The 71,412-nt window shown below is 35.3% G+C and overlaps 6 protein-coding genes across 6 annotated transcripts; 2 read left to right on the top strand and 4 right to left on the bottom strand.

The window, feature by feature from the left end:
* Nucleotides 1–4,630: 4,630 nt before the first annotated feature.
* LOC133854258 (abscisic acid 8'-hydroxylase CYP707A2-like) lies at nt 4,631–7,820 on the top strand. The gene is made up of 7 exons (XM_062290359.1): nt 4,631–4,960; nt 5,448–5,766; nt 5,907–6,293; nt 6,412–6,589; nt 6,704–6,810; nt 6,926–7,044; nt 7,212–7,820. Exons 1-7 carry the CDS (start codon nt 4,758–4,760, stop codon nt 7,345–7,347), a joined length of 1,449 nt encoding a protein of 482 aa, XP_062146343.1. The 5' UTR covers nt 4,631–4,757; the 3' UTR covers nt 7,348–7,820.
* Nucleotides 7,821–12,603: 4,783 nt separating this feature from the next.
* On the bottom strand, nt 12,604–21,938 carry LOC133854019 (uncharacterized). The gene is made up of 8 exons (XM_062290040.1): nt 21,551–21,938; nt 21,383–21,451; nt 21,253–21,282; nt 18,962–18,994; nt 16,044–16,114; nt 14,406–14,487; nt 13,075–13,167; nt 12,604–12,926 (listed from the first exon to the last, which is right to left on the bottom strand). The coding sequence occupies exons 1-8, from the start codon at nt 21,668–21,670 to the stop codon at nt 12,867–12,869; spliced, it is 558 nt and encodes a 185-aa protein (XP_062146024.1). The 5' UTR covers nt 21,671–21,938; the 3' UTR covers nt 12,604–12,866.
* A 747-nt stretch (nt 21,939–22,685) lies between these two features.
* On the bottom strand, nt 22,686–38,132 carry LOC133854103 (AP-4 complex subunit epsilon). The gene is made up of 11 exons (XM_062290137.1): nt 37,214–38,132; nt 36,486–36,671; nt 35,352–35,567; nt 35,126–35,236; nt 34,550–34,747; nt 34,340–34,471; nt 34,057–34,113; nt 33,834–33,950; nt 33,380–33,457; nt 30,998–31,141; nt 22,686–24,239 (listed from the first exon to the last, which is right to left on the bottom strand). Exons 1-11 carry the CDS (start codon nt 37,814–37,816, stop codon nt 23,172–23,174), a joined length of 2,910 nt encoding a protein of 969 aa, XP_062146121.1. The 5' UTR covers nt 37,817–38,132; the 3' UTR covers nt 22,686–23,171.
* A 5,748-nt stretch (nt 38,133–43,880) lies between these two features.
* Nucleotides 43,881–49,922, top strand: LOC133854856 (decapping 5-like protein). Its single transcript, XM_062291126.1, has 7 exons — nt 43,881–44,247; nt 45,379–45,479; nt 45,854–45,922; nt 46,019–46,885; nt 48,888–49,073; nt 49,220–49,330; nt 49,456–49,922. The coding sequence occupies exons 1-7, from the start codon at nt 44,082–44,084 to the stop codon at nt 49,594–49,596; spliced, it is 1,641 nt and encodes a 546-aa protein (XP_062147110.1). The 5' UTR covers nt 43,881–44,081; the 3' UTR covers nt 49,597–49,922.
* A 1,467-nt stretch (nt 49,923–51,389) lies between these two features.
* On the bottom strand, nt 51,390–53,847 carry LOC133854794 (protein MODIFYING WALL LIGNIN-2-like). Its single transcript, XM_062291067.1, has 3 exons — nt 53,393–53,847; nt 53,062–53,267; nt 51,390–51,885 (listed from the first exon to the last, which is right to left on the bottom strand). Exons 1-3 carry the CDS (start codon nt 53,495–53,497, stop codon nt 51,651–51,653), a joined length of 546 nt encoding a protein of 181 aa, XP_062147051.1. The 5' UTR covers nt 53,498–53,847; the 3' UTR covers nt 51,390–51,650.
* A 948-nt stretch (nt 53,848–54,795) lies between these two features.
* LOC133854713 (long-chain-alcohol oxidase FAO4A) lies at nt 54,796–61,836 on the bottom strand. Its single transcript, XM_062290968.1, has 4 exons — nt 61,525–61,836; nt 61,063–61,332; nt 55,983–56,837; nt 54,796–55,842 (listed from the first exon to the last, which is right to left on the bottom strand). The coding sequence occupies exons 1-4, from the start codon at nt 61,819–61,821 to the stop codon at nt 54,841–54,843; spliced, it is 2,424 nt and encodes an 807-aa protein (XP_062146952.1). The 5' UTR covers nt 61,822–61,836; the 3' UTR covers nt 54,796–54,840.
* Nucleotides 61,837–71,412: the final 9,576 nt, after the last annotated feature.

Below are 71,412 nucleotides of genomic sequence, written 5' to 3'. Positions count from 1 at the left end.
ATGAAAAATGTGTTGGATGAATCATGCATATATGCTCTACTATTAATTAGAAAATATAATGTTTACAATATTAATTTTCTTTCTTTCTTTCTAGAGGAAGATTAGGTGAAGGTTAAGGATGTCATATATACATTGCTTTGTTTTCTAATACGTTTATCACCAATGTTGTCAAGACATGCGTCTGCTAAATTTGCATGCTGTCACTACAAAAAAAAAAAGCATTTATGGACGGTTTTTTTCTAGACGGTTTTTAAAACCGTCTAGAAAAAAAAATTTGCAAACGATTTTTTTGAAACCGTCTGTAAAAAATTGAACGGTTTGATTAAACCGTCCATAAAATTTCAGACGGTTTGAACTAAACCGTCTGGAAATTTTCATTTCCAGACGGTTTTGGATGAAACTGTCTAGAAATTTCTAGACGGTTTCATCCAAACCATCTATAAATATTATTCTTAGAGAATTTTATGGACAATTTGTTAAAAACCATCCATAACATTTCATTTCCAGACGGTTTTGGATGAAACCGTCGAGAAATTTATAGACGGTTTCATCCAAACCGTCTATAAATATTATTCTTAGAGAATTTTATGGACGGTTTGTTAAAAACCGTCCATAACATTTCAATTCCAGACGGTTTCAAACAAAATCGTCTGGAAATTTTTTTCCCCACGCCATGTCATCAATCCGCGTGATGCCCCCAAATTTCACCACATCCATTTGATTTTTTTACCAGCCAAAGTCACAACCGTCCATTTCATTTGACAAAAAAAAAAAAAAAAAATTGTATATAAAAATTATAAACCCAGCTGGCCTGAAACATCACAACCGGCCATCATCGATGCTCACGGATCTGCAGTCACATTTCAGGGTGAGAGTGGTGACGGCATCGCAAATCAGGAGAAGAGGGAAGGAATCATAGGGAGGAGATCGATCTGATTGGGCGTTGAGGGAGAGATTGACGGTGACGGCTCTGTCCCTCGATCCGGATCCACCGGCTACCCGCCCCGCGGTCCACGCCTCAGTTCCCTAGCCCACTCTTCCCAGCCTTCCGCCACATCTCCACCCTCCTCAACTTCGACACCCCTCCAAGGTTGTTCGACCTCTGCGTCTTCGTCATTGACGGCGACGGCCCCTCTGGCCCTACCCCAACAACGCCAACAACTGGATCTACCCTCCCTTCCTCGGCGCGTATCCCGCTCAAACCCAAGCAAGCCCGAGGCGTCGGATTCGAACCGCTGTGGCCGTTCAATCGACGTGAAATTGCCGGATAAAACACGCCGTATTACATCTCCTGCTGATCCGTTGTTGACGCCCTGTTTACTTTTTCATTACATAATTAATTAATTAATTATATTAATATAAAGAAAAAGGGAACTGAAAGCAGGAAAAAAAAAAAAAAAAAAGAGAGTAAATCTGGACGTTTTGTCCCAAACCATCCATAATTAGTTATGGACGGTTTGGACAAAACCGTCTGGAATTTCGGACGGTTTTGTCCAAACCGTCCAGAAATTAATTTAGCAACACCATATTCTAAACAATTTTAAACCGTCCACAAAAAACCGTCTGGAATTGATTCCAGACGGTTTTTTTGCATTTCTGGACGGTTTAAAACCGCCCAAAATTTGCTTTTTTTTTTTTTTTTTGTAGTGTGTATACATGTATTGTTCGAGGGATATTCATAAGATTCTTTAAGGAGTATTTGAGGTGTTCACTATTCAAGGCATTTATGATTGTCCGGATCTTCATGAGCCCTTGACGAAATGTAACTCCTTGCTAGGCTTGATGGACCGACCGGACACACTGGCCCATTCGTGGGTTTGTATGAGCTTTAGGAATGATAATTTCCCCAACATACTATACTAACAATCATATTTACAATCTTCCTTAATTAAACCACGCTCGCAAACAATGCTATTTTAACTACTGATCATTCGTGTCACTTTATTTTAAATAGGGATAGAATTTGTGTTTGCATGCGGGGTTTGGGTTGTACCGAGACATGAGTATAAGATTACATAGGTCAGGCCCCACAACCCTAACCCTTCTAATTTCGTGTTAGCTAGGTTCATGTCGAGTTTGCAAGTTGTATAAAAAATTAACAGTCCTAATTATGATATGAAACTCTATCACTCAACCAACCACGACATTCACAAATGAATATTTTATAATGAACGTAAGTATCTAACACCGAACTACCCGTAATTCTTTCGTCTCAATCTTCTTTTTGTTTCGCTAATCAAAATCCCAAAACGAGATTTAGGTGCATGGAATGGATGATCTTGAGCCAAAAAAAGAAAGAAAAAAAAAAAGTAGTATTATTTCGATCATGATGAGCACTTTGAGAAAGACATAAAATAAAATAAAAAATAAATAAAAAGGCCTCTCTCTTTCTTGACCGTGACCTTAATTGCATCCATTGATACTGAAAGTAGACTTTCCACAATTAGATCGACTTTATATAATTAAGATGTACAGATAAGATAAGGGTGTCTCAAAACGACGTTGCATATCAATTAATTAATACACGATACAAACGTGTCCTGGAAAATAGAAAAAGGAAAAAGAATACAAAAAAGAAAATGCATTTATCAATTATCGCTCACCAAATATAATTGATATTTATAATTATTATTGCATGCATACGTCATACAAAATTACAAATATACACGCGTCCTCCTGTCAGGTACGGAGGCCACTTGATCAACTATTTGCTTCTATGATTGGAATTCTCCTTTGTTTTTGTACCTACGCTTTTTACCCCGCTCCAATTTCCAAATTCCAGCGCGTGATGTGCACGGTGCACCCTCTTTTGCTATCTCGTGAGGACTATTTTAAAATATTTATTTTTTATGGGTTTAAATTTTTAAACTAAGTGATAATTATTTAAATTGATATTAAAACAAAAATTTTGATTGAATTAAAACCTTATTTCGATTATTATTTACCTTTCATTTCAAATTAATTCTTCAAAGACATAATGGGAATTGTCCAAAATTCAAAGTTATTTGTGAATGAATAAAACTCAATAACAGCCTACATTATTGATCGATAACAATTTGAATGAGCTGACCAAGATTTTTAGAGCCGCAACATTGAGCCAACATATACAAAATATCTTTGGCAATAAATATCACAAAAAGTATATAAAAAAAAAATCAGACAATAATTAATGCTGGAGGGAATGCTAGCTCTGACACGTGTCTAGAGGTAGTTTGAAGCTTGAACATTAATTAGTCATGCATGCCACGTAACCATCCAAGTAACTGCGCGCCCATAGAATTCCCAATACCTCAGGTATGTTTGGTAAGGGAAATTTTTATTTGAACAATAATAAAAAATTATTGTTGTGATATAAATTAAATATAAAATTATTTTATAGAAAAGTGAAAAAAGAATTATTTTATAATTAATTTTTTTTATTTAAATAGTAATAAAAATTATTGATATGATATAAAAAGTAAAAAAAGAAAAAAAAGAAGTTAATTAAAATGTTTGGAATTTGATTGTTTTGAAAGATGTGAACAAAAAAAAAGAAGAAGAAAGTTAGGCTTGAGTTGAGAGTGTTGCCAAATACCTCTTCTCCGCGCGCGGTCTCCCCAAATCATACTTCAAAATAAAATTAAAAAAAAAAAGGTGAGTGGTAGACCCCTAAAGTAATAGGGAAGGGTATGAGAGCATAAACAATAAACTCACGGGAATAATTCATGTATTACTAGTGCATAATAAGTATACAATTTCAAAACATATTGGAGCAAGATCTAAATTTAAATTTAGATCTCACTCCAATGTATTTTGGAACTGTATCCTTGTTATCCACTAAAAATATTTTTAACATTTCCTTAAACTCACGGTCAAGATGAACAAAAGGAACATTGCACTCCAATATATATATATATATATGGGATAAATATATTTTAACCCCTCAAACTACCAATGCTTAGATTATGGTCTCCAAAACTACCACTTTCTGATTTTTTGGCCCCATCCGTCTATTTATACAGTCAATTCTAACAGAAATTGACTAAAAACTCGAAAATACCCCTCCTTTAACAGTGGGAATTTCAAAGTGTATGAGGGATATTTTCGGATTTCTGTTTAGAACTGACGGCATAAATGAACGGATGAGGCCAAAAAATTAGAAAGTGGTAGTTTGGAGGCCAAAATCTAAGTATTGGTAGTTTGGGGAGTCATCTGAAAAAATGATGGTAGTTTGGGGGTTAAAATATATTTATTCATATATATATATATATATATATATATATATATATATATATATATATATAACAGATCGAAGGGAACAGTTCTTGTACAACAGCAACGCATCTGTGACTGTACGTACCATGCATCGTCCACCAACCAATTATTTGTTGCGACAAATTAAAGCATTTTCTTTGTTCAACGAGAATTAAAAGCCAGATCCAGAAAAAAAAAAAGAAGGAAGACTTCAGACTTGTATATACGTACAGTTGGGCATGCATCCCGGGCATTGAGTCTCACACGGTCAGCCTACTAGCTCTCTATCCATCCCCCGCGACACGTGCAGGCTCGAAGCAAGCAGCATGAAAGACGAAAAACGTACATGAAGGAATGAGCTGGAGGCAGATTCCGTGTGTGGGAGTCAAGCTGTAACTGGAAGGCTCCCCTTCTCCTCCATCTCCCTCTCTTTCTTCTATATATACCCACCTCCTCCTTCACTTCTATCCTCACCACCTACTTGTTACTATTATTCCTCCCTCACTCACATCAAAATTAAAGACATGGAATTCTCCTCCCTCTTCACCTTTTGTCTTTTACCTTCCATTTTCTTCATCTTTCTCTTCCATTCCCTTGTCAAGTTCTTCAATTCCAGTCCCCGGAAACTGCCCCTCCCGCCGGGCTCCTTGGGTTGGCCTTACATCGGCGAGACCTTTCAACTCTACTCTCAAGACCCAAATGTCTTCTTTTCTGAAAAACAAAATAGGTTGTTCATTGAATACCGACTCTATCTAGCTTAACCATATCATTCAATGGATTAATGCGTAGATTATATATATATACATAGGATTTGAGTTTTTTTAATGCTTGTAAACGGTACCGTCTTTGTTTGGGTCTTCGACGACGAGAGCCTTGCTATCGAGGCAGTTCAAGCTTCGTCTCTCGCTGATGATTTGGTCCATGGGTGGTAGATAGAGAGGGATGGAGCTGAGGGGGTAGTTTGGGAAAGAAATCGCTGTTAAGTTTGGGGTAGTATTATGGGTTTAACGCTCAGTTTCTGAGTTTTGATGGATTGGGTTTTCTGGGTAACTAAAAAGAGGATATTTTCATTTTGGATTGAGAGGAGTGGCAGTCAATTCTTCCCTCGCCTCTTTATCAAATTTCCAGCTACTTGTTTAGTTTGTTAATGGTAGATTGTTCAATTTTTATTTATTTATTTAATTTTTTTTTTCTTTTAATTATTATCTATATAGGTATGGGTCTATCTTCAAAACCCACATACTGGGGTGTCCCTGCGTGATGATTTCGAGCCCGGAAGCCGCGAAATTCGTGCTGGTGACGAGAGCTCATCTCTTCAAGCCTACATTTCCTGCAAGCAAAGAGAGAATGTTGGGCAAACAAGCCATCTTCTTTCACCAAGGAGATTACCATGTCAAACTCAGGAAGCTTGTTCTCCGAGCCTTCCTGCCCGAAGCAATCAAAAACATCGTCCCCAGCATCGAATCCATTGCCAAAGATTCTATCCAATCATGGGAAGGCCGGTTAATCAACACCTTCCAAGAAATGAAGATCGTAAGTTCACCTCGCCTTGAATTCCCACGTTTATTATAGTTATATAAAATAGAAATAATAATAAAAGAACGAAACAGGGGACTTTGCTTTTCTCCACTATATATGTCTCTTAATCGAAGATATATGTTCTTTCTTTGCAGTTCACGTTCAATGTTGCCCTGCTTTCTATATTTGGAAAGGATGAAGTTCTGTACAGAGAGGATCTGAAGCGGTGCTACTTCATTCTTGAGAAGGGGTACAATTCAATGCCCATTAATCTTCCAGGGACACTCTTCAACAAATCCATGAAAGCAAGGAAGGAGCTTGCTCAGATCTTGGCAAAAATCCTCTCGGCCAGGAGGGAGATGAAACAAGATCACAACGACTTGCTGGGATCTTTCATGGGTGACAAAGAAGGCCTCACTGACGAGCAGATTGCCGACAACATCATCGGAGTCATATTCGCTGCTCGTGATACCACCGCCAGCGTGCTCACGTGGATCCTCAAGTACCTTGGCGAGAACCCCACTGTTCTTCAGGCAGTCACGGTAAGAAAAATAGCTGATTTCAACCGTCTCTTTTCATAAATTAAATTAAATTTTCAAGAAATGCTTAGTTAGGATTTTTTTTTTTTTTTTTTTTTTTTAATTGTTTGTGAATTTACAGGAAGAGCAAGAGAACATTATGAGGAGGAAAGAAGAGAATGGTGATGAGGAGAAAGTTCTAACTTGGGCAGACACCAGAACGATGACAATCACTTCAAGGGTGATTCAAGAGACACTTAGAGTTGCTTCAATTTTATCTTTCACTTTCAGAGAGGCAGTAGAAGATGTTGAATATGAAGGTCAGTCAAATTAATTAATTACTGCAAAATCTGTTCTATTTTTATATTCTTCCCACTTTTTTTTTTTTTTTAATACTAATTCTTTTTCTTTTTTGTATGGAAATTCTTCTTCAGGGCATCTTATACCCAAAGGGTGGAAAGTTTTGCCACTTTTCAGAAACATTCACCACAGCCCAGACATCTTCCCAGAGCCTGAGAAGTTTGATCCCTCAAGATTTGAGGTAAATTTTAAAGTCAACATACTGTATTTTTAATTTACTCATAATTCCTTTCTTTCCAAAAATGATATTTTTACCCCAAGGCTAAATTTCAGTTCCTTTTGAATGACATCACCAGGTTACTCCAAAACCCAACACCTTTTTGCCATTTGGCAACGGGATCCACTCCTGTCCTGGGAATGAGTTGGCCAAACTGGAAATTTTAGTCCTTCTCCATCATCTGACCACAAAGTACAGGTAGGCAATCATCAATAATAATAATAACAGAACCAGCAACGTAACCTTTAACCTTTTCCACTAGTGGTTATGGCTAAAATAAAAAAAGGCCGGCCAACCATTCTAAAAATAGAATGTCTGAGGATGCATGCGTGCTGACATGGGTTTTGTCTGTTAACATTATGCAGGTGGTCTGTGGAGGGTTCACAGACTGGGATTCAGTATGGCCCCTTTGCTCTTCCCCAGAATGGTTTGCCCATTAGATTATCTCTGAGGAAAGAAACTGCTCCTAAAAGCTACTCCCATGCATCCCAATTACAGTAGAGACTTTCTATAAATAGAAAGAATTGCTTCCTATTTCTTGATCGAGATAACGATGAAGAACGTACAAGACAATAAAAGAAGCAAATGAAGAGAGAGAAACTCATCCACCCCTCACTTTTGGGCCAAGACACACCCAAACGAGGAAATTTTAAGATTAGCATACGAAAAGGGCCGGAAGACAAGTGTACAGAAGAGTCTTCGTACCAAAAAAGAAAAGAAATAAAAGAAATAATAAATAAATTATGTGCAAGCTAGCAAGCAAGTTATGTTCATTTTTTTCTAAGAGATATATGAGGAGATCGAAAAAGTTCTTCACCATGAGCGTGGGATTAATCAATCGATCAATCTATTTAAGTAGCTAGGTTAAATATTTATATAGTTTTAGGAGTACTGTACGTTCTTGTTATTTCTAACAAATATATATATATAGATTATATTGTGCCGCAAGGCAAAAATGAAAATTCAATTATCAATATTTGGTTCAACATAATTTGTTGAGTCTTACGTCTTCTGATCACGTTTTGCCTGTTAGAGATGGTGGCTCTTTAATTCTAAATGAGAAAGCAATGGGAAAGTTCATCTTCTCCCTTAAACTTTCAATTAACATTAGTGTCTTCTCCCAAACTTTCATTTGGACAATGTCTTCTCCAAACTATCAAATATACCCTTATATATGTTCATGACATCAAATTAAAATTGGATATTTGGATATCCTGCTTATGAGAAAGGGGTAAAAGGGTACTGCAAGTTTTGAGATCTAAAAGAACGAAAGGTAGTGATAGTGTTTGATGAAAAAAAAAATGTATTTTTTACATAACTAAAATCATATAGTACACACCTATTTCAAACTTCTCTTCCATTTTTTTTCCAAAACCTTAAAACCAAAAGACAAGAGATCGAACACAAACTCTAGCCTCTAGCCCTAAAACACCATGCGGCCACCCCTCTCTTTTCTTTTCTTTTATTTCAAGCTTTCATTTTCTATCATTTTTCTCTCAAGAACCCTAGAACACAATGACCAAAATTTTAGCCACCCTCCTACTCCTTAAGGCATTTCGACAACCTCTTAATTTCTCGATCTCTACAATTCCATACAACTACAAGGACATCAAATTTGTTTTCAATCGCTCTCCAACTTCCAATTTCTCACAAGCTAGGTATCCATTACTATTCCTTTTCTTTGTTTTCTTTTATGCTTTCAAGAACTTATACATGCATACTATACCTTTATAATAACGTGTCATGACATAAAGAGTCTTTTTCACAATGGTCAAATAACTATTATTTGGAATGAAATCGAGAAGGTGGAATGAAATAATTATTCTTATTCTTTAGTTTGGTGACATGAGCACCTACGTTTTGATTGGAATTGCATCAAAATTATTAAAAAATATCAAATATATATCATAACAATAATAAGATTTTTTGTTTTAAAAAAAAAAAGAAAAAGAAAAAGACTAGAAAGAAGCCTTTGATGGCCACCATGGCAAAAGTACGGGGGTGGTCGCACCACCCCATATCCACCTCAAGGATCTCTGGGGGAGGTGCAACCAGCCCCGGTGCCATCAAGGGTGGTGGTCATGATCATTCCCAATGAGCATCAAGTCAGAGCAGCCCTTCTTGCGTGTGCTAGCTAGGAATGAAAGCGGTTGCATTGATCAAACTTTCATTTCCATGTGAATTTGTTCATTATCACCATATTATGTCACGTTCAATGGTGCAACTACTTTCATATGATCAGCCAAATCAGAGATATCAGCAGGCCAGTATATGACAGCCACGACTTAGCCCAAAAGAAGTAGATCTATATCATCTCTCGAACAATAATATATAAAAACACAATTTCTCGTTTGACTAGTCTTAACTTGAAAACCTTAGCCAAAATTCTGACTTCAATTTATAACTAAAACATGCTCATATATGTGTCGATCTCTTCATATATATATATATATATATTAATGATTCCATTCTTTTGAAAGATATAGCTTGATTAATCCGGCCTCTTGAGTACTTTCTTTGAAGCATACAATATATATATATATGAATTAAGGAGAGCAATTAATATCCAATAATTTCATTGTACACGTCCCTTCCCATGAGAATCTCATGCAGTACTGTTTAATTGTGAATCATTCCAAATGGCCATTTTTTTTAAAATTCATATATATTGACATTTTCTTCGTTGTTTGACTTTGGCTGCCTGGACAGACAAAGGTGTATATATGTATATAGAATTAGACAAACTCTTTTGTTACGTGCATATATTAAATACTTTCATCTTGTACGTCTTTGATATTTCATAGCATTTTCATTCAGTTTTTAATTACTTGGAAAGTGCACTACTCCATTTATTTGATTTTTCACTTCAGGAAATATGAAGCACATCATGACATTATCCTCTTTATATTTATATTAATTATGCCAAAAATTTTGATTTGCATAATTTATATGGATCGACAGCAAAACTGAGCCATTGAACGCAAACATCGACATATTTTCAACCACGTTCATCACGTATAGTGTGTATTTTTGGGCTACGGGCCACTACATATATAAAAGGTAAAAATTTTATAAAGTGAGTTGAGAAAGCTTGTATAGCTTTCACCCTTTAAGTGTTTGTCACAAATACAAATTGTACTCATATATATATTTTTTGTAACAAATTCCATTACAAATAGAAAAGCCTTTACCATTGATGATGGAAAGGCAGAATCATTATCCCAACATATTCAAAAATCTTGAGCTTCTTAACTATATGTATAGAATTAAACTCAAGTATAGATCGATCAATATATCTGCCACAAACTAAAACTATCAATCTCCTAAAGTCTAAGCACATGCAAATCGGATTTGAAAAAAGTTACTCATCTAAAAGACTTTCAACCTTGTAGATTAGAGAATCAACGAAGGAACTACGATTTGATGCAGATGTAATTATTTGAATCAGTCAATTTCAATAAAAGATCGAGCATCTTCTAACAACCCCATATGAGTGACAATTCGTGTTTGCGTGTCAGGTTCAAGTCGTGTCGAGGTATGGGTATAAAACTATATAGATCAACTGTGACTCAACTTATTTAATTAAACGAATCAAACCCTTCAACTCTAACCCTCTAATTTTGTATTGGGTTCATGTTAGATTCGCTAGTCATGACAAAAATTGTCTGACATTATGTCACATGTCAAGTTTGGGTCATGTCAAAACATGTGTACGTATAAGACTATATAAGTTAACCCTAATCTAACCCATTTAATTAAACGTGTTAAACTCTTCAACTATAATCTTTTAATTTCATATTAAATTCATATTGAATTCACAGGTCGTGTTAAGAATTACCAACCTTACGTACAACCCCCTCCCATCACATGTACCATTTACAAGAATGGCAAGGCAGCTGTCGTGTTGACTTGTAATATTTTCAAAATCTTATTAAGTCAAAATGCTGAATTTCTGTCTAATTTCTTAATGACCACATGCAGGACATGTGTCTAGCTCTTATATGTCTACAGTGATGTTAAGACAGATTTTTCCAAAGGATGCTTTTGGACGTTATATATATATAGAGAGAAAATGTTGAACAGAAACTGGCCGACTATTCCGATCCGATATATTCATGGTCATGTATTTGATTATAATAGTCAAAGTATAATGAATAGATCAACAATTCTTTGGTAATCAATATTGGTGGACATGATCATGTCAACTTTGTACACCACTTGTTTTGGGCCCTCGAAAGGGACTCATTTTGGACCATTAATTACTGCTATTATTAAATCACTTCAATTTCCAACCGTAACCCACCAACTCATTTTCTTTCAAAAACAATCATCAAATTCAGAACTCTTTTCTTTTTCTTTTTTTCTACTTTAATTTCCTGCAAGTGTGTTAGAGCTTGCATGTTTAGTATTTCATTAAAGAACTTAAAAATTATTTTTAGTATTTAGAAAGCTGTGCAAAGTAAAAATGAGTTCGTTTAGTTAAAAAAACTCAAAAAATACTTCTTTTTTTAACATTGTTTTCTCTAAAAAATGCAAAAATACACTTTCGGAAAAAGTTTAAAGATGAAGTTTTTTTTTTTTTTTTTTTATCAAAACTTTATATATATAAATATATATAAAAGCTATATTTCTAAACACAGTCACAAACAGCCAGGCTATCACCTTCTTTTTTTTTTTATTTTTTTTATTTTCTCTTAGGTAGAAGTGTCTTAGCTTAATGATCATAAGCTGTAGCTTAAATCACATTTGCTTTTATTAAGTTAAGAGGAGGAATAGTTGATATGGGCTATTTGCTCAACAGACTGATGAATCATCATAAACTTCTCTCCAAGATGCAGAGTTAAATAGGCTTTATAAGAGTACCGGTGAAATTAATAATAATTGAAGAAAATTTCTAAAAACAACAATGATGACTTGGACTTGGTAATTTCAATCAAATTTTGATTTTGATTTTGATTTTTTTCACAATGGCTAATTCAAAGGTTAGTTTTGACCCTGACCACTTCTGCAAAAGTGGTTGAACTCAAAACTTCACAGTAAGAACTAAGAAGTCCTTTCATTTAGCAAGAAATCTCTAGAATATGTTTGTGAATTATTATTGTAATGCATTGGAGACTAGTGTTGATGGGTCTATTTATAGACTTAGAGCACTAATAACAACTTCTCTTTAAATTTTTCTTATAATTAAGGAAGGGAAGCTGTTAATTGTGGTCCACTATTTTGATAGTGTCATTTTTTTTTTAATTAAAAAAAAAAAAAAAAAAAAAAAAAAAAAAAAAAGTAACACAATTTATTTGTCACTTAAATATGAAAATTATGTTAGGCCATTAACTCAAAAACGACGAGCATCATAACACAGTCAATTATAAATTGAGACAAATTGTTAGATTTTTTACAAAACACTATTTCTTATTAACTCATGAGAAACTCCTACATTTTCTCATGTAATTAACTAATATATTTTCATAATTAATAACTCGTTTAATCCAATATTTAATCTTTTTAAGTCTTGGAATGGGAGAAGATAAGTGTGTAATAGGTGGTATTGGGCAGAGTTAAAGGCAGCGTCAAACGCAAACAAACGTGCAACTCGATCTAACCATGTCGTGACAAGTGGCTGAATGTTACGATCTCAAGTATTCCATATTAGTTAATTGCAATGCTAATCATGTGCATATAAGCTCTTGGACACACTCCTCTTACAAGCCAGTTTTAAATGATGAGTTCTACCTAGGTTTGCTATACATATCATCGACATAAGAGCAATAGGAAAAATTTCCCAATTTCTTCAAAATGACAGAAAAACATGTCCAACAACATGCAAGAGCTCTTAAGAGCTATAAATGAGTTATGAGATTCTAGACATGCTAAAATATGAGTATTACAATTAGCAACCAGTGAAATTCTGATTGTGTGAATAAAATTAAATGCCAAACACAAGATGCACATAAATTGGAGAAATCAACCAAAGGGAGCAGTTATATTGTCAATAGCTAGAAACATGCATCTACCAGTACTCATTATGTATCATGGATTGCATTGCTGTCGCAGGTCCCGTAACTTAAACTCCTGCATCTTAACTGCGAATTTGCATAATATAAACCAATTTAAGCAAAGCATCAAACACTAGTCATGACAAATTTCTTTTCTTTTCTTTTCTTTTTCCTATCTTTTAGGTGGAGAGAGAGAGAGAGAGAGAGAGAGAGCTAGAGAAACAAATATTTGCACCTTCTGTACGGCATCTGCGATGCCCGAGACATCTTGCATTCCTGGCCTAAGGTGTTCAACACGAGTGCGGATAAGGCTATTCTGTTCCTCAGCCTAATAAACAATGTGGTGGGAAGTTACTGAACCACTACTTCATATTCATTTTTCTTACTTATTATAAAGGAAAATGAAAGAACGAACACATTGAGACAATGCTTTACCCACTGACAAGGTTTTTTTTTTTTGTTGGTGTATATGTGTTGGGGGGGGGGGGGGGTAGTTAATATTAGAGCAAAGAGGCAAACAAAATCAGTCCAGCTGAGGTTCATCATGCAGAAGAGTTAAACAGAGAAGTTAGAACATATGATACTTTCTTTTGGGAAAATATCTAATTCGTGATAGCAAAAATTCAACCCAACTCTAAATTGAACCAATGTTGATGAGCAGCAATTTCATGACCCATGTTTTAAAGAGCCCTATAAAATTATTAAGAAGATCAAGTATGAAAGGGCAAAATATCCAACTTAAACGCGAAAAGTAAGCGAGTGCCAATGTACCTGGACTGTTAAATGACCCAGCTAGTCACCGGGTCAGGAATCACTAGCCATCAGGTCAACCCAAGTCGACTGGTGAAACATGAAGTTACAATATTTTCTTCATCTATTAACTTGGATTACAAATATTTAATGTCTAACAGTAAAACAAAAATGCACATTTAAACATTTACGTACTCTAGTGGATGGATGAGTCAAATCTTTACTGCATCAGTATCAATTGCTTTAATAGGTGAAAAACAAAATTTTCCCAACCTGTAACTTCTTGGTGTGAGAAAATAATTAAATAATTAAGGGGGCCATTTAGAAAATAAGTGTAAATTTTCCTTCAGATGGAGCTAAAAGGTCTTTCTGATCCTTCAGTAGTTTTCTACAGTCAACTGACCCCAGCAGCCGTGACTCACGTATGACATGTTTAACCACATTAGCTACTTTCTTTGAACAATGCCCCAATTAAACATTCATCCACAATGCACTCTAATTCTACAAATTCAAGTATGGTCGAGCAGCCAATCATATTAATTTCATTTTTTCATATCATATTTATGGACTCAGCACCTTCCCTTCGGGAGCAGATTTTAATCTAAGATATATACAGGATCGTCCTGATCAGAAAGGGGCAAAAACAGAGACAATAAATGATTTAACCTAAGTCACTGACCGACTGCCTCTTCAACCAATGAAGATAGATGATTCTATCACTTCCACGAATACTGACAAGTGACAAGTGTGCCTAAAAGTAAAGTGATCTACCCTGAGATGAGATGGAGAAAGAATGAAGCTTTGAATTTTACTCACCATATCCAGCATACTCGTCAAGAATTGGATCTCATTCTTCTTTGCTGTTGAAAGATTTTGAGCAACATCCATTACATTGGTCCTGCAATACTCATTTGAAATGATATGACCACATTATCAGGCACCCTATAATTAAAATGAATAATGTAATGCAAGTAGATCAAAGCAAAATCTAATTCCATTCTAACCAGCATAACGTATTGCTGAGACATAGTCCTCATGTATTCATTTGAAGGCACTGCTGTCACTAAATTATAAAACATTTTCGATAAGTAATCGAAAATTTTATTAAAAGCATAAGGCGCCCCTACGTACACAAGTATAGAACAAGAAATACCTAATAAGAGCAAGCAAAAACCTCCCCAAAACCCAAACAGAAAACAACCAAAGAAGACCCCCACAAACATGACTAACTTCTCCACCCCCACAAGCCCCACACGAAGCGCACAACGCTAAAAGACATGAGCCTTGCCTTTACCACGACTAGAAGACTCGCCTTTGGCATCGTAGTTAATGGAGCACTCTAAATTCCTTAACTCTCACCTGTCTTTAAAACTAGAGAGGGCAGCCAATTCCTCTCGATGATGATCCTCTTCAATGGCTGTCAAGAGAGCCAAAGTTTGCTCCTCACGACCAACACACGAGATCCCTACAATAGGACAGATGTCCTTAACACAATGCAGAAGCCAATCTAAGTACCCAGAATATCCCAACGCAACTGGGGGATAGATACCTATACCCAGAGGGGAAGAAAGATCCCCATCCAGGATACATAGTGCAACCTCACCATTTTTCCCTCTCTCCCATTATCAGCAAAAGTACACCTTCCTTATACATCGCAACCAAAGCCTCCAGCAAAAACTGACCTACCGGCGAGTCCTGGGTACGAGCCAAACCTACCGGCGAAACATCACCTCCCTTATCCATCACAACGAAAGCCACTGCAAAAGTTGTCCTACTGGCGAGACTTGGGTGCAAGCCAAGCCCAGCGCTTCCGTCGAAGGCTAAGGAACACCATCAACAACCGATGAAGACTCCGGGGAACCACCGTCTAGGGCAGAGGAAAGCGGAAAACCACGAACCGCAACAGTGCCCGAGAAAGTTGCAGGACTCAGGTCAAAGCCAATAGTGGACTTGCACAGCTCATACTACTCGGGTCTAAAACTTTATGGCACCCCATTATAAAATATATACTGCTAATAACAGACGTTCTACTAAGGTTTCAGAAAACTACTGGTTTTCAATGTTTGCAAAGTAAAAAAAGCATGTTTAAAGAGGCTCTAGATAGAAAATGATAGGAATGCTTTGAAGGTTTATAAATTGCTAAATTAACACAAAGAGGTTTTAGAAGTTATCAGAAAGCAGCTTCTGGTGTGGGTTTTGGCTGCAAATGCCACAAGAATATCTATGGTTTCTCAAAGTTCTAATAGAATTTTCAGTACTTATCAATATATATACCCATAAATATGCTCCAAGGTTCCACAGACATCCAAATTGAGAGGAAGGGTCGAAGTCTAATTACAACAAATAGTACATGATCAAATAATAATAATATCTACCTAGTTGTTCCCAGCAATTTCACCAGCCAACCAACCATATATTTGAATGGACATCAATCAGAAATTAGAAGATACCTACTTATTCAAAAACAATGGGTCCAGACCTTGTTCTTCTACAAGTTGCTCTACAGAATCTAGAGTAGCTCCCACCTGCATGTAGATGTAAACTTAACATGACAAGACCAACTGGAATGCAATAAAGTAAGAAACATAATAGCATAAAGTAAAATCATGACCAAGGTGACACACATAGATAACCTTGAGGAGTGAATGCCAATGTACCACGACATCAGAGGAAACTAGGTCTAACCATATGGGTTGTCATGCTGACCAATTCAATTTGTATACCCTAACTGATGTGCAAGCAACCAGGGCACATCAAAAAGCAAAGGGTTGTTGAAGTGAAGTGCCAATAATGTGACAGTTCATTTTTAAAAAATAAAAATAAAAAAAAAAAATTACAAGTTTCAACAAAAAAACAACCATATTGAATTAGCGATAATGTAAATTTTACATTTATAGATCCAACTGGTTCATTTATTGACTTGATATTTTTTCACATCTATCTGACTGGTAATCATATGAGACATCTAAGATGGTAATAGCATCTTCATCTCTTGGTGACACCTGAATCCCAACTTGGACACATGCATGACCACAGTCCAAAGTTAGGAGACTCACAATTTTATTTATATAATTAGTAAGAGATAATCTCTTGGGTTTCATGAATTATTGAAAGCACTATCGTATTCCACCTTTATATAATGCATACTTACATATCACTTGCCGATTTCCAATCACAAGTGTCAGATTGCTCCCTTCTGAACAATCACCTAGAAACATTGCCTTTATGTTTGGATGTTTTCTTTGAAAAAAAAAAAAAAAAAAAAAAGAGAGAGAGCAAACATGACTTAATTTATATAATTATGTGATGCTCCTCTCATCATCCTCATACATATCATCATCATCCTATTTATAATCTTTCTCCTTTCTTTTAAACAAGCAAAACCATAATTTGTACCTTCCTGATATTAGAAGTGACTCAAAATTTGATGACTCACATTTATGCCATTAAATTATTTTCACTTACAGTTACACTCTTTCTGTGTTAAAGGGACAATCTACTTCCCAATTCGTCCCCTCTCTATCCAACATATTTCTCTAGGGCAGTGCATAATTCCGCAATTCCGACCGCTGGTCCAGTTCAGACCCACATGGGCTGGCTTCCAACGCAGGCGGAGGCAGGGGCAGAGGTACATTAGCGTTTCAGATGAAAGTCAAAGGCAGGGACGGAGGTTACTCCTCATTTCTGACAGAATTCCAACCTGCCTCCACCGGAATTTTTTTTCAAAATATATTTAATAAAAGTTATAAAATGCCTGCCCTCAGCTGGGTTCTATAAATAGTTCTAATGTGAAGTGTGTGAGGAAGTGTCTAGTGTCCTTGATACATTCTTTTTGGGGGGGAGAGATGCTTAGGGGCTCCACTAAGAGCCCATTAATACAAATAATGAGAAACCACTTCAAGTTAAAAGCTTAAGTTTCTAGGCTTGGACTCACTAATATATATCAAATACTTTCTTTGCCTTTTATCAAAGTAGGACTCAACACTCACACATACACTCACATCAAATCCTTCCCTCATGTGTGAGCCTCCCACATCAATATAACACCCCCTTGTGTATGATTCCTTCACAAATCTCACATCCAAGAGTGGCAAGCATACAACAGTTGCACCAAATAGAATAACCAAACGCAACTCACTCCAAGAATCACCCACAATCTCAATGAAGCCACATACGAAACTCATAAAACTAAAACACTTTGTCCAAGCTAAACCATGAGCTCCGATACGAAGGAGAGAGATGTGTCTTTAGAGTCAACCAAGAGTCCATTGATATGCATGTTGTGATGTCATTTCAATATAAATATTAAGTCCCTAGATTTGGTCCCAATTATGTATATAAACTAATAATTCCTTGCTTTTTCAATTTGAGACTCAACGCTCAGGCGGGCACTTGCAACACATTCATTTTTCAACAAGTGTAAATTACAAACCTTTTATTGATTAGCATGAGTGATAACTCGTGAAAACTGAGTGAACAATGCCCTAAAGTAAATCTACCCTAAGGCCATGCTAACTTTGCAATTAAAAGAACTAAAAATATAAAATTTGGAAGTTGAAAACAAAAATGAGACTCGCAAACCACAACTAGGGGACCAATGTAAAAAGACTCTTCATTGCATCCAAATGACATTAAGACTCTTGATCACATCCAAACGACTAAAATACCTGCCTAAGTACTTACCCCCAAGGGGGGAATAAGAAATCTGACTAATTGGACCTAACACAAACTCAACCATTCCAAATTAGAATATGGCTCTTGAATCGAGGGCTTGGAGTTTCCTTGATTCACTTTACTAAGTTGCCACTGCTCCCAGTTACAAATAGCCAAACTTTTCATGGCCACCTTTTAATAACACGGACATTCACAATGTAACTTTATGGTTAAAAAATTACAAACACGTATACAATATAATACATATCAATTCACTTTTCATTGTTGAATGCATATCTCAAGCCCAAATGTTACTTAATAAGGTTTTGGGTCATATTTTTCTTTAGATATAACAAGACATAAACAACATAGATTACCAACACTTTTTCAAGGTGATTCCATAAACATGAAAGCTATATTTCACTTATTAGGCAAAACAAGTAAGGTGCAGTTACCACTTACCAACATTGGACATTAAAAAGGTAAAATCAAAATGAAATATATGAATCATCCCTACGATACTGTTGGATCATAACACCTTAAGAGTGATCAAAACCCCCATCAATTATGATCCTTTTATCTTATTAAAGAAAAGATAATAATAAGATCTTGACTGAAGCTTCAATTCAGAAATCCACATAACATAATTCAGGAAAAAAAATAAATAAAAGAAAGAAAAAAAGTAAAGATAACAGCAGAGATAATAATAAAATGAATACCTGTGTTTCAAGACATAAGGACTCAAACTCATCCTGTAAAATTCAAATGAGGCAACATTAAAAGAAAGAACTTTATCATAAAAATATATTATCAAATAGCATTTGTCACAGATTGTAAAATTAAGAAGCTGACCCTGTTGATTGCCAAGGTGCCTAGGTAGCAATCCAACATATTCATTCTATATAAAGTCAATAAAGGAGGCATTTCAGAAACCATGACCTAGTGTATTTCTTTCTATGTAGAACGCAGCTAATGGGAAGATCACTACAAAGAATTCTGTTTTAGCTAAGTTCTTTGAGCACCACTGTTAAAGGAATTAAAGGAATAAAGAAAAATAAACATGAGACTAATTTTAAATCAAGTATGCAAGATGATTGTAACAGAAGAACCAATACCCAAAGAAAACACGCCCATTGCCATGTCAAAGTTACCAAAGTATTAAACATTCAGTCAAAGAATTCAAAAAAAAAAAAAAAGCAGTGGATCACAAATAAAAATGGGAATATTTTGTGTAGGAACAAAATGAAGCAGATTTACGCTATAATTGATAGTCCCATTTAGTTTTGTATGAGTGAATCCATATATATTTGCTCATATCATCCAAATGACCTACTCTTATTAATTATCCTTTTTCAAATTCATCACATCTTCTGCTTTTATATTGTGAAGTATAAACTATTTCATTGTAAAACATAGTGAATCCCAAAATTACTATGAAAATAAACCCATTAATATGCTTCCGAGTAATTCTATACGTCATACTCATGTCTTTGTGTCCCTCTAATAATGATATGACTTTTAAAATCACTATTGGACTTGTAATTGATAATTATTGAATTTTAATCAGATGGTAATTTTAAAAACCACATCATCATTAGAGAGACATGGGTATGACATCTAGAATTACTCTATGCTTCCACATCACTATGAGATAAATTACTTGGTTCTTTTTTCTTCTTTTTTTGGCCTTTCATTTAGTGCTTATCGGTAATCCAATACTGAACACATTTTATAAATACATTCTCCTCTTTCAAATTCATTATGTCTTCTGTTTTTATATTGTGAAGTGCGAACTTATTCATTGTAAAACATAATAAATCCCAACATTACTATGAAAATAAACCCATTATTATGCCTATACATCAACATAACATAAATTAGTTAGTTCTTTTTTTTTCTCCTCTTTTTTTTTTCTTTTTCTTTTTCTCCTCTTTTTTTTTTTTTTTTTTTTTTTTTTTTTTTTTTTTTTTTTTGTGGATTTCCATTTAGTGCCTATCGGTAATCCAAGAAAGAACACATTAATAAATATCTGATTTGATTGGCTGCCTGCAAAAATCATTTAGCAACTGCAGAACAATTCATTGTTCTGTATTTGAGGCTATGTTCATCTTGACCGCTCATTGTTACCAAACAAACTTCACTTTCCTTCCCCAAGACATAGATGGAAGGGGTAGCATATCTGGAGAAGGGAAAGTACCTGTTGGTACCACATTGAACAAGCAACCGGATTTACATGCAGCTATTTCCTGTGACCCACGTTGACCACCACCACGTTGGATGGCAGCACATGATAGTTTTTTTTTTTCTAGTTTTCTTGAGTTTTTGGACGTTTGTTCTTTCTTTTTTTCCTTAAAAAGAGGTGTCTTGTATACTTCATGTTTACTAAGGCTATGTCCCTTTGCACTTCGCTAATGAGATTGAATTACTTATAGGAAAAAAAAAAATAATAAAAGTGACAGAGCCATGTGAAAGGATGCAAGCTAGACTAGGACGCAAAAAATCCAATCACATACACTGTGGCCTTATTACTTCGACAAACTCAAGATATGAATATCCATCAATGGCCATTACATATAATAATAATAATTATAAGCATCAACACATTAACCGAACAATGACAGAGCAGATATACCAGTTATTGGATGGATACCTAAATCGCCAATGTCTAGCGTAAAGCCCAAATTACTCAAAATTGAATTTGGTTGGCTTTTGTGAATTTTTGTTGCCTATAAATCGTTGCAACTTAAATGATTCTCATTGTGCTCCACCCAATATTGAAATCATTGGTTTAAACTTGAAACTCATGATCAAATCAGAAAGAAACAAACACACAGAAAGACCTTAATAGGTACTGAGTAAGCGAAATTGAAAGATCGCTTGGTCTTCAAGTATCGATAGAAAACTCAGCTATGCATTAAAACAAACAATTGCACTGCTGAATAGTATTCCTATCCAACATGTTTATCAAAAAGGAAATGGGTATTATGATTGTGAATGAAGGATGTGTTACCTCAATATTTTCGTGCAACGAAGTAATGACCTGAAAAAATATTTGACACAACACAGCAAAAAGAGCATAATTAGTTTTTCAACCCCAAGAATAAGCGCCCTAATATGCTTCAAAGCAAATAAAATGAGACCTGAATAAATAGGCGGTGGAGATGTTGTTGCTCCGCACTCGTAAAACTTGGAAACGCTTTGCAGAATTCCTACCCAGTTCCAAAAAAAATCAAACGGAGTGCTCATTTTCATGGAAAAAGTAACTGTTTTTTCGAAGCTAAAAGAATTGAATTAGAAATTGGAATTACGTGGTTGGAACAGGCAGTGAGTAGAGATCGAACGGCGAGCTTGAAGGATTTCTTCAAATCCGAATGCCTCGTACCCATTGGAAGACTAGAAGATGGACCCACTTCACCTCTTTTCTCCATTTTTCTTTAACAGAGAGAGAGAGAGAGAGAGAGAGAGAGAGAGAGCGCGAGCGAGCGAGAGTGGAGAAGTAGAGGGAAATCTCAAATCACTCAAAACTCAAAACAGGGGCGGGTATTACTTACCAAAAAATAAAAAATAAAAAATTCAGGTGTGGATATCATGGGCTGGGCAACCCGCAACCCGCAAAGTTCCCATACATGAACCACTCCTTTTTGCCGGGCCTACATATATCATAGGGAGAGCTTCATCCAAGTCCTACTTGTAAACCTTCTACTTCAGTAGAATTATATTATTGCCCTTCTGTTTTTTGTCTTCTACATCATCTCGTTTGATAATGCATTTTAGAGAGTTTTTTTTTTTTTTTTTTTTTTTTTTAAATTTTTATAATGGTACATATTACATAGAGGCAGAAAACATTAACAAACGAACCCATTTTGGCAAGGAAAATATTTAGAATATTATAGCTTTTACTATAATCTCATTACAAATTAAAAATTAACGCGACACTCTCTTGCTATAATCAAATTTAATTATTTAGTAATTAATATAAACACTAATTAAACACTACAGCCTTTATTATAACATCTTTACATACTAAAGCTTTTACTTATAACATCTCTAAACTATCACGTTAATTTGTAAGTAACTTGTAGTAAAAGCTTCAGTTACTAGTTACTCTGGTAGCACTCTTTTCACAAACGTCTTTTTACAATAATAATAATAATAATAATAAATGCATAATTTTGCTAACTAGTTGAAACAACTCAAAAAAAATCAAAAGAAAACCATAAGGGATGTTAAATATTGAATTGATTAGTACTCCCATGCCAGCATGGTGAGATATGAAGAGAGAGTGTTAAAAAAAAAAAAAGGGTAGATTACAGCATTTCTCAAATTATATAAGGCCATTAAACCGTTGAATTTCGAGTGTCTAATTCAAACAAGAGGCTTCTCATGGTCGGAGATACAAATGGACACCAAGCCAAAAAAAAAAAAAATGTAATAAAAATGAGGTGAGAAAAAAGAAACAAAAAACCTCGCTTATTACAACATAAAAAAGAACCCACTTGTAACAATAGCGTTATTATTACAACAAGGATGAGCCAAATGCCATGAGGAGTAAAAGCATACAAACATGTGCAGCAGAACCCCTTTTGCCTCTGGAGTGCTCCAAAACTCATATGGCCCGAGCACTCGAAAAAAAAAAAAAAAGAAGCTCCGTACTGACCTGCTCAAAGGGAATTAATACCCCAAATGCTGAGGATAGTTTTGTTCCAACCAAAAAAGCTTTATTTTGTCCTGCAACAAATACAAATCTGTACCTGATTTCACTTTTCTGGAGGTTCAATTACTCCATTCTCAGCGTCTCTTCCCACTCGGCTTATTTCGCTAATTGTATATCATTGATCAAAAGCAAGCTGCTCCGGAAAACCATTATGCATATCATAAACCAATCCAATCTTCCCAGCTTCCCTATTTTAATTTTTCCGTCTATCCAATTTAGCCAAGCAAATCTCTAAACAAGTTGGGATTTTGACTTGATGGGGTCACACCCATCTGCCTCACGAGTGCATCCTTTTCTATGGCATCTTTAGGGTTTGGACCCTTGGTAGTAAATTGTGTTGCAAGTGTAGATGTCACATTGATATCGTCCTTGTTGTTTGGCAGAGAAATTTCAGCACTGCTACTCTGCACGCTTGCAGGCGTATTTGCATATAGTGAAATAATATCAGGTGTTTCAGTAGCACCAACAGCACCATGATTCACTGTTGAAGTAACTTGGGTTGGGTCAAGAAGCCCTTCTAACTGCTTGAACGGATCCACCGATGGAGCACTACTTGTTGTGACAGTTGGTTCACCCAAGTCAAGCAAGTCTGGAGGAGGTTGATGATTTGCCTTCTCCACTGTAACTTCATTGGATACAACTACTGCCTTCGGTGCCTGAGACTTCTCTGCAGCATGGCTACTTGCCTTAGCGACCTTATGGCTAGCTGAAGTAGGCCTCTTCTCAGTTTGTGAGGTTCCCCCAAACAATGAAGCAGCAAGCTTCTGCTTTTCTGGAGAAATTTCAACCTGTGGCCTCCTTGGATCATAAGTGTTACGTGCTTTTGAATTTACATTGCCTGCACCATCTACCTGTGTCACTCCATTCACTGTATTTTGGGTAGTAGAGGTCGAGGTAGATGATGCAGGAGAGGAATATGTTGGTTTACCCCACTTTCTCTGAACACCATCAAGTCGTAGCTTGAGTTCTAATGACCCAGCATCTGATACAGATGGCATAGTTGCTACCTGATGGGTCTCCCTAGAATAAGATGGCTCAGATACCGGAACAAGTTCAGCTGAGGGTGCAAGCAAAGGTGGAGGTATCCTCGATGGCACTGGGGGCTTTGGAAGCTCATATGCCTCAAACCTAAGACCATGCATCGAGGCTTCAAGCTGGTCATGGCTTCTGAAGTTGCTGATGTTTAACATGCCAGAGCGCTCACTCTCAGGAATATAGGGCTGAGCACCGTTTTCCAGCGCCTGTTGAACATAACTGTTGAGAAATGAGAGGTTTCCATCAATCTGCAAGGAGAAGTTAAAGATGTTAGTATCTGGCATTAAATAATGTCGAGAATATCAAAACAGATCAATCAGTCACATGCATCACAAGTCAGCCAAAACCGACAGAGATGCTATATGAAGACACTTAGATGCACTCTCCATACATGTATACACACACTCATCACAAAGACACAACATATTTGTATAAGTTCTTATACTGAATTGTGCATCAGCAAATGTTATATGATCTCCACGAATGCATCCAAAGTATCAATGCTCTTCGAAGTAGCTACCAATCATAATTTGGAGAAGACAAATCTGCTCCAAACATAACACACGCGCACACATATACATAATCCAGAAAGGAGATCTTCATGCAAACTAGCAAAGGATTTACCTTTGCAAAAACTTAGAGTAAGCAATTGATTTTATAAAAAGAAACAAAATACGTGATCCAATAGCAAACTCCAACAAAGCCCACGTAAGCAAAATTGCATTTTGATCTACACATACAACCATGCCACTGAGAGGTACCAGTTAGCAATACTAACATGCTTGGCATCACTACTGGATCCAGCAAAATGGATTCTTTCACTAAGAGAATATATTGAATGTAGAGTAACTATAAAACATAGTCTGATTATGAGTTCCCCATAATCTAACCCGCAAAGCCTAGCAGTCAAATGATTCCCTTTCAGCTTTGTAGGGGGTCACAGTTTAATAGAAAGCAACTGGCTTAGTCATTATACTGATACTCTTTATGGACTGTATAGTTCAGCTGAATAAACTCAGAATCTTCTCCAAATAACATTGATGTGTAGCTTCTTCAATAAACTTACAGAAATGTTCTAAAATCAATTCCTGTGTCATAGCAGTTGAAGCACAAACCATGGTCTACAGTTCATTGGTTCTCAAAGTTTATAGAGGGCAAGGATACGATTGTAAGACCGGAAGAAGAAAGGATTACGAAAGCAAAGGAATGGATGCAGAGGTAAGGGTAATAGGAATCAGATGTAATTTACTAGTTCAACAAAGTATTCAGATATGAAACCATGAAAAAAGATAAGCTCTCCACTAAAGCATAATCTTAAGGACACAAATTTCCTACATACTGGATTGTAAGAGTTCCTACAACCCAACTTTTAAAAAGTAACGTGTCCTTTTTAAGAATGTGAAAAGCACACACTTTCTAATTAATACTATTAAAAAAACATATGAGAAGCACATGCTAATAAAAAAACATTTATTTCTCACATACTAAGAGACACGTCACTTTTTTAGAAGCTGGATTGTAGAAACTCCAACAACCCACACTGTAGGAAATTTGTGTCCTGTGTTCTAATCTTAATATAAATGCAACAAATTATTAACCGAACAAATTTTAACTGAACCAAGCCACTAAGAAAAGCACTATTTAATTATTTACATATCACACATACTATCGTTTCCAGCAAAAAATATTCCCATTTCAGTGCCCTCCACGATAAGAAAACATCACCAAGTTTCTCTCACAATTGGAAGCTCAGAATGTAAGTCTCTCATACATTCAATTTTTAATTTGAATCTGCAACATAAACAGACCTTGAACCACAATTTAATCATAAATGAACGATGACAGAAATGAGAAAAACAAGCTATAATACAGAATAGCACTGGCAAAACCTGAATTCTTTTTTTTTTTGGAAAATTACAGTTTAGCCCCCTAAATTACCACCCGTTTTGCATTTAGCCCCACAAACTGACAACACTCCGACTCTGACTCCCCAAACTACAAACGACTTCGAAAATGGTCACTCTGTTACCTCTTCCCGTCAAAATGGATGGAAAACCCATCATGTGCCGTGCATGTGACATTTTAAGACACAAACTACCAAAAACGCCCGTCTTCAAAAACACTGATTTCTTCCTCCACCGGCAGCGAAAGGTCAGGTGGGTCGTCCAACTCCGTGCTGCTTTCGTAGTGCTTTTACGGTCCACTTCTTGGCTTCCGGTCGCCATTAAAATCTCTGTCAAGTTTTCCCGGAGATTCCTCTCCGTGTTCAATTGCACTTTCTACGTCTTCATGCTCGTCGTTTGGGATCGTTTTCGTCCTCTACGCCTCATCCAGCCAAAACGAGGCCAAGCCCGATATCTACGACGAATTCCTTCAAAAACGGAGTCCGGCAGGAGGTTCGGTGCCAGAGAGAAGCAACTAGCACCGTTCCATGACAAACACATCATGTGCTCGGAGAATGCGGCCTCTCCCGATCACGACAATAATCCCACAGTTTCCACTATCACCAAGCGTACTGTCTCTCAAGTCCAATCAAATACGGTTCGTGCAATTTCCTAATTCTTGTTGTTTATTGTGACACCACTGATGATGAATACTCAAAGCGGACGTTCCTATGGAGACAATCAACTCAGCCAGCAATAGCGTGATGATATATTACTGGACGTAGTTCATAAGCTGGGCGTGCTCTCTCATCAACAAGACTCGATCTCTTTCTAAACGGGTGGGCGCCGTCTGAAGCCAGCTATTAGACAAACCAACATCTTCGGGGGAGAAGAACCTTGAGGCTGAAGACGTCCCAAAAGTTAAAATGACAATCTCCAATCAAACTTCCTGTCATTGAGTTCCACGGGAAAAGACAAACAAGTCATCTTACTCATTTTTTATGCTTACAAAAAATTTGCAGGTTCAGTTTAGTTACACTGCTTTCAATTTAAAAAGCAAGTAATAGGTTTATATAGGTACAGGGCCAAAAAAAAGCTTTTAGGATGAGAAGGATTTTCAAGTCCTTGGGCACCTTTCCACGGCTTTAATTTGGGCTTGTGGGTCTTCGCATAGAATGGGCTTAAAGTCCTCTGTTGGGCTTAAAAGCAGGTTGGGTTTTGTGGCGGGCCGGATGCTTAAGAGGTGCAAGTGTGCTTTCAAAGGGTCCCGGTTTCGGGCTGGGGCTAAGGTGATTAAGCCCATTGTGAGGGTTGCTGAATCGGGTCCTGAGTCGGTTTCGAGGCGGGTCTCGGGTCCGGGCTCGAGTCCAAGTCTAGGTTTGGTTTAGCTTTCTTCCTCCCCGAAGGCATCGTCTTCGGCGGCCATCTCCGTTGAGCGGCCTTTGGCGGCGGTTCCAGGTCCTGTCGTTCAGCGCTCTCTCATCCTGGAGGCTTTGTCTTCGGCGCCTTCTATTGAGCGGCCTTCGGCGGCAGTTCCTGCAGGTCCCGTCCAGTCGCTCTTGCTCCGGTCTCTTTTCCGACAGTCTTCTGGGTGGGCCTCCTTTTCCCCGGCGTTTTTTGTGCTTGTTTCTCCGGTGTCTCCTGCGCAAGGTTCCTCTTCTGCACCGACGGAGGAGGTCTTTCAGTCCCCGGGTTCTTTGAAGGGCTCAAAACTAGCAGAGTTTGGCAGGGCTCTTCCCTTCTCGTCGGCTGCTCCTCCGAATCCGGCTGGGCTGTTAGTGAGTTCGGAATTTTCCAGTAGCTCGTGTGGTTCAGGACCTTCCGTCTATGCTACTGCTGCTCCTCTCTCAGGGGCTTCTAAGCTGGGAGTAAAGATTCGTTCTCCCCCCCCCCCCCCCCCTTGCTGCAAATTCAACCTTTTCAGCATTATATCAGGAGGGCTAGGAAGTTTAGGGTAGGTCACTCAGTGCAATGGAATGATGAGTTATTATCGGACTCTCTGGAAGCTTCGAAGTTGTCTGCTAGCCTTGTTGTCAATAAGGTGTTGATGCCAGAGCCTCCTGCGGTTAAGGTTGTAAAGCCTCCAGTGAAACAGGGTATTCTTAAGAAGGGGTTTCTCAACCCTCGCCCGATTGTTTTAGCCCCTTCCGCTTCGCCTCCGGAAGTCATCGATGTCGGGGTGGTAGGACCTTCCTCCCCTCCGAGTGGTTGCATCATTCCTTTCTCATTGGAGGGAAATGGATTCTCCCAATCCAAGAATTGGCCTGTCGGTTTGATCATAACGGGGAGATTGTGGTTTTGGAGGAGGAAGATGATTTTTGGGATGGTTTGCCCTTGGATTGGGCGTTGGATGGGGATTTTGCGTTGGATAGGGACTTTGGGGAGGAGGCTATGGCAATTCGAGATGCCATGGAAGAAGAATTTCAGCGGGATAAGATGATTGTGCACCAGAAGTCCAAAGGAAAGAGAGAACTCCTGAATCTGCATAGCTCCATCAATTATGGCAACGATTTGGTTCCTTTTAGGCGTAGGAAAGGTAAGGCTCAAGTGAAGTAGGTCTTGGTGGGTTGTGGGTTGTTTTTCCGTTGTTTTTTGGGTTTGCTCTGTAGTCCGGCCTCGATCGGCTTGGATTTTGGGTCTCTTGTGGTTTCAGTCGGCTTCAGTAGGCTTGGTCTTTGGGTGCCTCTGGATTTTGGTTGTAGTGGGTTTTTTTTTGGCGTTTCGGGTTTTGTGGGTGTTGTTGGGGCTTTCTACTGTTTTTGGTGTTATTGGGTTTTGGGTTTGTAAGTGCTCGTCGTATACTGCTTGTGTACTGGGGCGCCTTACGCTTTCTATATAAAATTGTTGTTTACTTGTCAAAAAAAAAAAAAAAAAAGGATTTTCAAGTCATAGATGGTGAAAAGTTTGGGTGCTTGGTTGTGTTCTATTTGTTGTTCCTAGCTGCTATATGATGTTAATTATAATATTATGTCTGATGATCCAAACAGAGATCAAATTGTAGAAGACACCAAGGAATTAAACGAAGAGGCAGGGAGATTATCATAACCTAAATTGGCTGAGTCAACCAGAGCAGAAAATTCAAACACGCATCATTCTAACACATGCAGCAATCATTTTGCTTCATGCAAGCCATATATGAACAGTGTGGTCAATTTTTTTAAGGTATCTTTGTGAGGGTGCCCATGTGTGTGCATGAGCATGGTTCGTGGGTGACAAAGCATGCGTCCAGAGCATGTGTCCAACATCTTTTTGTTAGTCGGTGGGATCCTTTCTTTTTGTTTGTCGGTGGATTCCATGCATGAATGGTTCGCTTAGCAATGACTACCTTGCAGGCATAGATTGCATGAAAACTAAAACACTAGTGTGCCACTATTACCCAGTTTGTCCTGAACCAGACTTGACTATTGGCACAACAAAGCATTCAAACCCATCCTGTCTAACTCTGCTCCTGCAAGACAATATTGGTGGCCTCCAAGTCCTGCATCAAAATCACTGGGTTGATGTTCCCCCAATGCAAGGATCACTAGTAGCCAACATCGGTGACTTCATGCAAGCAAGTGTAGTTTCTCTGTTCATTAGGAAATAAACGAAGCTTATCACCAATGACAAGTTCAGAAGCGTGGAGCACAGGGTACTAGCTAGAAAGGTTGGGCCTAGGGTGTCAGTTGCATGCTTTTTCTATCCAAGTGCTACACATAAGCTTAAACCATATGGGCCAAAAAAGGAGTTTCCATCGGACCAAAACCCACCCATATACAGGGAAACTCATATTAGTGAGTATCTTACCTTCTACAGATCAAAGGGACTGGATGGAAACTCAACCCTTCCTCATTTTGCCTCTGCCAGGGCATTATCCTCCAGAAGCCGCTTCCAATTTTCCCTCTTGTTCATGCCCCCAAGAACGAGGATCTTAATCTTGGATTTCTCAATGAACTCCACGAGTTCGTTCCTCATCTTCTCGACCTGCGATGCCGAAATCGTCCAGACGCTTCCTCGTTCAGTGGAGGATACCTCATCTAGACACTCCCTTTTCATACACGACGGAACTCTAGAAGCCGACGTCTTTAGCGGGCCACCAAGGAGCGTTCTTCAACGCAAATTCTCCAGCGAGTACTTCCCCAATTCCAATGGTTTCTACAAGGAGATTTTTCGGAAGCCAGAGTTTGTGACTCTGGTGATCAATGGTGGCCGTAGCCTGCCTGCGTTCAGGATTCCGGCGATGAGGGGTTCTATAGCGATATATTTGGGTCGGACGATGATCGGAGGCAGTCGAGGGATATACCACTTTGTACGCTTGTTTTGTTTAAAAGGGCAGTTTTGTAATTTCAAGTTTGAAGACGGGCGTTTTTGGTAGTTTGGGTTCTAAAATGTCACATGCACGGCACGTGATGGGTTTTCCATCTATTTTGACGGGAAGAGGTAACGGAGTGGCCATTTTCAAAGACGTTGGTAGTTTGGGGGGCCGAAGTCGGAGTGTTGGCAGTTTGTGGGGCTAAACGTAAAACGGGTGGTAATTTGGGGGGCTAAACTGCAATTTTCCCTTTTTTTTTTTCTAAGTAATTGTAATTCAAAAAAAAAATTCAGGTTTTGCAAGTGCAAAACCTGAATTCTCTCACATAAAATGCCCCTTTTCTAGAGAAATAAATCCAGAGCAATGACATTTCAGTCAATTTCACAACCCAGCAGTTAGTTGTAACAGAAATAACTTGTCAATCTCTCCGAAAGTGGGCTTCAGTCTCAAGCAGTCTGAAAGTGAACCTAAATCATGGCAACTCACGTACATGATAATCAAACAGGACAAGATATTTCTCAGGCATGATGTACATCCTTAACGGTTCCATGTCAGTAGCTCACAACATCTTATCAGAAGATCATACTATCTAAACCAGATGAACAAAATAATTGCTCACTGTCAAATGATGTTAAACAACAAGAACTCAAGATAGAAACAACAGGAATCTAAAATAAACAATTTATTCGCAAAGCAAAAAACTTTCAGATCAACAGATAAATAAGGGGGGTAAGCAGGATAAGAATATCTTTTACAACTACGAAGAAGAAGCATTTGAAAGGCAAGGCACCTGCATGAAACTTGAAATTAATGAGTATATTCTAGAAATTACCTCTATGTCTTCACAACTTGCGTCTGATGGCATAATACACTCGACTGCATGAGCATCTAAGCTAATGACTGCTTGCAATTCATATGCACGTTGCTGCAAATCCGTTGAGTGGGAAGCCGATAATTCTTCAACCAAAGATTGACACTACATCAAGAAAGAAAGAAGTATTACTAATCTAGAAAGCCATAAACAAAGTATTGCGCCTTTTACGCTTTTCTAATATATTCTGCCTATTACCTATCAAAAAAAAGAAAGAAATGTAGACAAAATGAGATTCTAGTATCCAATAAAACAAGAAATGAATACATACACATAAATGAGAAATTCCAAACTGTATAACCATAAAGACAGATGAGAGGATCCTCTAGCATATAGTAGAATTCAGTAAGAAAAACTAAGACTTATAATGGACTACTAGCAACCAATCTTGGATAGATTTACAAAACTTGGGACAAGGGAACAAGGATCCGAAATGGGTAAGGTATTCTAACACAGCATATAAAAGTAGTACAAAATTATATTATTTGAATGCATGCATGTTAATTACACTTATTACCAGTTTATTCACCAGGTAACCAACCATGTAGAGCAATATTTTTTATTTACATGTATCCTTTTTTGAATCATATATTTTTTTAGCTTGGTATGGTGGGTAACTAAAATTTATCTTTCTTTTTTTTTTTTACTTAAATATTCAAATCTATCTCATTTTTCTACCATCTAAATTAGGGTTCAACACCCAAAAATAAATAAATAAATAAAGCAAAAGCCAGCCAATAGATTTTTTTTTATATAAGTAATAAGCCAATTTCATTAAAAGCGTGAGGCGTCCCGTAGTACACTGGGAGTAAACAAAAAGAAACGCCTAACTAGAGAAACAAGGAAATCAAGAAAGCTAAAAGATAAGGGGAACACATAAGCCATAGTCCAAAAGATACAACCATCAGCCAATAGATATTAATTACGTGTTGGAATATGATGGTGATGACTATGTTTGATCTTCACTTTTATAGTTTAAATAGCATAAATACCCACAAAATATATTTGGTGGAAAACAATAGGTATATCGACAAGTAGGACATTTTACTAATCAATTTTATTCTGTTTTACGTTTCTATGCACAATCGTTCTAGAAACGGAACTGGAATTAGATTAGGTAAAAACAGTACTTAACCCACAGACCTGAGAAAGTAAAAAACAAAGGAGCTCTCTCTCTCTCTTCTTGTGGCAAAAAATAGGTATAATGACAAATAGGCCATTTTACTACAATCAGTTTTATTCCCTTTTCCAGAGGCGCAATAGCACTTGACTTGTTCTTGCATAAGATGGCAAGTACATATGTATATGTGGATATGTATGTACGTATCTGTGGGCGCGCAAATGTGTATGGGAGGTTCATTTGGGTGCTCAAAAAATAAAAAAATCCAAGCATACAGTGTGAAAACAATATGTCATCTTCTGCCAGAATAAGCCAAGTTCTAGGATTCGGTGATGAAGCAATCTCCAAAACTCCCTCAGCATGTCGGACCTGGATTTCATACCCCATACTCATGTCGTATTCTGTAAACACAGGTACCATGGGGTATAGTGCCAAGTCCATGTAACAGCGCCAGCTGGTCAAGGTTTTGTATCTTAACCGAACAATTTTGCCTTGAGTCATGTAAAATACGTGGTTTTAAATCTGGATCATATTTCTTTTCAGATTCCCATGTCTTTAGACCAAATTAGTATATCTTTACGTCTAGAAAGTTGGAGTTGTACTAAGATTGCGCCCCTCTGCGCTTTTAATGAATTTAAATTACTTTTTTTAAAAAAAAAAAAATGCAAGTTGGAGTTATTATGACCCAGGCTTAGTGTTGATGTTAGTGAATGTCTTATATGACTACAAGCCTACGAAATTTAAGACACTTATTAGAGTACTTATGACATATCTAGAGAATGAATGTGGTGAAATCTATTTAATTATAAATGAGATTTTAAAGAGGCAGACTATTTTTGTCCACAAAATTACTCTATTGATTTGGGTTCTCCCTTTATCAACTTCTTTAGTTTGATTGCTGTTTGCAGCAATCTCTTATATTTCGTGCAGCACTCTCTCACTGCATCAAGAGAGGAAGAGGCTGGATAAATATATTTTTTTATGAATAATAATAATTTTATTAAAAACGGCAAAACCCTCATACATGAAGAGTATACAAGAGAACCAAGGCTCTAACAAGAGACTGGATAAATATGCTAACAGATCCATCTTTAAACAATCCAAATATAAAATTCAAACCAAGGGCTAGATACAAATGGTTGCAGTACACAGCCACTTAAAGCACAAAAATCAATTAGGATAGAAAGAGACTTTGACTTTGAGCAAGTGCTTCAAAAACATACCTCGTCTAACATATCCACTTTTCTCCCAGCTGCTATTTCAAATGCATATATCTTCATTAGTGCTGTAACTGCATAGGCCTTCAAAAGAAGCAAATTTTTTTTTTTTTTTTATAAGTAAGAAGATTTTATTAAAAAAGCGTAAGGCGCCCCTAAGTACACAGAAAGTATACCTGTGTTTTTTTTTTTTTTCAAAAGAAGCAAAAATACTTGTTCAGTTAATGAAAAAATGTAAAACTCGAGATTCCTTGTTTCCATTTCTCAAAAAAAAAAACACACAATTACTCCATTGCCAAACATTAGTTTCAAGTCAAAAACCATTTTATAAACAACGAAAGAAGTTTTTTTTATTAAGTAAACCAAACACAGCCTTAACTACTTTGAAAATTACTCATAAAGTTAAAACAGGCCAGCTAATAGCAACTTAAATTTCCTATAGAGAATGAATAAGAGATACCTTTACAGTTTCATCATTTGAATATGCCTCTGCCACATCACATAATTTCCCAGTAAGATAAGAAGCAGAGTACTTCCCATCAGCTGTTCCATACTCCCCCAAAACCCAACAAATGACCTGTAATCAGAACTAAGGATTATGATAACAAACAATAGTATTCATTCAGCAAAATCTACATTCAGGTCAACAAATAAAAATGAAACCTAAGTAAGACAGTGTGTACTTGAAGAAATACAGACGGAAGCTTTGGCTCCCCAACAATGTGCAAATATGACTCCACCTGCATCTCAAAAAATAACAACCATCAATAAGAAGAAAAAGGGAAAACTAAAAATGGTGTGCACTACAGAGATGAAGCTATTTACAAATCAATATTTCTAGATATAATCTCCATTCCATAAGCTTCTAATATTTTGTTGATAGACATGACAAATAAATCAAGAAGGTTCTTGCAATATAGTGAGACACACATAAATATGTGTAATAATAAGATGCAAATCACATACAGCAGATGATCTCAGCTGACTATCTGCAGCATCATCATCCTCGCCAAATCCCTCTGCAATCAACCGCATCAAGTTATGCGCCACCTTGATATTCACCAGATCTCCCGCATGCTCAAAGACTTTATTCATGGTCTGTGGAGTACACATCAAACAAAATATTTTATACACATAACCACTCTAGAAAGCAACAGTCATCATCATTATAGTTACCTGGATAAACCAATGGTTACTGGGTGCAAATTGCTCTGCAAGCTCAACACATCGAGATGCTATGTAGGTTTTGTAATGATTATCATTAATGCTTATCATGTAGTCAATCATGCGGTTGACAATCACTTCAACATTGGAGGACTTGGTCATTTTATACAGTAGTTCAAAGGTTTTTCTCTTTAGAGTATCATCTGGGTCCTGCGCAATGCACGTCAAACTTCCATAAATATTTTTTTTTTATAAGTCTTCCATTAATATTAGAAAAGGACAAGCATGATCAAAAAGCAATTATATAGAGATGTATAGTTTGCAAAGAGAAATAGTGAGAAATGTCACATCCAAACCATGCTAAACACACACATTGATGGACAGTAAGCAAAATGCATATCTGTCCTCACATCCTACACATCAACCTCTTCAGCTAAAATCTATCTCACAGGAGAGGAGGGAAAGAAGAAGAAGGGTTAAAAATAACAGGAGCTGCAGCCCCAACCACCTTGAATGGTACTGAATTTAGCAAAATAGCAAAGGGTTAAAAGGCACTTGCTTCAGTATTTAATACAAAATATCTCTCACCTCTAAGCAATCAATCACAGCGAGTTGGTGTTGTTCAGCAATCTCAGGACTTATCTTTATCAGTCGACCAAGGGCATCAATACCCAAATATTTTAGATTGTGACTGTCGCTCTGGCCACAAGATCATATTATAATTATTTAAATGATTCCAAATGAAAGCTATAGCCATAAGACGTGTGAATAATTTGCTAACTGATAGATACACAGCACAATGCACAAACCATACCTTCAAAAATCTGGAAATAACTTCAGCAGCAGCTTCTAATAATTTAGGATTGGGATATATAGAAGAAACACAGCATATGCACTCATAAAGAATTGCATTTCCTATATTACTCGCTGAATCACACTTCCTGAATATGTCACCAACAACGGTATACATCTTTTCACTTGCTAGCTTGTCACCGCTTCCCAGCAATGCCAGAATTTTCAGCAACCTAATCTGCATAATTAAATTATCATGGCTGAATTCACCACACATCAACTTAAGAGGTAAAGGCCAAAATTAAAGTTGAAAACATAACCCAAAATTTTTTTGGGGAAGAGAGGGGGGGATTGAACTTTTTTTTTGATAAATGGGAGGAGAGTGGCAGAACTTAATTCCCATTAAAGAGCATCTAAAAGGAAACAAGAAAATTCAGGAGGAGCTTTCTTGCCACAATAATAGAAAACCAACAACACAAGTACCAGGGGGGAAGATCCAGAAGGTACAAATCGATCTCCAAAGAGAAGGCTCCTACATCAGCCTAGATGCCTGCTTAAATTTTACTAGGCGAATCCAGAAGAAAGGAACTATACAGTGTTTGAGTTACATCAGGAACCTATGGTGATATTCTACACCTCCAATTTACCTTCCTCAATGGCAGTAGAATGGATGTGTTCCAATTATTAAAATCTGAAACCACCAATCTGAAAATCATAAAGACTATCTTGCAATGATGGTCATTGCACTTGAGCAAATGGCCATTTGACCCCATTGCCAAACTAAGAACATTAAAGAGAACCATAGAAAGGCCGCTAAAGCAAAAGGGACCAGCTGTAACTGCAAGTACTCAGGGAGGCTTCTAAGAAAATGTCACATAGATAAAAGACATTGAAGGTACTAAATGGTCTTCATCTCATTATATTCTTAGGATTTAGCTGTTCTTTTTTTTTTCTTTTAATACTCGGTTCAATCTCTTTTAACATCATCATGATCCACAATCTCCATTTTTTTAAAAAAAAAAAAAGGAGAAGACTTTCTTTATTTCATTCTATTTTTTGATAAGTAAAGTGGTAGATAAATAATTATTTTTTCATGAATAAGTGATAGATAAATAATTAAGAGCAATCGAGAGAAAGAAAGAAGATGAAGAGATACCTGAATAAATGGAGCTGGCATCAGATGATAATCATAACCCTTTGGTAATCTGTGTTCCGCTACTTGTTTAAGAATGCTCACAAAGCTGACAACTAAATCCTTATAAGAAGTAACATCTACAGATATGAGATCAAAAAGAGGGCAAAGTGTTGCACCCATGACCCCGGGATCATTATCACAGAGCCTCTGGAACAAAGAAAACCCACGTCAGAAATAAGAAAACATTTTGATCCTCATGCATAGCATATTAAATTTAAAAAATTTACTATGATGCTTTAATACAGAGTCCAAAAATAAATGAATGAACAACCCTCTCAACTCAGACCTGCTGAATCCGAAGCCTCAAACAAGTAGGCAAAGTCTCATCTTCTACTAAATACAGATCGTTTTCGACACATCCCCTTACAGACATTCAATAATCTAATATTACAGTGCTTGTACTTACTGATTTATCACATCATTTTCTCACACTATGTTTACATTCCTGAGAAATATCAGTTTTCTCCTTCGTTTTCCAATAACTAGTTCATAAACATGCAGTTTGGCGGAGAAAATTTTATCTGTTAGTGAATTCTCATACTTTATGATTCTGGGTTTTAAGGTTTATGTGTTATATAGAATTTGATTCCCGAGAACCATGATGCTATTGCGAAACCAGCATTGCATGCATCACAACATATACAAAGAATGCAATCAAATTACTATATCCGATGACACGACCCACTAACCTTGCGGAAATTGGAGACAAGGTGGGAGACAGAAGAGGGGGACTTGTGATAGAAGCGGTGAAGCGCCATGATGGCCTTCTTCCTGACGCCCTCCTTGGTGTGCCCGAGCAGCTCCACCACCTGCGGCAGCACCGCCGGAATGGTCTCTTCGTTGATGAGCCTGCACACGGCGTTGAGCGCGGCGCATACCACCAGATAGTTGTCTGACCTGAGGTCCTTCTGGATAGTGTTGACGATGAGGATGATGAGGTCGTGGTCCTCGTTGAGAAAAAGCGTGACGGCCAGGTAGCCGGTACGCTTGAGGAGGAGGCTGTCGTCGTGGGTCATCTTGACGGCGTGGATGTAGCCAAACGACGCGTCGTGGCCGAGCATCTCCACGTAGACAAGGCGTATGATGTACTCCTTCATCTTGCGCTTGGGGATGTCGGGCTCGGCGATGCGGCGCTTGAGGGTCTCGATCTCGTGGAGCACGATGCGGTCCTCCTCGGCCTTGGATCGAGCCTCGCCGATCGACTTCACCAGGTCCAGGAACTCCTTCGACTGCCCGAACCCGCCTTGGGACCCCATCGCCAGCTCGCGGCCGATCGTCTTCAACTGCTCCATGATCTAAGAATCCCAAATTCTAGTCTTTGATTAAGCTTTTGTTGTTAGGGTTTCTTTGGGATTGGAATCTGAAGCATTTGAGTGAGGTTGGAGAGGAGCTTCTTGTAGATCTGGAAAAAGAGTAAGAGGTTTTAGACAGAACGATGGGTTCCGGGTGAAAGTGAAACGTGGCAATTAGAAGACCGGTGGTGCTGGTGGTGGTGTGGGTGGTGAAATTTCTTCCCCTGTGAATTTCATAGGAACGTGTACGGGTCGGGTCCGGCGTCGGGATTGGAGATGCCTCCTCAGTCCTCACGTCATTAATAGCATGTTTGGGGAAATTCATTTTTTAAATACCGTTTTTTATAATTCAAATTTTATAACGATTTTATACATCTTTATTTAATATTTGACTCAAATTTTTTAATCCATTCAAATATAATTTCAAAAAATAAATCCTTTTGATATTTTCAATTTTTAAAAAAAATACACTCAAATAAGTCATAATAACTTACTTTTTCTTTTTTAATAATTACTTCGAGTTTGGCTCACATTAGAATATTCCAATGAGCTCTCTAAAATTTAGTTCTAAACAATCTGATTTGCGTTATTTTAATTAACTACTTTTTATAAGCATTAAATATTAAATATCAAGCACTTCAAATAGTTTTCTACTTTAATTAAATATTTTTTTTATTGATTTTAGTTGGTAAAAACTAATTGCTATGAAATGTGATATTTTGCAAAACATTTTAGAAACCCAATCAGATAAAACATCCAGAAAAATAAACCCAAAATTAAACCAAATTGCAAAGATATTTCAGCTAAAAATTAAAAATCAAGAACAGCCAGAACTCCAAAAAGAGATGAAAAAAAAAAAAAAAAAAAAAAAAAAAGAAGAAGAAGAAATAAGACCTTTTTTTTTTTTGGAATTCATGGTGTGGGTATGAACCTTAATGAGCTTCTATGCATGCACAAATAGAGAGAGAGAGAGAGAGAAATAGGAAAAATGAGGAGATGAGAGGAAAGTGAGGGAAAGTGAATGCGGAAAGATGTTTCATTGAAATCAAATTATCAGCCAAATTCAGAGTGGGAATCTACCGATAGCAAATTTGAATAAATGATAGAGAGATTGATAAATTGTACTTTTTTAGGGTACCGTGTAAACTTTGGTGAAAAATTTAAATTAAATAATTTATCGGGGATGCTCTAATGCTTGATGTCTGTTTGGTAGTTTGGTGTCGCATATCAAAAGGACGGCCGAAGAATAAGATAATGTGAAAGGATAGTTATAACACTTATAAAAAAATCTCTCCAAAATTTGTATCATAATTTTATCTAATTTATTATTTTGAAACATGTGTCACTATCTCATAAGATTGTAATACATTATTTTGTAAGCAAACTTTAGAGATAAATTTTGAAAATTGTGGCATTCCTGGTGAAGAGATTAAGCATCGTTTGGTAAACAACCCAAATTTGTTTTCTAAAAAATTATACTTCAAAACATTTATATTTTTTATATCACATCAATCACTTTTTATTATAGTACTTATAATGAGCTCTTTAAATTTGATTTTTCTTTAAATTTTTAATAAAACATACAAAAACTACCATTTAACAAACTCGTTATCAAAAGTTAAATTAAACATATTTCATAATATTTCTTTTTTATTATAGTACTCACAATGAGCTCTTTGGATTTTGTTTTTCTTTAAATTTTTAATAAAACACACAAAAACTACCATTTAACAAACTCGTTATCAAAAAGTTAAATTAAACATATTTCATAATATCTCTTTAAGCATTCCTAATGGGCTCTCTACATCTGGTTTTACTCTAAAATTTGACCCCAAAAAAAAATCATATAATATACTCTTTAGCCAGTGTTATGTTTAACATTCGTCAGAATTCCTCTTTAAACGTAAATAGCTCGAAAGGCAAAAGTTCACTTTTTTTCTTAATATTATTTAATCCCTACGCACAGCAACGATTTGAATTAAAATTGTAGTTTGGAAGATAAATTAAATTATGGTAGTTAGTTTCAGTAATAAAATATAATATTTAGTTAAAGTAAATAAATATTTAGATAGTTTGATATTTAATGGATTTGAAAAGTGGCTAGCTTTTAGTAGTTTTTTATAGTTAAATTTAGAGAAAATTTGAAGAGCTCGTTGTGAATGCTCTTAAATCTAAAGAGCTAAAAAGTAAATGTTAAAGTTTTTTCAATATTATTTTTTGCATTAAATACTTCAAAAGGTTTGGCTTGACTTTAATTTAATGTTTTTAGTAGTTAACTCTGTCAATAAAAAATAGGATTTATTTAAAGTATACAAACATTTAAAGAGTTTGTTATTTAATATATTTAAAAAGTGACTAGTTAAATCAACCAAAGTATATTTTTAGAATCAAATTTAGAAAAATTTGAGAGAACCCATTGTGAATGCTTTTAGTAATCAAACAAAAAACCCACTAAAATACATAACTTATTTAATTTTTCCTTTCAAAAAAATTTAAAACTTATTTTTACTTTATATCACATCAATCACTTTTTATCAGTATTCAAACAAAAATTTCACTATAAACCGTTTACTAACATACCCCTTAGGGTCGATTTGGTAAAATTTTGAGAAGTACTTTGAATTTTGAGTTTTGAAAAATGTTAAATTTGAGAACTGATTTGGGAGAAGCCACATTTTGAGAAAATTTGAAAAGTGGTTTGATAAAATTTGTGAAAGAGTGTTTTATAAACATAAAAATTGAGAAATATTTTTATAAAATAAAAGAAAAATGAAAATAGTGGTACCACCACAGTGGCGGCAATGCCTCCATGGTGTGATTTGTCGGCCCTTGTGGTGGCCGCAGATGAAGTGGCTGCCTCCATTATGTGGCAAAAACAACACCCCCAAGGTCTTTTTTTAAATTATTATTATTTTTTAAATAATAATATTTTAGCAATATAAAGTTATTGTTTTGAAAAATATGTAATTTTTATAAGAGTTTTGTAATTTGTTTTAAAAAATGTACTAGTAATAAAGACAACCTAAAATTTATTTGTTTAACTAGTATTTGATGAGAGTTTTTAGCGTTTGAGAAGTAAAATGAGTGATATAAAATTTTACTAAACCGACACTTGGTTTCAAAAAAGGGACAAAGGAAAAATAAAACAAAGGAAAAATAAAATAAATTAGTTTCATAATTGGCAACGCGAATGGCTTATAAATTAACGAAGAGTTTACTCCTATCCATTGGCTAAGGATTCAACAGATTGTATCGGTCGAATTACTCCTAATTTTAAATTGCGTGTCAAGAGATCCGATCACACCGAATTATACATTTTGGGAGGCACGAATCAATCTTTAAGGACAACGATTTTCTTGCGTGATTCTATAGCATTGTGAGATCTTTCCTTAATTTAAGTTTAATATCTTGTACAATATTTATTTTATTGTTATTATTATTTCGAATCAATATGGTCTAGTATCAACAATAACTTTTCAACTAATTATTTGTTTAACGATTATTTATTTAATTGTTAATTTTCAGATTGATATTATTTTATTTCAATAAGAACTTTGTGCACCATCCAAAATTATTTCTAAAAGAGTTTACACCTCTTATCCATTGGCTAAGGATTCAATAGATTGTATCGGTCCAATTACTCCTAATGTTAGGATGAATCAATCAAAAGAAAAAGATTTAACCAAAAAAAAAAAGAAAAAGAAGAAGAAGAAGAAGAAGCATGAACGGGTGCATTGTTGCTATAAAGACTTCTCAGTTTCCATTTCTACATGAATAAGCAAGAAAAACATGGCTAAGGCCTCGTTTGGGTTGCGGAATGATTATTCAATTAGGAAAATGAATAGTTATTCCTAGAAATAGAAGCTGATGGAATTGAATGATTATTCTTAATCTTTAATTTGGTAACAATTAATATACATTAATTGGAATACAATTAAAATTACTAAAAAAACCCCACATTATATAAATTTTAAAAATAATAAATAATAAAAATAAAAACTTAAATTATAAAATAAAATAAAAAATTGATAATTATAGGGTGGCCGACCACCACAATTGGTGGTCGGCCACCCATAAAATATTCAGGGGGTGGCTGCGGCCACCCCCGGAGTGGTCGCCTGGGGTGGCCAGGCAGGCCACCCCCGAGTGACTCTGGGGGTGGCCGGCCAGCCACTGTTAAGGGGGTGGGGTTTCGATTTTTCACCCTTCTTTTTTTTTTTTTTTGAAAAAAAAAGAAACTGAAAGAGAATAAAAAATAATTAATTGTGTTTTTTTGGAAAATCTAGTCTATTCCCATTGGAATAATTATTCCTCTAATTTTTTAGAGGAATAGGTATTCCTTTTCGTAAGGGAATGAGTATTCCAATGGGAATAGGTATTCTAAGGAATAGACCCATACCAAACATAAGAATGACTATTCCATAGGAATAGTTATTCCATTCATGGGGTCTATTCCGCAAACCAAATGAGCCTAAGTCTTTTATATCTTTGTATTTCTTTACCATAGTCTTTATCTTCACCTTTCTCACAAATGCAGGTAATAATTTTGTAATTAGTTACATAATCATCCCACATAATGTACATTTAAATTAAGTATTCAGAAAGTAGATAATTTTTGTTTCATTTTATTTGTAATTATAATATTGGCGTGACTTTAGCATAAGTATAGTGAAGTATGGCAAAGACGGAATAGAATTCTCTCAATTTAAGCGCGTGAGAAGATTTATCTTACGGTCAAGATTTTGTTTTATTACATTTAATAGTGTATATAGTGTTACTTTATTTAAAATTTTAAATGACTTGATAACATAATCACCACTATTGATCAATAAAATATAATTTGAACAATTATATTTGGAAAAAATGCTTGTGTTAATTTATTCTAAGCCACCTTCTATATATCACTTGGCTTATGTAGTAAAGTGTTTTTATTCCATATTTTGAGTCCTTTTGGTTTAAAGGCTTAAAAATGTGCGGTTTGAAAAAATAATAATTTCAAAACGTAGTTAATAAAAATACGATTTTTAAAAGCATAATTAAGTGTTTGATAAAATTGTAGTCCGACCTTTAAAATCGTGATTCGGCATCTAAAAAGCATTTACAAGCATAACAAACAGACCATTTGCCTCTTTCTTTTTCTTCTTCTTTTTTTCTTCTTCCTTTTTTTTTTTTTTTTTTTTTTTTTAAATTTTGTTTTTACCATTTGGTCCTCTAATTATCTCACTTAAGCATAAATGAGCAAAACGGCTTGGTTTATTTGTTTGTTTAATTTTTCAATCCTTTTGCAGGGGTGGGTGAATTGGTCTCAATGGTTTTACCAGAGGGAGAGAATACCAAACCCATTACTCCGTATTAGAGTCTTCTTCCACACGATAAGATCGATAAAGAAAAATAATTCCCGTACAACTCTCTTTCATATTGTGTGGAACCTACATGTATGAGTCTCACACAGTATGAAAGAGGTTGTGTGTGAGGAGTTGTAGGAGAATCACTTTGCGATAGATAAATGTTCCTGAATTTATTATTACTTGCAGAATATTTATTTTGTGTTACCCCTTGACATTTGTTGATATTTTCATGTCCTAGGACCCAGAAGAAGGACCATAAAATTGTTATTCTCTAATTCACTTAAAATAAATAAAATTCTATTCGAGTTTGGTTATACTGTATGAATACAAATCCTATCAAGATCTTATCAGTCTTAGGTGAATGTTATTTTCTATAAATTATTCTTATAATTAAAATTAATAACAAATATTATTTTTATAAGTCCCTGGATAAAATAATTAGTTAATTAATAAACTAAACAATATTACGTATCAGTGATTAAACATTAATATGGATAGTTGGAAAAGTATAAATTTTTTGATATTTACTCCATATAATGATATAAGAGAAGAAAATAAACTACTCAAACACCCAGTGAATTTAACTCATTAAAGAAAAAAGAAAAAGAAAAAGAAAAAGATTATCACATGATCCAACTTAGTAATTTCGTTGCTCTAAAGCCTATGTGGGCCTTTTAACGGGCCCATCTGGCATCAATATATAGTGCCTTGTTATCCAAGCTTTTCTTGGTGGGAGGAAAGAATATTAAAAAAAAAAACGCAAAGGCGAACACAAACGAACAAAAACCATTTTTGAGAGAGGGAGACAGAGCGAGAACCCTAATCTTAAAAATGAGCAACTGATTCTGGGAGGGTTTTTCCTTCATTTTCTTTCACTTTCTCGTCGGTTTTCTCTTTTCGTGGTGATCGTGACTAAAATGGCGAGTGAGTCTGGGGCAAAATCTTCTCCTTTTTCTTCTTCTTCGAATGCCGCGGAATCTTACATAGGGAGCTGCATAAGCCTCATTTCCAAGTCCGAGATTCGCTACGAGGGCGTCCTCTGCTACCTCAACGTCCAGGATTCCACTATTGGCCTCAACAATGGTATTTATGCCCTATCCATAATCCATATACTTCACGTACCTGTACGCATATAAATAATATATACAATATGTATGTGCATGTCACATATTTATATTCTTTAATTTTGGTTATATTTTGTGCGAGAATTTGATTTAGTTTTAAATATTTAGTGCCTCTTGTTTTTAATTTCTTAATTCTATATTTGTTCAAATAATTTCGCAATCTTCATCTATCATGTAATAGTTTCTGCGTTGTCCTGAGAAATGAGAACCCTTGCTTTTGTCTAGGTTTAGTTTTATGGTTTTGGTGATGCAGAGAACCATATTAGGCATAATATGTGCGCGCGCGTATTTGTTTATTTACATCTGTCAAGGGTCTAATTTGAGGTATTGATGATGCGGAGATCCTATGTTTTTGCTCATTTCTATGTGATGGATGTTTCTGCTGGTTTAAAAATATTGCTATAATATTGCAAGCTCATTGGTCGATTGAAATTTAATTTAGTTTGGAATATGGAGAACTTAGGATGATTTCATTATGATTTAGTGGTCACTGGAATTGCTGGAAGTGCTGCATATAGTAAGTTATAAAGCCAAAGCCTTTGTTCATATGTTTGTTATTTGATCAGACGACTACTTTGATTAGTCTTCCTTTTCCTACCTTTTTTTTTTTTTTTTCTAATGATTTTCTTGGTTTTTGACACTTCAGATTGTGATTTTTTATTTATTTTTGGATAATGTCTTGTATACAACCTGTATAATCGAGGTTATCCTCTCATTCTTGGTAATGTATATTATACTTATCAAAATCTATAAAATGAAGATAAAAATGGCAAGTGAAATACTTGAAGTTTTGACTTAAATAAAAACTAGAAAGTAAGACACTTATTGTGGGGTTAATATAAACTGCAGTACGGTATTTTACATTCATGGATAAGAATAACAAACAAGACACTATGTGTTAGTACTCGTTCTCCATATTGATGCTGTTATATTTTAATATGATATGCACAAATTTGCTTGTATTCCTTAGGCTATAGTTTGTAGCATGATATTGAATACATTGCTCTGTTTAGATAAAAGTTCCTATTAGCCTATTGCTTTTTTTTCTTGGAAATCTACGCATTTCAGCCTTCCTTCTGTGATCTTGCAGTTAGGTCTTATGGAACAGAGGGGCGAAAGAAAGATGGCCCTCAAATTCCGCCAGGTGATAAGGTGTATGAGTACATTCTTTTCCGAGGAAATGACATTAAAGTACGTGAGAGTAACTTATTATCTGTTCTCAGTATGCCTTCTTTTCTCTTGATTCTTAGAACTATCAATATCATTTTTTTTTTGAGTAATTGGAAGCTATAGTTAGGGCTGTAATCAAGCAAAGACAAGCCGAGTTTTGGCTGTTCGAACTCGGCTCGACAAAATTTTATATGGTCTGGAGCTCGAACCAAGAATTTGTTCAAACTCGGCTTGAATTTTTTTCCTCTTAACGGAATTAACCAAACAAATCGCTCCTTGTGGTTAATTCTGTTATGATTTTTTTTCCTGCAAGTAGTCTTCTAAAATTGTGGGCTTGTTAAATTTTCTGGTTTCTATTTTACATGTGTCAACCCTTATGAACATATACTATTCAGGACTTGCAAGTTAAGTCCTCCCCAGCTGCCCAAGCAGAGCAGATTCACAATGATCCTGCTATCATCCAGGTACTGACATTCTAGGAGATTAAGGAATTCAAATTTTGAAGCGTCTTTAAGGAGAATCAAGTTCACCTACATATTTGATTTGCTTTATCTTTGCAGTCACACTATACTGGGATGCATTCAAATTCTTCATTTGCTTCAAATGGTGGTAAAACTTTGACAGTGTCAACTCAATGGCAAGATACCCCTGCTTTGAAAAGTAGGGCCTATCCTGGTGCGCTGCCTTCATATCAATCTGTAACCCAGGTGGGCCAATTGGATCACGTACTGGCTACACAAGGCCTATCTTCTTCTACGCCATTGTCTTGGCAAGGGCATGATGGAACATCAGTCAGTGTATCTCATGCTTCACAGCAACCTATACCTTTTCAATCCCCATCATCTGAATCATTTCCCCTGACAATGCCTCGTCGGTTGCAGGCTCCTGAAATTCAAGTATCTACAACCCCCTGCCTGCTGAATACATCAGAATTTGGTACTCCTGTATCTTCATCTATTGCTTCTGCATCTGTACATCCAAATTTGTCAGCCTCACTTAGTCCAGTTTCTCTTGATATGCCATCCTCTTTGTCCATAAAGTCATCTTTACCGCATTCTGCATCTGTGACTGCTAATGGATCAAATCTATCTTCGTTTCCTTCATCCTGCATAGACATAAAGGCCAGTGAAGCTCAAATTGTTGGTAAAGCTGTTTCTGACCCAAGATTGGTTCCTGTCCAGCACATGCCTTATCCTACCTCTCCATTTGTGGATTCTTTAGGCCCCTTGCTAACACCATCTCCATCTTTGGTATCTCCTGATCAATTAGCTCAGTCTAGACCACGTCCGCATTCTTCCACACAGAAATTGTACCCTGATAAGAGTGATTTAAGTGCTCCAACACCGGCATCATCTAGATCTTCACCATTAATTTCTATGCCAGTATCTCAAGCACCTCTTTTACCATTGCCGAATTCTTCACAACAGGTTAGGCTCTCTCTTTTTTGCTTTTGGCTGGGCATGCAACTTATAATTGTCATTCTACTTGTAGCAAACTTGCAATTTTCTTTCTACTTTTAGCAGACTTTCTTTTAGCTTTGCATTTGATACCTTTTAATAGTGATCTGTTTCATATAATATGGTGGGGAAATATGATGCATAACAATTTTTGGGTGCTTTCTTGTTATCTGAAAGGCTTTGCAGAAGTGTTGTTACTATTCATAATGCTTGAATCTAATTTTTCTTGGGTTCTTGTGCTCCTTTTTGATAGTATTTCAATTTTAAGCGGTTTTCTTCGAGTGGATGGAATAGGAAAATGAACATCTTCAAAGGAAATTAGCCACTAAGACTTAAATTTACCAGGAGATAAAAAAAAGGAAATGGAACATGAAAAGCTTCATTCATTAATTATGGGGTTGGGATAAGTAGTACCCAATTTGTCTCACACCATTAAAAGAGAAATTCTGGTTCACAATATAAATCCTTCGTAAAATTGTACCATTCCTTCTTTAACCTCCTTTTTGGTCAATGGTACACCATTAAAAGTGAGACTTGTGAACAAAATTAGTCTCCTATGTGAAATTGCAAGCCTAGGGAAAATTTTAGTATTATTGTCTGCTCCTTAACCCACAAATATCTGGATTTCTGCCTTCAACTGATCTCTTCCAAATGAGCAATATATTTTATTTCTGCCTTAAGTTCATTAAAACTCTCATTTGAAGACAACTCTTGCTCTTCCTCATCTCAAGGGCCTGTAACCATACTAGCAAACTGATTTTGGATGGTTTATGATATCAAATGGGTAGGAAGCATGTGGAGTACAGAAAAAAAGAGCTTCCCATATCTCTGTAGCAATATTTTTGAAATAAATGCTTGATTAGGAGTCATTGGAATTATGATAAAGATATATGTTTCAAATATGTCTTAGAAATAGGTACATGGGTATGTATGTATGTATGTATGTATGTATGTATGTATGTATGTATGTATGTATGCATGTTTGTGTGTCAACAAACATATTCATTGTTGGTAGTCAGGCTGTTCAGTTGTTGGTATTCATGTGCACGCAAAGTACGTATATTATTTATCTCGTTTGTTTTTCAATGGTGTGGGATATGAGGGTACTCGCCGGGCTAAGTAACGCTAGCTTCTAACCCAAGTGGGGGTAATATTGTGATGGGACTCTGACCCGGCATAACTGGATCCTCACTGGCCCACCTGTTTACTTATCAAAAAAGATATGAGGGTACTCTTTTGGTACCAAAGTGGAGTGCCATGTCTCTACCTCTTATGCATGTATCTGGTCACTGTGATCTCTCAATCATTCTATCTTGCTGTTGGCTTTCATGTTGATTCATGCCCTTTGTGCATGAAAATAGTTCTGCCCACTTGATTCCTTTGGTTGGCATGCGTGTTTGGGTACATGAGTTCTGTGTACTTGGGTATATTTATGAAGTCCATTTTCACTGTAGCATTTTCTTTATTTTGAAAGCAGATCTGTCAACTTGCTTTCGGTGTGATGCATGTCTCTATGGAGCCTGTGTTTTTGAAAGCTTTCATGTTGATTCATGCCCTTCTTTGTGCATGAAAATGGGTCTGCCCACGTGATTCCTTTGGTTGGCATGCGTGTTTGGGTACATGAGTTCTGTGTACTTGGGGTATATTTATGAAGTCCATTTTCATTTTAGCATTTTCTTTGTTTTGAAAGTAGATCTGTCAACTTGCTTAGGGTGTGATATGTCTCTATGGAAGCCTGTGTATTTGAACAGTTTTATACAGTTCGCTTTCATTGGAGACCATTCTTTTGCCTTTTATATACTACATATGAAATACTTGATGTTGTTGTTGTTGTTTTTTTTATTTTATTTTATTTTTTAATTTTTTTGAGATTTGGTTACTATGTGTAGTCCATTTGCCAATATAGCTAGCGTCTTATTAATGGTCTAAATGTGAGTGAATTTTTATCTGTTATCTTTTTTATTTTTTGCAGTCTCAGTACTCAGATGTGCAATTCACCGAAGAATTCAATTTTATAGCCATGAATGAGAAGTTCAAAAAGGATGAAGTATGGGGTTATCTTGGAAAGACGAAGGATAAAACAGAGGGAATACAGGACTATGCAAGTGGTCAGATCTTGGGGAACAGAGAGGGTCATGGCTTGATACCTAATCCTAACGTAAGACTTGCAACTATTTTTGATATGTCTTTTTTTTTTTTTTTCTTCTTTGACACAAACAAGACAACTGAAGTGATGTGTGGCTATCATTGTCTAGTGCATAGTATTTTTAGTACTTAAACACCTTTTATTTCTTCTCCATGCAGTCTGCATATAATAAGGATGAGTTCTTTGACACAATTTCATGTAATTCGCTCAATCGTGGAGCTAGGAATGGACAGAACAGGTTCTCTGAGCGAATTAAGCTGGATACTGAGGTTTGCCAACTTGTTTGTGTTATTTTGATATTTGAGAAGTAAAATCATGAGACAAACTCGTGCCAAGAAGTAAAAGTATATTCATTGGATGTCAGCAAATTTTTGTTTCTCTTTTACTTTTGCAGACATTTGGCAATTTCCAACAGAGACCCGATGTACGTTATGGTGGATATGCTGCTGGACGTGGTAATTACTGGGCATCATATAACTTTGAAAGGGGACATGGCTATGGTGGAAGGGGGCGTGGTGGGAACACGCCTTTCTAATTCTATCTGAATCTCAGTATCTTCAGGCAACCATGGTTTCTTCTGTATATCATGGTTCTACTTTGTCTTTTTTACCTCATTGACAAATTTACCTCCTTTTTGACCTTTGGCTTTATGAGCAATGAATCTCAAGGTAAATGATGTTGACATCTTATCTTGGTGTTTTCATCTTGAGATGCTTGGTAGGAACTATCAGAATTACCAATTATGGCAGGTTCATGTTATTTTTTTGCCCATGACCTGGCCTTTTACATTTGCCTTTTTTAAGCAGTGTCATCAACAAACAAATTGGTAATTTTTTTTTTAAAGTGATATCTTATTAGAAAGCGTCAAGGGGTGCAACCAAGTACACAAGAAGTATACAAACAAACAAATTGGTAATTACAGAAAATCATATTCTGGAACGGCTTAAGTTTTTTTTTTTCTTGTACTTTGTTCTGCACCGTTGTTGTTGTTGGTTTGTTTTTTCTTTTTCTAAATTGTTTTCCGGATTAATCTAGCACACATTTTAGTGCTTGTAGCCAAATGAATTGAAAATAAAAAATAAAAAAAAATCATGATAGCATTGCTCATCTGTTTTGTGTGAACATGACTGTCGATCTTTCATGTACACATTCCTGTTCTCTCTCTTTCTCTCTCCTTTTTCTTTTGAAACAAACAATTGACTATGCACAGTAACACAGGCAAAACACTGTTTTCTGCTTTAGGAAGATTTCAACATATGGTGTCAGAATGCTTGATGGAATTGAAGTCATGAGCATGTGCTTAAGCAATTTGAATTGATTTTTCCTTTGAAGTACAACTTTCATTTTTTTTAATTTTTATTTTTTTTATTCCTGTCTCCCCCGGTTTTATGACATGGCGAAGTTCTAACCTATTTCTCATGGTGCCGCCATCTTATCTAATAATGCATTCTAGTCTTCTAGTGGACAGACGGAGTTACCTTGTAGCAGTTTTCAGATCAAAGTTGAGTAATGTCTGGAGTGCCTAGTCAGATCAAATACTTTCCCAATTATTTTGGACTTCTGTTAGGAGGTTTTCCCTTTGGAAACCTTACACTATCCTTCGAGTAGAGGGGCTTATCTGTGACATGCTTAGACTGCTTAGTAAAACTGCAACCCCCCCCCCCCCCCTTTTTTTTTTAATGAAGGAAGCTTTAACTTCTTGCGTCTCAAAAGCAGATTCGATTTAATGATCTGTTCCATACGGGTTCCGTCTATAAGCAACAAACAGGTTGTTTTTCAATCATAATGGTCCGTATTAGTGGAGCCCAGGTTGGTAGCAAGTTTGACATTAGAGGTCATCTTTATGACAGTCTGCCTGTGCCTTTAAAACGTGGGTGAGTTGGTTGGTTTTGTTGGACCTTTCTTGGCCATTTCTCAATTGTGTCTCTTCTTCTCAAACTGGGTAAACAATTTCTCTTGCTATGTGACTATGAAACACACCTTTAAGGTTAGAATTACTGGAGATGATTGACTAGCTCAAAATATGAATAGATTCGTTGAAGATAATTGAATGTTTTCCCATGTGACGTGTGATTGTTGACTCCTGTTGTTTCAGTTTCTAGACTTGTCGTCGAACTTATTTGCTTACCTAACTGATAGATATATAAATTATTTCCTTATCACATATGTAATTATGCGATTCGAATTATTTGTTGTTGATTGGTTCTATCCATTTCAAATACTAACTTGGAGTGAAAATATACGTTGGAAATTATTTGTTTCCGAGTAGAATTAATACTGTGTTAGTGGGTTCCATCGTGGAGGATCCGTCCATGTCAATAACTAACCTGTGTTGAAAATTCTCAAAAGAAGTGTTTCATTTTTGTTGAAAATAATTTCTTCTGACAATGGATAGGGAAGCCAAAAAGGCACTTGGGCAGTGGGTCATTGGCCCTTGTTCCCCAGTAGGAAATGAAAAAGATAAAAAGTGTTGCGTTCTCCGCTGCTTCTCCCAACCTCTTTCCTCGGTTGGCCTGGACTCTGGAGTCTGGAGAGATCAGCCTCTGTTTTTTCAGATAATGGATATAATTCCCCATTATCTCTGTCTTGTCATGCTACTTGTGAATGTACCTTTTGGCCCTTATCAGCCTGGCCTTTTCTTTTTGTTATAACGGCTGAGCCCAGACTCGAACCTATTGTGACCAGGACTAGTATTGCCGAACCAATATACGTCCCATCTTTGACTAGGTAGCATTCGCCGCCCAACCATCCCTTCCCATAGGGCTGCCTTCTACTCATACTCATGGCTCCGCCCATTAACATAACTGCAATTCCAAAGCTCATCCTGCAAAATGGATTAATTTACAACTAGTTAAATATTTGATACTAGGACCATGTTACTGTTATCATTTTAATATTTGAGTACTTTTCTATGTCCCTGATGAATCTCAGATTGGATTAAGAAACCGAAAAATCTACAGCTGTGCATGTGCTTCTTAGAATTTTCTAAACATGTGTTGTCCCCGACCTCCCAAGTAACGTCTTCCATGTTGTCAGCAGCCACCCTGTGGCCAATCACAGCACCCACATCCGACACATCATTCCGTCGTATATGGTGAATCTGATTTGATAATGGCATTTCAAAGTCGTTGCCGGGGTTTTTAAAATATATATCGATTTTGGTTAGTCTAATTCGTTTTCATAGAATTTTGGTTTAATTACATTTCCCCACTAAACTGCCATCCATATATACATTGCCTTGTGAAACTCTCACCTATCACACTCAACCTTCCCGAACTACTTTTTTATTTATTTATTTATTTATTTTTATTTATTTAATTCTTTTTTAATTTTTTTTGTTGCAAAAAACTCCCGCAATTAGGCAAAGAGTAATGCTATATGTTACACTCATATCTCAATAGGCTGATGGGCACGCCAATGAGATGGCCAATGAGATGAGGTGGGGATGAGAGTGTAGCATCTAGCATTACTTTTAATCAAAATCGTTAGAACATGAAATGATTATAATATCCTAAGTTTAGAAACTAAATTTTCTTAAATACCCTTAAAATTTAAAAGTAAAAAAAAAAAGAAAAAGAAAAAAAAGCCACTTTGGAATTGGAAGTGGTGGCCGAACCACTTGGGGGTGGTCGAGTCATCTTTGGAGCCATTCCCAAACAATTTTAATTTGGAGGTAGTTCGACGAACACCCATGTTATTTATTTATTTTTTTTTAAAAAAATAAATTTTTATTGAGTTTTTAATTTTTGTATTACTAATTATTTGAAGGTATTTTTGATTTTCTGTCTAAAAATGCTTATTCTAATTAAAGAGAATAAATGGTAGTTTAAGACAGTTGAGTATAATATGTTTTAGTTTATGAGGGTAATGCGTAAATATTGAGTGGTAATTTGGGGAAAGAAAAGGTAATTAACTCTAGAATTTTAATGCGATAGCAAAGTTTGAGCGTTGAGGTTGCAAAGCAACGCAAAGGATTGCCAATTAAAGATTGATCACCTACCATGAAATTAACAGGAGGATTGCGGCAATCCTCGGCCACCTAGTCTTGCAGTCGTTTCTGTTCTCTCCTGAATAAGAATTCCTGCAAATGATCAGATTGCCGATGATCTGAGCGACAAGCAAACTGACCAATGCTGCAATTCCAAATCCAAATGCATGACTTCCTGGCAAATAACACAGTTTTCCATCCAACTTGAGATCCTTCTTCTACAAAACAAAACAAAACCCAGACAAGAAACAAGTTCTTATATAAATAGATTACTCTAAACACGTACGTACGTGCTTCACAAACCGAACCAATTAATAAGTACTTGTTATATTAAAGGCTATACCTTTGTTCTCTTTAGCTCAGCAGCTATACACGACAGGAAGGAGACAACGCCAAGGGAGACGACGATAGAGAAAAATAGAGCGAACCCATATTGGTGTTTCTCCATGGGTGTCGATCTGCACGTATGCGTGCTTTCCCGGCCGGGAGGAAAATTGAAGTTTGAACACAGGGAAATTAGAAGGCTTGGAGCTTACTCAAGGGATAGGAAAAAAAAAATGTGCTGTATTATTCCTGGTCCTCCGATTTAATTTCGTCGGATTTCTTCCTCAGCGGTAGTTGGAATTTTCTTCCCAAGATGTCTTTCATGAATTGCTTTGAAGGAGAGATACCGAATACCGTCCCTAGTTGTAGTCAGATCACAGACAACCTTGGATTATAAGAGAAGCTTTGGATCAAACACATTCATGAAGTGGAGCTGGTCAACTTCTTCACCAATGGAGAGTGAGTGGCAATCTATTTCAATATTTGGTACAATAAAAGAAAGAGACGTTCGTTTTTATTTTATGTTATGAAGAAGATCGAGTGTGGATATTAATTATTTTTATTACTGTTATTTGCGTTTTCCATGGTTTAGAAAGGATAAAATTCCAAAGTAGAAAGCACGAATTAGAAAATGAATGGGCTGTCGGCACGTACAATCAGTGGGACCATGCAGTGACTTGGAAAGAAAGAACTCGAGTCAATATGCATGTCTTGGAACCCAACTCTACTGAGAAGGAAGAAAGAGAAAGGAACAATCAAAGGCATTGATTTCTGCCGGATGCCAATGCTTTGAATTAAGTTTCTTCATGGAAATTTCCTAGCTTTAATTAGGGTTTGTTTGGCTGAAACTAAAAATTATTATTTCCGAATAGGAGGAGGATGGATATATATATATGCCTAGGAAGGCATGTGGGGTAGGTGAATTAAGCGGTGGGTGCCGGCGCCGACGGCATCTCATTCCCCTGTTTGGCTTGAGCGGGAATAGAGACTCTGGTCTGGACATCTTATCTTATTAGGGAGTGGTTACCAAAAATTTAATTTGTATCCTATAAAACAAAGCATAATCCTCTTCATGACCCCCCCCCCCCCCCCCCCCCCCCCCCTCCTTTTGTCTACTTTTGCGACAAATGCTTACAAAACAAAGGATATGATATTAATATATATACCTTTCTTTTAAACTCGTAAACCCCAAATTAATAAAAAGTAGGATTCGATTCCCAACTTCTGATATGACATGGAAAGATTTTCCCTAGCTCTTTCACTAATAGACGCTTCTACAATTGCATAAAGTAAGAAAAAATTGTAATAAAAAGTGATTGAATTGACAAAAAGTAGGAATAAATTTTGAATTTTTTTATAATGAAAAAGGAAAAATAGAGTGTTCGCCAAACAAGCCCAATTAATTATGCCCAACGGAGTCGCTTTTATTAGATTACATAAAAATGCTTTTATTAGATAAAAGTAGAATTAGTTTGAGCGCAATCTACACTTTTTCCTCCGAAGAACTTCAAGAGCAGACTGTGCAGTGCAATAAGCAATGGCCTGAACGGTGACCATTGGATTCACACCTAAAGCTGTCGGAAACACACTCGTATCCGCCACAAAAAGCCCTTCCACCTCCCATGTTTCCCCCATCTGGTTCACCGCCGATTTCTTCGGATCGACCCCCATCCGGCAGCTCCCCATCTGATGCGCTGAACATAGCGGAGTCGAAAGCCCCCTCAATGGCTTTGAGCTTTCCTCTTTCACGAACCTCTCGAACTCATGCGAGCTTACTTTCTTTACGTTTATCGTCTTTCCTCCCGAGTGATGGGTTCCTATTTCTTCAGCTCCGGCTGCTGCCAATATCCTCAGCACCTTCTCTAGCCCTCTCTTTAGATTCTCTTCGTCGGTAGCTTCCATTTGGTAACTGATTGAGTTTTGTGAAAGCACCGTTCCCGAACCTCTATCCCTTCCCAATGCAAATATATGGGCGGTCCTTGAAAACCTGCACATTCGGTTTTTCATATCTATGCCGGAAACCCATGGCATTAACATCGAGAACGTGCCGGGGTGCAATGAAGGTGTTTGTATCAATGCACCATATCCAGACCCGTCAAAATTTGCAACAACGGTTGACATTGCTGTCATTATCCCTCCTTCATAGCTCTTCTTCTCTCCCTCCGGCCAAGCATTCGTGAAAGGTGTGTCGGGAAAGTAGCCCCACGACATTGCCACTGGATGGAGATGCAAGTTCTTTCCAATGTTGGCATTCTTCAAGCCACTTCTTTTCAACAATGCTGGCGTGCTGAGGGCGCCACATGCAACGACAGTCACCTTGGACTCCACCACACATATCTCTTTTACTCCTTCATACACAAACTCAAAAGCAACCCCAGTTGCTGTCTTCCTGCCTCTTCCTTTCTTTCTCTTGTTCAATACTTTGATAGCCTCACAATCGGGAAGAATCGCACCATTGCCTGAATTTACCTGTTAAAGTATTAATTAAATGATTAAACTTATCATTTTTTTAATTGCTTAAGCTTTTGACATAAGCCAAATAGATGGAGAGCGTTAAGATATTGATTAAATGATTAAAACATTTGACATAAGCGATAATTTAACATTACCAAGTCCACAAGCCATGTCTCGGAGGTGCCTTTCTTTCTTCCATCCTTGCAGCCAAGACCGCACCAACCGCAGTAATGATCTGCCACAGAATTTCGAGGTATGTTACTCACAGGATAACCCAGTTCTTGACACCCCCGCCTCAAGACTGCGTTGTTGAATCCTTCGTTTTGGAATTCGGATTGAACTCCCATTTTTTCACAGACAACATCCATGGCTTCTTTGTAGAGTTTACTGTCAAACAGTTCCAGTTCATAGCGATCACACCATTCTTTAGTTACATGTTCAGGTGTACGAATTGAAGCTGACCAGTTAATTGTAGAGCCTCCGCCAACTGTGGAGCCTGCAAGTACTAGCATTCCCATATCATCAGTTGCCAGCAAACCACCAGATAGGTACATTTGATCCAAAGTTTGTCCTTCCAGAAGTGAGAGATTGTTCCTCGCGCAGTAATTTCCTTTCTCCAAAACAAGCACTTTGTAACCGGCCTTTGCTAGAACTCCGGCAACAACACCGCCGCCGGAGCCAGAACCAATCACCACTGCATCACATTGGATAAGTAAAGAAGGGTAAGATATGGTGGAAGGAACATTGGTTTTGCGAGACATGACTGAGATGGGAAATCCAAGTCGTCGTAATTTATCGAAAGCCATGCCCCGCGGGATTTTTAGATTGATGAGGCCTCTGTAAAGGGGTCCACAAAACTCTTGTTTGCCACCATCTTCTTCAAGTTCATATTCTCCATATCCAGTAATTTGTCTTAATTTCTTCAACTGCTGAGATTGGATTTTGTGCTCCAGGTCAGGTCCACTGTAACCAATTGCTTTCCATGATAGGTTGTCATTCTTCTCATCGACCTGAACATATGCATGCATGATAACTTTCGCATCAGAAAATTGAAAGGATCAAAGTGAAAACATAACATTAACAAATATTATTAAGGGTTAAACACTTTTTTAGTTCTTGTGTTTTAGAAACTTTATTTTTTAGTTCTTGAGTTTTAATTTGCATCACAGATGATACCTCAGTTTTGGGAAATGACCGAATAAGTACCTCGGTTAACTTCTCCGTTCAAAAACTAACAGACTGCCACTTGTCAACCTGTGTCAACCTTAGAGGTTGACACGTGGCACTATATAAAAAAAAAATTAAAAATTAAAAATTTTTAAAAATGAATTAAAAAAAATTATATTAAAAAAATTTTTCAAAAAAAAAAAAAAAAAAAAAAAACAAGGGGTGGCTGCCACCCCTTGACAAATAAAAATAAAAAAAAAATAAAAAAAATTCAAGATCGGTTTTGGCCCTTGGGGGTGGCCGAACCACCCCATGGAGGGTGGTTCGGCCACCCCATACCGGCCAAGGGGGTGGCTCCTTGTTTTTTTTTTTTTGTTTTTTAAATTTTTTTAAATTTTTTTTTAATATTATTATTTTTTAATTCATTTTTAAAGATTTTTAATTTTTAGGTTGACACGTGGCGGTCCGTTAGTTTTTGGATGGAGAAGTTAACCGAGGTACTTATTCGGTCATTCCCCAAAACTAAGGTATCATCTGTAATGCAAATTGAAACTCAGGGACTAAAAAATAAAGTTTCCAAAATTCAGGGACTAGAGGAGTACTTAACCTTATTATTAATGCCTTCATGCATGCATATGGTACTAGACTTCTCATTTGCATAAATTATTTTATGCCGCTCTCCCACGTTCACAGGCAAGCAATTGTGAGAGAGTTCCTTATGGAGCCTACCTGCTTGAATGTATGTATGCCCATGCAAGTGGGCCCCATAAGGACCCTGTTACAATTATTTGCCCATATTGTCCAAACGCCGAAAAAATGTTTTTTGAACCATTTTTAAGGTTGCAAACAACTAATAATAATAAAAAAATGTCACTTTTTTTTAGAAAAATGTTTTCAGCTGAAAGATAGAAAATATTTTACACCGAAACTAATAGGCCTAAGAGCCCTATTTGAGATTGCGTTAAGGTGTTTAAAAAGTACTTTTAGTACATAAAAATCTATGCAAAGTAAAAAATAAAAATCACTTCTTTTTCTTTTTTCTTACTTCTTTTTCTTTTTTCTTCTTCTTTCATATCATATATATATATATATATATATATATATATATATATATATATATATATATATATATTTTGCTCTAAATAGCTTAAAACTGGATTTTGAGAAAAGCTTAAAATGAAGCTTTTTATTTTTTTATATATATATAGACAAAATGTTTATTTTTTAACGCAATCTCAGACAAACTCTAAGAGCTTTCAAAGCTTTAAAAAGAGTCTATTTGAATTTACGTTGAAAAATAGAAATTTTAAAGTCAGAATTTTGTTTTTAGAAAAGGCTTTATATTTTAGTTTTTTTTAAAAGTCCGTTTTTAGCTTCTTTTTTTTAAAAAAAGAGAAAAAAAGATTAAAAAAATAATAATTTTTTTACCAAACGGATAACTTTTTATTTGGCACAATTTTTTATGCAGAATTAATTAAAGACATACATGTTGGTTTATTTGGGGGTTAATTAATTACTTTATTTATTCAAGTGATAACATCATAATTAACAATGAAGTTTCTGTTGCTTTATTAATTAATATATATTGGTATGTGCTAGATCTAGAGTGCAGCTAGCTAGGGTTGGTAAGACAGATAAGAAATATACCAACCCAAAGTAGCTGCAGCTTCGATCTATTTGCAGCTTCGATCTATTTGCATACATATATATATATATATATATATATATATATATATATATATATATATATATATAAAAGCAGCTAAGGACCACATGCATTTAAATGTCTATCAAGATGCTGTAGCAGAGGATCGATATATAGAGATTTGTCAAACTTGAACTCTTCCGACCAGGGGTGGAGCCACCTTGGGCCATCAAGCCCCAAGGTTCTTTCAAAAAAAAAAATTAAAATTTTGCATTAAATTTTATTATTTTTTTTAATTTTAACTCTTCAAAACTTTTTTTTTTTTTTTTTTTTTTTTTTTTTTTTTTTTTTTTTTTTTAATTTGACCCTTAAACTTTGGAGGCTGGCTCCGCCCTGCTTCCGACCATCATCATGAATTGTATCTTTCAAAACGTACACTCATGATTAATTCATGAGTCGTTGAATATTTTGTATTATAAATAAAAATATATAATAATTCGTACAAATCCTTATGCTGTTTGTACATCGCCCTACAAGCTTTAATTTTACAAATTAACCGTTTGATTTGATGGGTCTTACAAAACTAATAATTAATTTTTAAAAGAAATGAAATGCAGTGGTCATACAATTAATAGAATGAACAAACCGCTCACATTCTACGTACTACTTTGTATTCAAAGATTAATAAATAAAACAACCAACCATATATATATATATATATATATATATATATATATATAATTGATCTCGCAATATGCAATTGATGTTGTTCTGAGTAAGAGTAATGCTACTATATATTTTTATGTTTCTTTATCATATTTATTTTATATCAGTTAATGTGATGTACGTATTTTAAGTGATTTTTTATACTAAACATTTAAAAATAACATTAGTTTACTACTTAAAACATGCCATGTGCATTAATCATGTGATAAATGGGTTCACACCACGATCGTATTATGCTGTGATGCAAATTAAGATGAATTAATAAACAATTTTAAAATATTTAAAATAGTCAAAATAACTAATATCTTGCACTATATTGGACGTCTTAAAGTAACCAATATATATTGGTTCAGAAAAGACTTTTGCTACTAGGAAAAAAGACTTATCAATTTATATAGGTTGTAATTTTTGCTGTTGTGCATGTTTCAGATGAAACAAATTAAACTAGTATTTCAAATTTTAGAACTTTTGGTTAAATATATAGTTTTAATTAGAGCTACTGATCATGAGATAGCAAATTTTTATTTTCATTTAAAAGCTAGGCTTAATATATTGACTCATGCAATAAAAAAAGGTTTAATGCCCATATTAAGCCACGTTACGTTAACAGACCTGGATTTAATTATGTACATACGGTATGCTAATCAGAAAAAAAAAAAAAAAAAAAAAACATATTACGTGTTAGAATATATGAAAAATATATTATATTTTTTGTATATTTTATGTTTGGTTTGATATTGAAATATTTCATATTTAATGTCAACATTATGTATGATATGATAAGCAAATGCCAAAGAGAAAGATCAATTTCTTATTATGAAAATATAGTACTGTACGTTTTGTTTCCATCTTTGTTTATTAATGTTCATCCTTGCCGTTAGTCAATATTGTCATACTATATTCAAGAGAAAGGACTTCTAATTATATGTATGTTAATTGCAAGCAGTTGAGTTATGTTTTTAACACATTATTTATTTGACAAATTTTATTTCAACCAATAATTAAGCAAATATGATTTTGAGCATATATATTTTGTTAGACAAGAGAAAACTTTGTAAATAAAAATATAGTCAATTTTAATCAATTTTGATTATGTTGGCTGTTTACTTTTATATATATATAAAAGTAAGTGTGTGTGTGTATATATATACACACACACATGAACAAATTGAAGAGTCTTTTTGTTGTGATATCGCACAAGAGCTATTGTTGTTAAGGAAGAAGTTTTAGCCTATACATACGTAAAAAGAGTATTAAAATATTACGTAAATATTTTTGGGATATGTGATGATTTAAGAACTGCACCCGCTAAAAAAACATATACATCTTAATCATTAAAGTAGTTTAATATCTATGGTGATTGAATATTTTTCAGATAATTTAATTATTTGCAAGATTATAAAATAGATAGTGGGTCAAAATATGGTTGGAAGTAGGTTTAATGTTTAAATCATGCTTGGTTAGGCCAATTAATAATAATAATAATAGAAAAATATGTAGTGGAAAATATCACCATTACATTAATTAGATTGTTGCGGGTGACATCAAGAGTCTATTATTCTATCTTTTCATAATTGATTAGAAAGAAATAAATACACAATTGAAATTAAACATGCATGTATGTATAATTAATAAATAGACGAACTCCGTCATAATTAAATCATAATCAAATGCTAAAATAAATTAAGTAGTCTAACCTGGGTGAAGAAAACATAGAGAATTAGAAGCTTCAAGGACTTGACGAACATTCTTAGAAGATGGAAATAACCGAGAGACAATGAAAACACTATCTCTTCCCGTCTCTGCCGCGACAACAGAGCAAATCTTTGAACGTATGGAAATTCGCTCGACAGGCATCCTCTCCCGCATAATACTAAGCTCCCAATCCATGTCGATAGCACCCATAACGACACTCGCAGCAGCCATTTCTTTGGGTGTTTCAGTCTCTGGCATATCAGTCCCCCTACCTATATTCATTCATGTTCATCGATCATCATCCAGGCCATGCATGCCATTGAAGAAAAGAACAACAAACAAGAAGACAGAATAGTTAATTAGAAATGTTTGATGAAATTGCAGCACGCATGCATGCATCATGTTGGAACAAATTAATTTGGAGGAGGAGAAAATAGGGAGCTAGATGGGTGTGGTGTTCATACACGTTCTGGAGTGCCAGCCATGGAAGCAGAAGTGGAGAAGAACTTGACAATCGCTTCATCGGTAGTAACGTCGGAAACATCAACGGACGGCAAGAAGGTGTCACACATAGCAGTGAGTGTCTCCATCTCCCAAGAGGAGAGAGAGTTCACATAATAAGGCGGTTGTCTCTGACGTCGATGATCTCCTGCTTCGAGGAGCCCTTGCATGTCAACCTCAATCACCGTGTGATCATCTTGTTTTCCACCATTAGCCTTTGGTGCGAAGCTAACATGATCTCTTTCACCTTTTTGCTCCATAATTGGCTTGTGAGAAGAAAGCTTTTTTGAGAATGAATAATTAGAGCGCTTCGGCCGGGTTTAAATAATAATTGATATTACCAAAAAAAAAGAAAAAAAAGAAATACATATAGAATTATAGTAGTCTGAGAGAGAACACGTGGTGGTGATGACGAACCAAACGAGTACGCAGATGGCAAAAAGCTATCGACCAGCATAAATGTAACGCATAACGCTCCCACTCTTTTTAGTATTAACTCATTCAATCTGCTGCATTAAATATATATACAAAAGGGAATATAAATATAAATATATAAATATATATATATTTATATATAGATATCACCAGTACATATATAAATATATATATATATATCACCAGTACGTACTCTGTTCGCGCAATAGATGTGATTTTAATGCACTGCCTCCTATTCGGCCAATTGGCTTCGGATGCCCAACTAGTACCGCTGCTTTGGTTTTCACCTTCCTGTCTATCTGTTACGTTGACCATTATACATAACCATTTTCTCCATAATAATAATAAAAGAAGACAAAAAAGGAAAAAAATACACTTTGATCTCTCTAACAATTACTATATTTGCACTTATGAAATCCGGCACCACACGGTAGTTTAAAATTACCGCATGGTGCTGTAAGTATCGTTTTCTATAAAATAGTACTATTTTTCACTTAAAAAATTTTGCAAATTTTTTAATAAATTTTGCAAATTATTAAAATAATAATAATTAAAAACAAAAAATATTAAAAAAAAAAAAAAAAAAAAAGCTTAAGGGGGTGGCCGGCCACCCTCAAAAGGCCAAAAAAAAAAAAAAAAGAGAAAAAAAAGTTAGGGGTTTGGGAGATGGCTGGACCACCCCCAAGGGCCTGAGGGTGGTGGACATAAGGCCGATCTAGGGGTGGCAAGGCCTTTGGAGGTGATCCGGCCACCCCCAAAACCCAAACCTTTTTTTTTTTTTTTTTGATTTCTAGGCCTTTTAGGGGTGGCTGAACCACCCCATATGGCCGATTTGGGGGTGGTCTGGCCACCCCAAACCCCTACCTCTTTTTTTTTTTTTTTGGCCTTTTGGGGGTGGCCGGCCACCCCCTTGGGCAATGCCGACCACCCCTTAAGTTTTTTTTTTGTTTTAATATTTTTGGTTTTTAATTATTATTATTATTTTTAAATTTATTAAAAATTTTACAATTTTTTTTTAAGTAGAAAATGGTACCATTTCTTAATACAGCACCATGCAATAATTTTAAACTACCGATGGAAGCCAGATCCGCACTTATATATCCAAACATTAAAAAATGACGTCGATGCATCTGTATACTACCGCCATGTGTCAATTTAGACACAGTAGATCGAAATTGATGTTAAATGAAAGGAAAAGTGATTTTTTAAACCTAAATGTCCTTAAAATTATTAAAAGAAACAACAATAAAATTAAGAAAATTAAATTAAAAAAGTAAACTAAAAGAGTGGTTCAGTCAGTAGTACTCTCTACTACTCTAAGCTCAACGTCTCTTTTTTAATTATTCATTGTTGAAGCATAAAATAAAGAACAAGAAAAGAATATATACATTAAGAATAAAAAAGAAAAAGAGTTATTCTCCAAAATAAAGATCGAGATATATATAGATTGTTTTTTTCAAAAGTAATTCTTTAAATTAATAGAAAATGTGAAATTGTTTTTCAAAATTCAAAGAAAATTTTAAAGGATCCAATGTGTACTTTACAATCTTTTCGTTTAACTTCAAAAGTTTGTCCCTTTTTTTTTTTTTTTTTTTTTCTTTTCTTTTCTTTTTCAATAACCTCAATTTTGTTGGGGGATAAAATTTCACATTGGTCCCACTCAATTTGCCCATGTGAAATTAAACTGGCAAAAGAAAATAAGTCGGTATGTTCTCATCTTGGACACATTGCATTTATATGGCTATCAATGCTATATACATGGTAAACCCCACTCAAATAAAACTATGGATAATTGTATCGTTGGTCTCTGTGATATGTCATAATTATTTTTTACTCCTTATGGTTTAAAAAGTTCATGGGAAGTCATTGTGATTAGCAATAATTACAAATTGATCTCTAAAGTCAAATTCTATTAAAAATTTTAACAGATTCCGTCAAATGCTACGTCAGTACCACGTGTCGCCAATAAGATGGCAACACGTGTCTATCTTAATAAAAAAATATAAATATATTAAAAAATAAAAAAATAAACTTATTTTTTTAAAAAAAAAAAGAAAAAAGAAAAAAGAAAAAAAGAAAAACGAAAAAGAAGAAGAAGAAAAAAGCGACACTCCTTGGGGGTGCCCAGGCCATCCCCAGCCAAATGTGGTGGCCGCACGCCACCCCCAGTGACTGCCGGGGGTGGCCCAGCCATTTTTCTTTTTTTAAAAAATAAGTTTATTTATTTATTTTTTAATAAATTTATATTTTTTTATTTAAGGACACGTGTCGCCATCTTATTAGAGAATCTGGTGCTGACGTGGCATTTGACAGAATCTGTTAAAATTTTTAGCGGAATTTTAAACCATATGGAGTGATTTGTAATTATGACATACCACAGGAACCAATGGTGCAATTATCTTATAAAACTAATACATTGATAATAAGTAATGCTACAAGGAGGTGTACTTTCTCTTAAATATTATATAACTTTTTATGATTATTATTGGATCAAATTTCAATAATAATTATCTCAAATTCAATGGTAATTTTAAAAGTCACATAACATTTGAGAGGATATAATGAGAACTTTAGTCCTCCTTGTAAAATTACTCATTTGGGTCTCCTAAAAAACCCTACATTTTATCCTATTTCACTCCAAATACCATACTAATTGAAGCATCGAAGTGTCTCCAATCCTTTCAAGGACCAACAGATCGAATAACGATTCCTATTTTTTTTTTTTTTTTTTTTTTTAATAAAATTTAAAATTTATTTTTGATAGTATTATTTGTTTAAATAGGCCACCGAGAGAACAATTCTTACGACAATTTCTAGGCTCTTGTATATTGAAGCAGAGATGCCGAAAATGCTAAAATTAAATGAGAGTCACTGCCACATGTTACAATTGGAAGCCGCACGTGTATTCATCTTGAAATCCAGTGCACGTACGGCGCAAAAGCTATGAACAAGGTCAGACGACTCAGACGAGAGAGACCTTTACACACCGGTAAATTTGTACGAAACTTTTGAAACCCCATAAATCATCAATTTGGGTCCAATACAAGCCAAGAAGAAAAGGGATATAATTTGAAATTTTTAACGGTTAAGATGTAAAGCTGTTGCATTTAATAATGTATATATATAATTTTGTATTATTTAATTTTTTAAAACACGTGTTAATTTTAACTTTATATACATCGATAGATATGCTAACTTTCAATCCTAACATTTTATTTAAAATAATAGTATTTATGTCATTTAATGAAATAGTGATAATTCTTTTTGTTTTTTTTTTTAAATAAAACTAATACACAGAAAATGATTAGTAACGCTGATAGACTTTTTACAATTATTATTAAATCAAAATTTAATAATAATTATTTTAAATTTAATAATAATTTTAAAAATCACGTAACATTTGAAAAGATACAATAAGAATTTTAGTCGTCCTTAGCTTATAGCATTACTCCTTTGGGTCTCCTAAAAAAACACCATCTCTTATCTTATTTCACTCCAAATACCATATTAAATGAAGCATCATATCAAAGCGTTTTCAATCATCTCAAGGAGCAACAGATCCGGTAAATATATAATATATCTATCTTAAGTTGACCAAATATATTTTTGTGTACTCTTCCTTGGTTTTAAGGTAATATTAATATATATATATATATATAAAAAAAATTCAAACGTTTATTTATTTATAAAATTTAAAATTTATTTTTGATAGTATTATTCGTCAGTGCCTGCACCAATTTTTCAGTTATCATATACATTTTGAAGAAATATCAATTTAATAAATCACATTAAAAAAAAAAAAAAATTCATCCAACACAATCTCGAATAAACAGATCAGACCCTTCAACACTAATCTGCTAATTTCTTGTTTTGTTCGTGGATGGTGTAAAAAATTGTCAACCCTTTATGTTGTGTGTCGAGTTCAAATCGTATCGATACATGTGTATTATAAGACTATATAAATCAACATTAATCCGACCAATTTAATTAAACGAGTCAAACCTCCTCAACATTAACTCCCTAGTTTTATATTAAATTTATATCGGATTCGTAAGTTGCGTAAAAAATTGTTAAATTTATTTTAAAAAAAAAAAAAAGAAAAAAGAAGAAGAAGAAGAAGAAGTCCATTGCTTGTCGGTTTCACAGCACAAACACAAGTCTCCACTACTAACTAACTAACTATGATTGTAGCCTTGGTTTTGTTGGCAATCCGGTCATTTACCATTAATTAATGCTCACCCATTATTTGCCACGTGTTCGTGTTGGTTGCTGGACTCTCATTTTCAGAATGCCGAGTGAAAAATGAAGGACAAGATGGGATGGTTCTGGTTAGATGTCGCTATTTTTGTTTATGCCCGGCCAGTAAGGGCGTGAGGTGGCTTCTATGCCAGTATATGGGTTCTGCTTAGAGGAAGATAATTGTCTATGTCAACCTAAATTCAATCTTAATTCAATCTTCAGCCTAGCCAGCTACTAGTAATGGAATTGAAGTCTAAACAACATTCAAGCTAAGCTAAGCCAAACCTAATTGACATTTTCTTGCTTTTATGGTTTGGTTCTAAATAATGTGTATAGATTTTTTTTCTTTTTTCTTTTTTTGGTTTTAAGATGATAGGATTATTATATTAGAATATTAATTAAATGATTAAATTTACTATTTTCTATCAGTTTAAGTTTCAATTTAAGATAGGTAATATAACAAATACAATTTACTTTGATGCAATGTCAGTTGTTGCTGTTTGTTGGTTGTATTTTTGTTTTGAATAAAAGTTTTATCCTCCATATATTTGTCTTTATGGGCGATCTATGAGATGAATGTTAGTCAAGTATGAGAGGTTATCTCTCACGGCCTGGATATAGTTTGGTGTGAGAAGTTATCTCTCATGGCTGGTTTAAATAATTTTTTTTAGAATATTTGGCTACCCTTGTCTTAGATGTAGTCTGCTCGGAGCAGATATGCTCTTTATATTAGGTAAGTGGTGATGGATTTAACCCATTAGAAAAATTCCACTATTTAAAATGTGACTTTTGGGACAAAAGGCTGATATATATTCTGTTTGAATGAGTTACCTATATATGTTAAAGATCAGTTGGTGCACGTTTTATTGGTGGATCCTCACATTTTTGTTGAAGTATCTAACTTAGGATTTAAAGAGGTTTTCACTTTAAATTTGCTGCTTTAATTAATTAAAATGTTAAATGGAGCGACCAGAAATGAAAAAAAGAAAAAGAAAGAAGAATTATGCATGCTGCGTTTCATTTAATACCATATTAATTAAGTATATATGTTTATACAATATTATTTTAAGGACAAAAACCAATGGAAGAAATTAAAAGGAGAAAAACCCTTTTTTTTTTTTTTTAATTTTTTTTTTTTTGAGAAAAACCCAACATATATAACATGTGCTAGCTATATCATATCTGTCCAAATTAAATAAATCTTCTTGTTATCATATATATCCATCATTAATGTACGTGTTGCTTTAATTTACTCCGAGTATAAATTAATACTGGGGCTGTACGTCTTGAGTTATTTTTCAGGATATTTATATGAATTGAGTTGCAACAAGCTAGCCAGCTTCGATCAGTACTTTGGCTCTATTATAATAAGTGAATAAACTCATATAAAACACAAACTATTTAATTTATGTTTAAAAAACGACGTCAATGGGGGTGAATTCATAAATTAATTAATTTATGTTTAAAATCAAAATTTGTGTTTCAATTTTTCAGTTAAATAATTGAATAGACTCGAATAAAACACATTTTTCATTTTAATTATTCCTGAGTTTCAGTGCAATTTTCAATCTTTGTTTTCCTTTTCTTTTTGACGATGGTTATTTATTTTTATTTTTATTTTTAAAATGAGGAAAGGGTTACAACCACAGGTAAGGATCCTTACCACTCTGGATCTAAATGGATGAGAGAATGTGAAATAGTCGGACAGTTAATTGCTATTCAAAATGACTATTCTATATAAACTTAATTGATTGGGTTATTGTGACTAATAATTTATACAAATTTTTGTTTCTATGAATTGTTAAAGTATCCTACATCACTAAGATTTCATTCACCTGAGCACTTTATAAGCTATAGTCTTCCCTCCTCTCTCAATGTGTATTTTGAGAGTGTCAATAGGCCCATGGACTTTTTCACATAGTATTAGAGTTTCAGGTTTCTTGCGATGATGTGTCTTTCCCTCTTGTTGTTGTTCACGTGATTTCATTCACCTGAGCACTTTATAAACCATAGTCTTCCCTCCTCCCTCAAGGTGTCTTTTGAGAGTGTCAATAGGCCCATGGACTTTTTCACATAGTATTAGAGTTTCAAGTTTTTTGCGATGATGTGTCTTTCCCTCCTATTGTTGTCCACGTGTTTGGCCATTAAATGCCACATGCGAGGGGCGTGTTAAAGTATCTCACATCGTTAAGATTTCTTTCATCTGGGTACTTTATAAGCAATGTTGTCTCCACCTCTTTCAAGGCGTCTTTTAAAACACTACAAAAATTCAAGATTTGTGGACGGTTTCATACTGTCCAGATATGACAAAAAATAGTCTAGAAAAAATTCCAAACAATTTATTCTTTTAGACAGTTTTGACAAAACCATCAAGAATTAATTCCAAACGGTTTGGGCAAAACTGTCCACAATTAATTCTAGACGGTTTTGCCCAAACCGTCTAGAATTAATAATTTATTTCTCGATTTTGCCCAAACTGCAGTTTTAATTTTAAAATGATAATTTCTTTTGGGTTTAGGGTCCCAAATAATTTCTTTCTTTCTTTTCTATATATATAATTATAAAATAATAAGGGTATTTTCGTCCCAAAGGTCCACGAGATAGCTTCCTCATCCTTGCCACCGTCAACAAATGCCATCGCCATCGCAGCAGATTTTCCCAACAGCTTTGGTTTTTCTCAACCCTCACTTAAAAACATGGCTACTTGCATCTCCAACATGTACGAAGCAGCTCGCAACCAACAAGTTGAATGCAACAAAAAGAAATTTGAGCGTTCACAAATCAAATCCAAATCAAACCTAAAATTTTCACAAATTAATCATATCCAAAATAGAAAAAAAAAAAAAAAAAAAAAAAGGGATCTGGCCTGATCTCTCTCTGTATTCCGGCAAGAGATTCGGTCGAGCATGGGTTTTGGCCGGATCTGTCAAACCCATGCACACCGGCGTAGGTTTGACAGATCCGGCTGGATCTTGCTGAAAACGCAATATTCTCTCCAAATCGGACAGTTGTGATTTTGGCTTGGAAAAAAATCGGATGGATGTGGTGAAATCTGAGGGCATCACACGGATTGATGACAAGGCATAGGACAAAAAAAATTTCAGATACCAAACTGTCCATAAAATTCCAGACGGTTTTAACTAAACTGTCTGAAAATAACATTTACAGACAATTTCAGAAAAAACCATCTATAAAAACCGTATAGAAATGAAAATTTCCAGACAGTTTAGTTAAAACCGTTTGCAATTTTATGGATGGTTTAATCAAACCGTCCATGATAAATTTTTTACATATAGTTTCGAAAAAACCGTATGTAAATTTTGTTTTCTAGATAATTACTGTTTGTAAATACCCCTTTTTTTTTTAGTGAGAGTCTCAATGGACCCATGAATTTTTCCACATGAACTTTGATGCGTCCTTTATATGAAATATTTTACACTTTTTAAGGAATGCCAGGAATCCTCTTCAGTTTTTAGCGATTCCAAGGAAAGGGAAGAGCAAAGATTTGGGCTTGAGTTCATGTGACCAAGGCACGTTTGCTTTGGAATAAACAAATTAAAGGGCAGAAGCTGATCATCAGGAAAAAAAAAAAAAAAAAAAAAAAAAAAAAGGAAAAAGAAAGGCATTTGAACTTGTTTTTAAGTTAAAAATAGTCAAAAAATTTGGTAAATGGATTATATATTGCTAAATAAGATATGATCAGTGATGTTAGTAAGGCCCATGATCAAGCCATTGACACGTCTGAAAAACACATTTTTAGAAAGAGTTCAAACCTTAGTTTTAATCTACAGGATTTACTATAAATGCATTGGAACAAAATATATATAAAGTTTTTTTTTTCATTAATAAATAACACATAAATCCCATGTGAATCTGGACTTCATGATTTTATTCTCTATCATATTTTTATGAACGAGTAATGATTTTTGCATAACTCGTACACAACTTTAACTAATTTTTTTTAAGATCAACCGTTGTATTTGTTTTCTTATATGTGGCCTCCTAAATATTCAATGGTTGATTTTTTTTAAAAAAAGTTGTTAGAGTTGTGTAAGAATTATGTGAGAGTTGTGCAAGAAACATTACTCTAAAAGTAAGAGAAATGCTAGTTTTATAACACCAACACAACATGAGTACAACACCCACTCACATGAGGGTGGAGCTCACACACTGGGCTCTACCCTCATGTGAGGGGGTGTTGTGCGCATGTTATGGGGCTGTAGTGCAGCAATCAGTCTCTTAAAAATAAACCAAAAAAACAAAAGGGTCACATGTATTGGAAGAACGATCACTTCAGACGGACAGCTGATATTAGGTATTTAATTAATTTGATTTGAGAAAGCAACTTAGCATGAGTTTCTTGGGATACATCATTCTCAATCATCTATAAATCTAATCAAATTAAAAAAAAAAAAACTCTAAATCAAATCAAATTTAAAATATCTTCTTTTTTCATAAAGAGTAATGTTTCTTACACAACTTATGCTAAGTTGCTTGAGAATGATGTATTCCAAGATACTCGTGCTAAGTTGCTTTCAGAAATCAAATTAATTAAATACCTAATATCAGTTGTCAGTCTGAAGTGATCGCTCTTCCAATGCATGTGACCCTTTAGTTTTTTTGGTTTATTTTTAATTTGATTAGATTTAGAGTTGATTGAGAATGATGTATCCCAAGATACTCATGCTAAGTTGCTTTCTCAGATCAAATTAATTAAATACCTACTATCAGCTGTCCGTTTGAAGTGATCGCTCTTCCAATGCACGTTACCCTTTTGTTTTTTTGGTTTATTTTTAATTATCCTTGCTAAATCGACAATGTCCAAATAAATAATCCTATTATTTACACTCATTTATCACATTTATGCTACACTACTTGACATGAAGTTTTTTAAACCCTAAACAAAATAAGCAAGAATTAAACATAATATTTGAAAAATATTTTGAGAATAAGATCAATACAGGAATGAAAAGAATCCAGAATAATATTTGAAGACATTTATTTGTCTACAAGAATTTTACCTTGTCTCTAAGTTTAGAGTTATTTTTATATTTCTTTATTTTTCTCAAAGTATTTTGCTCCTAAAATACTAAAACTTAGCCTATATAAAGGCATGTATGTATTATTTTGAAATAGAATTTCAAAGTATCAATTAAATTTTAATATTTCAGAATTAT

The sequence above is a fragment of the Alnus glutinosa genome, chromosome 13 (assembly GCF_958979055.1).
Source record: "Alnus glutinosa chromosome 13, dhAlnGlut1.1, whole genome shotgun sequence".
Taxonomy (NCBI): domain Eukaryota; kingdom Viridiplantae; phylum Streptophyta; class Magnoliopsida; order Fagales; family Betulaceae; genus Alnus; species Alnus glutinosa.
The sequence above is the reverse complement of the archived record's forward strand: the minus strand, read 5'-3'. Positions and strand labels throughout refer to the sequence as shown.

Coding starts and splice junctions, on each gene's coding strand:
- LOC133854258 (XM_062290359.1), top strand. CDS start 4,758: ATGGAATTCTCCTCCCTCTTCACCTTTTGTCTTTTACCTTCCATTTTC. Junction 5,767..5,906: donor CCTTCCAAGAAATGAAGATC/GTAAGTTCACCT, acceptor CTTTCTTTGCAG/TTCACGTTCAATGTTGCCCT. Junction 6,811..6,925: donor TTGATCCCTCAAGATTTGAG/GTAAATTTTAAA, acceptor TGACATCACCAG/GTTACTCCAAAACCCAACAC.
- LOC133854794 (XM_062291067.1), bottom strand. CDS start 53,497: ATGGAGAAACACCAATATGGGTTCGCTCTATTTTTCTCTATCGTCGTC. Junction 53,268..53,392: donor CTGAGCTAAAGAGAACAAAG/GTATAGCCTTTA, acceptor TTTGTTTTGTAG/AAGAAGGATCTCAAGTTGGA. Junction 51,886..53,061: donor ATCCTCCTGTTAATTTCATG/GTAGGTGATCAA, acceptor TCCATTTTGCAG/GATGAGCTTTGGAATTGCAG.
- LOC133854103 (XM_062290137.1), bottom strand. CDS start 37,816: ATGGAGCAGTTGAAGACGATCGGCCGCGAGCTGGCGATGGGGTCCCAA. Junction 34,472..34,549: donor GTAACCATTGGTTTATCCAG/GTAACTATAATG, acceptor TGTACTCCACAG/ACCATGAATAAAGTCTTTGA. Junction 33,951..34,056: donor TTCCGTCTGTATTTCTTCAA/GTACACACTGTC, acceptor TTCTGATTACAG/GTCATTTGTTGGGTTTTGGG.
- LOC133854019 (XM_062290040.1), bottom strand. CDS start 21,670: ATGGAGAAAAGAGGTGAAGTGGGTCCATCTTCTAGTCTTCCAATGGGT. Junction 16,115..18,961: donor CCTTATGTCTTGAAACACAG/GTATTCATTTTA, acceptor ATCTACATGCAG/GTGGGAGCTACTCTAGATTC. Junction 13,168..14,405: donor TGACGAGTATGCTGGATATG/GTGAGTAAAATT, acceptor ATTGTTTATTAG/GCTGAGGAACAGAATAGCCT.
- LOC133854856 (XM_062291126.1), top strand. CDS start 44,082: ATGGCGAGTGAGTCTGGGGCAAAATCTTCTCCTTTTTCTTCTTCTTCG. Junction 49,074..49,219: donor GCTTGATACCTAATCCTAAC/GTAAGACTTGCA, acceptor TTCTCCATGCAG/TCTGCATATAATAAGGATGA. Junction 49,331..49,455: donor GAATTAAGCTGGATACTGAG/GTTTGCCAACTT, acceptor TTACTTTTGCAG/ACATTTGGCAATTTCCAACA.
- LOC133854713 (XM_062290968.1), bottom strand. CDS start 61,821: ATGGAGCAAAAAGGTGAAAGAGATCATGTTAGCTTCGCACCAAAGGCT. Junction 61,333..61,524: donor TGGCTGGCACTCCAGAACGT/GTATGAACACCA, acceptor GAATGAATATAG/GTAGGGGGACTGATATGCCA. Junction 56,838..61,062: donor TCTATGTTTTCTTCACCCAG/GTTAGACTACTT, acceptor GCATATGTTCAG/GTCGATGAGAAGAATGACAA.